At 43.0% G+C, this 71,791-nt stretch overlaps 3 protein-coding genes across 3 annotated transcripts; 2 read left to right on the top strand and 1 right to left on the bottom strand.

Moving 5' to 3' along the window:
- Positions 1-4,090: 4,090 nt before the first annotated feature.
- On the top strand, positions 4,091-6,503 carry LOC147424396 (uncharacterized). The gene is made up of 2 exons (XM_086499956.1): positions 4,091-4,147; positions 5,925-6,503. Exons 1-2 carry the CDS (start codon positions 4,091-4,093, stop codon positions 6,501-6,503), a joined length of 636 nt encoding a protein of 211 aa, XP_086356082.1.
- Positions 6,504-15,940: 9,437 nt separating this feature from the next.
- LOC147424395 (uncharacterized) lies at positions 15,941-60,187 on the top strand. The gene is made up of 4 exons (XM_086500813.1): positions 15,941-16,724; positions 49,191-49,251; positions 49,356-49,488; positions 57,510-60,187. The coding sequence occupies exons 1-4, from the start codon at positions 16,537-16,539 to the stop codon at positions 59,075-59,077; spliced, it is 1,950 nt and encodes a 649-aa protein (XP_086356939.1). The 5' UTR covers positions 15,941-16,536; the 3' UTR covers positions 59,078-60,187.
- Positions 60,188-64,187: 4,000 nt separating this feature from the next.
- On the bottom strand, positions 64,188-65,780 carry LOC147424394 (uncharacterized). Its single transcript, XM_086500814.1, has 2 exons — positions 65,278-65,780; positions 64,188-64,376 (listed from the first exon to the last, which is right to left on the bottom strand). Exons 1-2 carry the CDS (start codon positions 65,642-65,644, stop codon positions 64,357-64,359), a joined length of 387 nt encoding a protein of 128 aa, XP_086356940.1. The 5' UTR covers positions 65,645-65,780; the 3' UTR covers positions 64,188-64,356.
- Between the last annotated feature and the right edge of the window lie 6,011 nt (positions 65,781-71,791).

The following is a 71,791-nucleotide window of genomic DNA, read 5'->3' as shown; positions in this document are numbered from 1 at the left end:
GTCCTTTTTTGTTATTTTTCATCATTTTTCTTGGTATTGACTCTTAAAAATGGAGCAATCCAACAAAAAACAATAAAGTTGTGTTTTTCAATGGATTTTTTTAAATTATTAGATTTTTACTTTGCTTTTTTAGCGCATTTTGTTATTTTCTTTGAATTTTCTAACAAACACGTCAAAAATTAATAATAAATAGCAACGGATCTCAGATGGAAAAATTGAAGACACGGTGGTGATCAGAAAGACAACATGGTGGTGATCAGAAAGACAAGGTGGATCAGCATAAAATATTTCAATCAAATCGGCAGATGGAAGCGGGAAGCCTAAATTAGGTGGCCAGACCTACTTTTGCAGAATTCTTGCAGAATGAGCTACAGGGATCCGATTGGGAAAATTTTGAGTAACATATATTTCACGATCTAGTAGGACTAACAAGGGAATCTGGGAAAAGTTGGTTCGGGAAGTCCGAGTATAGATACCCAAGGTATGCTAAAATCACCTCATTTCCACCTGTTGCATTTGGAGAGAGAGCTTTTGATCCTCTTCGCGCGTATTTTTCGGAGCCCACATTACCTGTCTTCAGCGCCGTCTCACACGAGACATGAGGGTTGAGTTCTTTACTCATCAATGCTCCATTTTGTACGGTCGGGAGCTAGTCTAAACCCCTAGAAAAAACCCTAGAATCCGAGCAGTGCACGAAGACCTACGACCAAAAATCGACCATAGCAGCCTGTCAGCTCAACCAAATCGAATGAGATTTGAATTGTAGCATGCCCTAACATAGTACGACACTTCTATACCAAGAGTTGACCATTCGGCAAGAGTCGAGGGGGTCCCAAATAGAAAAGCTAGATTTTTGGCAAATTCCAGAATTGGATTCTGACTCCACAGACAGCTTACCTATGAGGTCTATATACAATGCATATGATTGGTTTCATGAAATCGATCAAGCCAAGCCCTCGAAAAGCATAAAACGGCTCGAAGATTACAAAGCATCAAATTCGATATACGAGGTTAAATTGACTCCAAATGGACCAAAATTGGATGAGTAGCTTCATGACTATGTTGCGGAAAAGTCCATAGCCTCAAAAGTAACTAACTAACTCTACAGGCCATGTAGTCACAAAAAATCAAAGATTTCAGAGTCGACAAAGCACAAAGTGATGTCGGCAAGACCAAAATTTACCAAATTCAATTTAGGACTTGTGTTAGGTGTATAGAATGTGTGTAGGTCAAAATTTACAAGTTTTGCAAGAAAATCTTGACTATTGTAAATAATCGCGATTATTTACTTTTGCACTATTTTGGCTTGAAAATTGCATCATCACCTCACCTATCACTTGTACACACCTACTACATGCCAAATTTCAAGTATGAGCCAAAATGATCAAATATAACTTGGAAAATTGCCAAAAAATGCAAAGAAGTCCTTGCAAGTCAAATTCTGAATTATGAGCCATATTTTTTGATCCAAATCACCTCATATCACATACACAAGGTCTAGACCATGCCAAGAACCAAGTTGTACCAAAAAATGTTTATTTTGGTAGAAAAGTTAATAATCATAATTATTTACTTTTTGGCCAAAAAGGGAGAAATTTGCAACTTTGCTATCATAGATCCAAAGTACATGATGTCCTAAGCCCACAAGCCAAGTTTGAACAAATTTGGAGCTCAAAATCTCAAAATCTCTTTACATCTACAATTTCAGAGACCTAAAGCCTAAATCTGACACCATTTTCACCCTGTGCATCCAAATGAGCCCACTTTTCACTCAAAGTATCTATTTGGTATATACTTCAAGCCTATAATATCAACATTTTCAAAACGTTGAAAAAATTACTTAGCTGTAAATAATCGCCATTATTTACTTTTGTTGCAATTTTTTGTTTGGACTTCATAATTTTGTTCTTTACATGTTTTTATACATCTATGCATGTTCAAAAGTTGATTTAAAGCAAATTGAACCAAATTTGTCAGTATTTTAGATTGAAGGACATTTCAAAGAAAAACTGTCAAATTTGCTAGCTTTGACACTCTATTCACTCAACAGGAGCCATGCAAGCCGCAGAGAGGGCCAAGAAGAAGCTCTCACAAAAGGAGAAGCTGCAAGAGCTACCACCATACCAACTGGACCCCGATTCAATCAAGAATGCCTAAGCGACCTACCTGTCAAAGGAACAGCTTGAAGAGCATAACACAATAGTGTTCACAGGAAGACTCAAGAGCAAAGAAGGACATCAGGTAGAACTGCAACTTCAACCAAAAGAAGGCTATGATGTCGCCACAAAGCCCGAGACCAAAGAAGCCAACAGAAGGCTTGGGCTCAGAGATTTTTACGAACAAGAGCCATGTGTTGTGGACTTTCAAAAAGCTTATGAGCTCTTGTCCACGATCAAAGAAGATGGAACTGCCCAAATCTTTGACCAGTAGGGGAACAAAGTCGAAGTGGTGATAACAAAAGAGATAGTGGCAGAAGCTCTTAGACTGCCAATAGAAGGAATGACAATGAGGGCAAGAGATAGAAAGACGGCAAGAACCTTTACCAAGGAAACAGTCGGCGTTGCCACATTTGTCGACCTCATCCAAAAACAAGTGGAAGAGCCCGCAAGATTGTACCACTAGCACTTCCACTTCCTCGCCAAGAGACTGCTAAGGTATACGACACCTAATCATGCGGTTGCCACAACATTTACACAAGCTCTCAAGTCAACAACCAGGCAACCAATTAACCATGCACATTATGTTTTGTCCACATTGAAGGGGACAAGAAAGAGGAAAAAATAACATATCTGGGAGCACCAGAGGTTCTAACCAGGATTGCCTACCATGCTATCGGCATGGCCGACAACTTGGCGCCTGGCCAGATCAGAACACTTGGATAGTGTCAGCACAACCTTCCCCTCAAGCTACAAGATCAACCAAGAGAACATACAAGTCTAACGAAGAGTCTGCTGAGAGCTCACCAGAACGGCATACTCAAATAATGAGGAAAAAAGAGTGCGAAGGAGATGAAAAGAAAAGCCGTGGCAGCTCATCAGGAGGAACCGATACAAAAATAATCCAGGTTTGAAAGAGAAAAGCACTCTAACGAATGCAACCGCCAAGCACAAGGCAAGGACCCAACAAAGTGGGTACCCATTGAACTCAAAGGGGGAAGAACAAAGCACCATGCCAGGAAACAAGCCGAAGACCCCACAGAATTACTAGAAAAAATGTATCAGAAAGTAGAAGCTTTGAAGCTGAGAGAAGCCCAAGAAGCGGAATGGAAATCTAAAGAGGTGGTGGAGCAGCAAAAGCAAGCATAGGAAGCAACTGCACAAGGAGAAGCACAGCATGATCAAGGTGACATGTCTCCACGACCTTCTTCACCTGCTTCAAAATAACATGATCACCCCATCCTGAGCCCACCACCTTTACCAGCAAGTAAATCCACAGAACCTGAGCCTACCAAGGAGACAAAGCTTGAACAAAGAGAAGCAGTTGAATCTGCTCAACAGGCAACTGAATCTACACAAGAGCGACAAAAAGAGCAAGACAAAGAGCCAAAAAGGGCAGCGAGTCCTGCACCAAAGGACAACACAAAGTTTGAGCAAACAAGAGAAAAGGAGTCTGAGGAAACACATTCTACCTCAACACAGCAAGAAAAGATTGAGGCATCCACGAAGCCTCAGGATGACACAACAGAAGAAGATCAACCACCACAGCCTCAAGGGCAACAACAACCAGCCACCATGACGTAGCCAAAAGATACACAAGAGACTGCAGAAACATCTAGGTAGCTAGCCAGAAATGAAGATTGGCAATCAAACGATGAAGTGATCTTGAAAGTCAACGAGTATGCCAAGCAAACGCAGGACATGACGAAAGACTCAGAACATCAGCACTTAGCCGTAGCACAAAGGCCAAAGAATTAGAGATGGTGATTGACGCACTCACGGCCAGAAACACAAGAAGAGGCAAGAACTTCAGACCAGTCTCACAGATAGAGATCCCCTCAGTTTCATTCGCTGAGATGGAGACATAGCCAGCAAAAGAGCTAGGTGGCGAGGAGGAATTTCAAGTACAAATAACAGAAACAGATACAATACCAATGGTTCATTTGTCAACGGCAGAGGAGGATGCACTGAAGGAAAAGACTACACAAGAGGTAGATGAGTAGTGGAAGGCAGCGATGGATTGGGAGTTGAGAGTTCTTCACTCCGTCAACGTTACTCAACTCACTCCCAATCAAATCAATGCGCAATGGCACCAGCAATCCCTGCCCTACCCTTTGATAAAGGTGGAGTTGCTCTAAGTCAAAGAGAGACTTTACAAAGACATGCAGGTAGAAGGCACAGATCAAGACAACCCAAAGTGGAGGCTGAGTTGGTTGAACAAGAATTCAAGGTATTTGATTCTGTTCACAAGAGCACCTGCGGCCCTCAAAAGGATCCTACTAATTTCTGTCACGTACCAAGAGTAAGAACCTAGCAAGCACATGAGGCACTAACAAAGAAGCGACCAACTTGGCTGAACTACCCAAGATTGCCTGCTCCAAAAAAGGAACAGCCGATCGAAGAGTACATGGTGAAAACCCTAACGGGCGCCATGTCCTTCTTCAAAAGTCTTTCGGATCTATCATGTGCGATGCTATATAAAATTTACCGAATGCTGCTCACTTGCATCAAAGTATTCCATGAGCCAGAGCAAGCAGGCACCCCGTGGATGTCATTCCTCGAGGGTTATAAAGGTTTGTGCTATGATCTCAGTGGCCACCCTTCCGAAGAAGTCCTCTATGGCTTCTATGCCAGGTGTATGTTCTTACCTTCACACAATATGTTGGCGTTTGAGAAGCGTTCTACAAAGGGTTCTTCACTTGGCAAACGAAGATACTTAGGCCATTAATTAGCAACCTGACATCAAGATTTGTAGGCTACTCCATAGTAGAGCTGGGCACTAAATGTGCTTAAAGACCGCCTCGCCAGCCCCGTCAACCCGAAGACTACTTCAGTCCATAAAGGTGTGTCAAGGGACGACACAGGTGATGAGGGGGGGAATGTTAGCAGCAAGCCAACACGGATACCATTTTTGGAGCTCTTATTTTATTTTTTATAAATCGAGAATATTGTAACTCCTATTTTTCGGTAAAACCTTGTAATTAATATGCCGGGGCTACAAACTTCCAGATTGTATCAACCTATCTTTAGTTAGAGCTCCCAAATTATTAGTTTGACCACCAAAAACCTTGGCTAAGGTATAAAAGCCAATTTTTGTAAGTTATTATTAAGATTTGGATAATGAAATACACAGCGTGAGCTAACAGTGCTCACTTCTCTCCTTCTCGCACTTCCTACTCCCTCTTTGGTTGTCACATTGGAGCCGCGTTTGTTGCATTGCAATCGCAGGTAAGAGCTTTACGCATTGGCGTAAACACATCACAATATTTCGTAGCTTTTGGCGTCGCCGACCCGCGGCCTAATTTTATCATAAGTAGGAATTTACACTTCAAAATCAAAAAGTAAATTCAAAATCAAAAAGTAAGCATAGGCGAGGTATTGGGGCATCATTACTAAGCATTTAGGCGCATTTTGGGTCAAAAACAACTAGGTTAAAAACCCACTACTATTGATAATTGCGATTTGGCACTTGACCTAAAGTGAAATTTGAGACCGTAAGCATGTGTGCTTAGGTCTTATATACATGTCCTAGAAGTTTCGTTACGTTTGGATGTCATTTGGTGTTGTAACAGATGTGATTTGTTTGTCGATGAGCGATTGGTTTTTGGTGATTTCAGTCACTTGAGTGTAGCTTGAGTTAGATGCGAGTTGTTTGTTGTTTTTTGAGAGATTGACAACCTCTTGTAGCCTCTACGCACTAGTCGAGTCAGCTTCGTCCCATGGATTGGCATTTTAATCGTGGTTCTCACTAAATGTGCAATAAGATAGGATAGTGAGGTTAGGAACCCGTCCAGCACAGGCTTATCCACCGACATTTGCTCCCGATGCAGAGCAGATGTAGAATCGATTTTTCATTTATTCATAAATTGTCCCCAATCGGATGTCATCATGTCCCCTATAAGATATGTTCTTAAAAAGACTGTCTCTTGGAAGCAACTTCTGATAGGAGATTCCATAGGTATCTTGACCTGCTATTGGAATCAAACGAGGGCTGAATTCTTTTGGATCATTTGGAAATTGAGAAACAATTATGTGTCTAATGAGGCTTACCAGGCTCCAAGCCTAAGAACTCTTTTTGTGGATTTTAATCTGCAGGTCTTCAAACTGGAAATCAATGAAGTCAATATTTACTATTTGAGGAAGGGGATTATCAAAGATGTGGAGAAAGCTCACATGGAAATGGATGATGAGGACCTCGAGCTTCCCTTCAACAAGAGAAAACTATTGGAAATAAAGAACATGTTGGCTGCTAATCAAGAAGCCTCTCGGGAGGCGTTTAAGGCTGTGTCCAAAGCTGGAAACTCCATGGAAAAGATACATGGCATGATCAATGCTCTAAAAGAGTAATCTATGTTGTATGTTGTAGTTGGGTGGCACTACAATCCATGTTGTATATGGTCCGCACTTTTGTCTATGATGTATATGGTCAACAATTCATTATGTTTTGTATCAAGGCAATGTTTTGTAAAGAGGGAGAGTCTCCCTGGTTATGGTATGGTCTCGGACATGAGAGTCATGGAATACAGGATTGCTCCGATGTAATTTGTCTTCTCTCTTCTCTTAATATAAAGTGCACTACTTTGTTGGAAAATAAAAATTATTATTTTTTGTACATATTGTTGAGTTGAAAGGGTCACATATTCACATGCACAAATTCCAATGCTTTTTGGTAAGGAAGTAACCAGAAGTCACTAGAACCTAGAAATTTACAACCGTTTGAGGTTGGTTGTAGAGAGGTGCAAGAAAATTGGACTTCTGTGCAATTTCTCCATGTAGTCGTAAAGTTGCGGTTTTGCAAAAGCTACAATGAGCTTGTCGAAATATAGCAACAAAAATATTCTATGCAAGAGTATAATGGCCCTTCATCGAGTCCCTTTCAAAAGAAGTTTTGAAGTAACACAAGAGAAATGTTTGAATTTCTTTTTACAATCCACAAATGCGATCAAGGGTGTAGATCCACTGCTCAAAAATAGATGCTTAGCTTTGATTGTGTTGTCATAGGCAAGGGATATGCAGTTGGCTACATTGGTGAGCTAGTGAGAATGCTATCCAATGCATACTTCCAAGCTCAATCCCCTTACCAATTGAAACACTTATCTTCCCCTAACTCCCTAAGTATTTCCCATCAATGCTTAGCTTTCCCATCAAGCTTTATCCACTTGGGAGTGGTGGGAAGTAGCACCACACTCTTTGGGTGAAGTCCTCTTTAAAGCATTGCTTAAATGGTTCCCCCACTAATGAAACCCTAATTCGCTTGTAAGCACAACCTATTGATGACCCCAATGGGCACGAAAAGGCATGCATAAGGTAAACTTCATGAATTCTTTAATTGAAAGCATAAACATGATTAACGAGACCTTAATGAAGAAGAGAAAGATTTATTTCTATTGCAAAGGCTAAACCTCTATGCATAAGAGAGCATGAAAAAGTCAAAGGTAATACATACCAAGGAATAGAGGGTGCAAGCTATGGTGCCTTGTTGGAGCTCGTCTTGGTGACTGGTAAAGCTATGGTGACTTCTTGGTGCTCCGAAAGCTCCAAGTTTCCATGCAATGGGAGTGCAATAAGCTCAAGAGCATTGAAATCCTTAAAACGATTAGCGTTTTTAAAACAATGGGTGTAAAATCTAGGGTTGGCAAAGCTAGTTCATTTTGCCCCAATCGTCCACATTTTGCCTTTGTGACCAAAAGCAAATACTCCAAGGGTTCCCCTTGCCTTCCTCTCATCATTGATGTACAAAATTATGGTTCTGTTACAATGACTTCAAAAACAATTAAGATCCATAGTGGATAGCATCCCAAATTAGGGTAAGAAGTGGCAAAGGTTACCAGAATGTATAAAAAATGTGAATATTCATTGGAGCTTTGTAACCTAATTCATCCCTTGGGCTCCACTTTATGCTTTAGGAGCTTTGCCTGACTTCTAGTAGTTCATCCACAAGTCTTTGTGGATAGTCCTGTGTGTTGGCAAGTGCACAACTCCCCTCTATTGAATCTCAACTATATAAGTTGCTTTACTTGGAAGAAGCAAGGGGTGCATCCCATCGCTTGTGCTGAGTCACACAAAAGAGTTGTAATGCCTTGTTAGACGACTTGGTTTTGAGCATAGCATATGAGAATTGATTCTCTCCAATGAACTTTACTATTGTTTGCTTCCAATGAAGTACTCTTTATTTTGTCAAGTTTGCCAACGTCTTTCAAAAGCAGATTGATAGTATTTGCACCGCATGGTACCCATGTTAAGTCCGGATACTTTGCTTGAATTGCAAGACTTGCACCTTTGTAATTTGCAGCATTGTTGGTGACGATGGCTGTCACATTCTTTGGCCCTCTAGCTTTTGATATAGCACGTTCATAGATCTTTGAAAGGAAGGGAATGGTTTTTTCCTTCAAGGATGTGTCAATGGCTTCTAAAAATACTGACCCTCGGAGACGAATATTAAATATCCAAGGTGTAGAGACAAACCTTTTCGGTTTTAAAAAACTTGAAGAACCTATGAAGGTTATCCTTAGGCAAGTAAGCGAAGGAAGTAGTTTAGCTTCCCCCTTTTTTGGCCTACCCAAAGGGGGAAGGCTATAGAGATGGCTCTATCTGTTGATGAAATGGGGTCTCTGCTGGCGCTCACATCTTCTGAAAGTATTGAAAACACTTTCACGATCCCCAAATATTATCAAGTAATGCTAAGAAATTCTTTAAAAGTAGAACCCATGAGTGACAGAAGTGGCTTCTTCTTCAAATTCGACATGGCAAACAAGCAAGATAATGTGAGCCTGCACCTCACAGTCCCTATGATGAAAGGAGACTTTATTGTGATGATATCATCTTTCAGCTACGCAATTCCATACCTTATGGGTTGGTACAACCTTATCAATCCTTCTTCTGCCCAACATGTCAGAACTAGTCAAACTAATGCGAATGCGGAGTGGGCCAGGTAGGGCAATGATAGCGTCGTTCTGACAGAACAAGTGGTCATATTCTTTTTGGTGGAATCAAATGGGGATATACATGGACATCACAAACGGCTACATCATAGTTTCATTGGCCAAAGTTTTGTACAGAAAGATGAGCCTTGGATCCTGGTCCTATGATACAGCTCGACACCCTGGTGTGGTGGTCTATAAAAAAAATTTGGTTGGCAGTGCAGAACTTTTTAGTGGTTTTCTCAAGGCGTGAGTTGTCAAAAATGAGATGGACGAAGCTCCTAAAGATATATTTCATGTTTTTTAAATGATTTCACATAATCTGATGGCTCTCGCAAGTCCCCTTTTCTCCAAAGTAGTAACGTGAGAGGTGAAGTTTAACTAGAAGCGGGGGGGACAAGCTGCCAAAGAAGGCACATAATCTCTGGGCTCTGTCTTCTCTCTGTACCTTTTTTTATTTTAGCATGAGTAGAGGAGCGAGTCGGCCATGTCATTGTAGTAGAGGCTTATCTACTTGGTGGGGTTGTGGGCCCCAATGGAGAAGATAATGCCAGTGTCGAGGTTAAACTGCTAGATATGGGTGACGGGGTGTTGAGCTTGAATTCATCGATGGTTGCCTTTATAAGTTATTGTAACTGATAAGTTTGACGCCTTAGGATTCAGCACTAGGTGCAATACACGAGCTCCACACGTGCACATATATGTTAGCTTTGTGAGCATAATGTTTGTGTATTGTAGGTCAATCAATGCATCATTTGCATGTATGCATGCAAAAATTGGAGTGCAATGGAAGTAGTACAAATCAAATTTTAGCATCCCTCATCCAAATAGATTGCATAGCACGAGCCTACATCTAGGCAACATTGAAGGGAGAAAAATTAAGGTTCTCCAAGTTTTGAGGTTGGAAAATATACAAGAAGTTGCAAAGATGACAGGTTGGAAGGAGTTATAAATGTAGGGTGGCTACTTGTGCTCACCTTGGAAGATTTGAGACGTGATGAGCTAGTTGGCTGGAAAAGTTGTTAATCTTTGAGTGTTGGGATCCAAAGTGCACAATTTTAGTAGGTGGCTAGGGACAAAAACCTTGTGAAAGCTTGCGGTCAGTTGCCAAGGCTTGAGGAACTCACATTTCATAGCAATGGAGAAGATAAGGTCAGTGTTTTAGGTTAAACCTGACTCGACAAAACTAGTACTATTGTGATTGTTGAAGCTCAATTGCATTCCATACTGCAACTCTCTAAACAGGTTGCCAACATATATTTGTATTAAAAGCAACACATGTGCATGCACACCTGCACACATCCTTGCAGAGCGAGCCCAGACTGATTTGAGCACTCTTGCAGTCCTACTGCGTATTTTGGTTGGAGCTTGCAGGGCACATTGGCCTCTCTCTCTCTCTATGTGTGTGTGTGTGTATGTGTGTGTGTGTGTGGATCAATGACGAGCTATCCTATTGGTTGCATGCTCATGCTCCCTTGCAACTGGAACCTTGGTGCCTCCAACCTGTTTAAATCTCTACAGACTCTATGTGCGCTCATTTACTTTTATGTTTATGTTCCCCTACACTAAACTCTAGAGTCACACACATTAATATAACATTTCATTTCATTTCATTATCTCTCTCTCTCTCTCTCTCTCTCTCTCTCTCTCTCTCTCTCTCTCTCTCTCTCTCTGCAAAAAATCAATGACAGAAAATGAACCGTCTATGCTATTGGCATGCTCATGCTCCCTTGCAATCAGAAACATAATGCCTTGGGGAGGCGTGCCTACTCTATCGTATCCATATCATGACAACATAACTTATCAGCAATGAATGAATACATCTTGAATTTGGCAGTGCTGCTTTCAAATGCTTCAAATTTTGGTCCAATATCGGAAAGGGCTTCAAGTGTGCCCTTAATTTCTTTGTTTTTGGCAAGCCCTGTCTTGCTGGACTACAAGCTTAGAGAGGTTGTACTCAGTACTACCAAGCCTGCTAGGCTCATATACATGAGTTTGGGTTCTTGATCAACACAAGCCGTCATGAGTTAATTGACGATGGAGTCTGAAATGGCCACCTTACAATTTCCTCTTTCTCTTCCTCATGTGTCTCCTAGCTGCTAGAATTGCATTGTGCACCTTCCCATACACAAGCTCCTGATCTTCAGACTCTCAGCTCTCTCTCTCTCTCTCTCTCATGTTTATTGCAGCTTTTATTTTACTTCATTTTATTTTGTATCCAGACATTCTATTAGATCCACCACAATTATATCAGTTTGGTTTCATAGGCCATATTGGTCTTTTGAAGATGTTCTATATAACATTTCATCTTAGTCCCCCCCCCCCCCCCCCCCCCCCCTCTCTCTCTCTCTCTCTCTCTCTCTCTCTCAATGTTCATGTTTGGTTTTATTGACTTTTTAAAAGAAACCCTTAGTGTTGGGTTGGGTTAGGGGGACTTTCATAGTTTTCAGTGCATGATGGAGACTTGCCTTTCATTTCACATCGTGACATGTCTTTACTTTTCTTGCATTCTATAGTTTTAAAATGTTAAATTGAAGCTTCACGTTTCATAATTTTAGTAAATTTTACACATACAAACACATTTTTTTCTTTTTGTATTCTATTGTTTTAGAATGCTAAAGTGAAGCTTCACCTTGCATAATTCTAATAAATTCTATACACACACACATATTAATTAGTTTTTTTTTTCACCTTTCATTTCACAACTCACATGGTTTTACATTTCTTGCATTTTATAGCTTGATTCCAGTTAGTGTTAACGTTCGAGAAAGTCTCTTTAATTAAGCGGCTTGCTGATCGAGTTTTCTCCTTGCAAAGAAGAAAACCGAAAATACCAAATTTTGAGATTTGCAAAATTTTTGGACGACTTTCTCACATATTTCATCGGTTTTTCTTCCATTTACCATGGTTTGCAAAGCTAGCTAGTCTCGATTTTCAATCGGCTCAAGACTAAGCTGAGGCAATCCTTTCCCAAACACTGATACCAATTTAACTCAACCTAACAATTTTATCACTTCTTATTGTTTTTGAAAGCCATCGTGACCCTTTCACTTGTTTAGTAGGATTGATGCATTCTTGTTTGAGCTAATGACTCTTAAATTAAAGATTTTTTTTTTCGACACACCAGAGGGCCCACAGGGGGAGGTGTTTATCCCTTCCAAATATTAGCCATGTTATATGTTCGGGCAAGGGCCGCATACCATGCCACGCATAGGCATCACCATGGCCACCTAATTGATGCACCACATGCTAAGAACGACGGAGAGAACTCGTAGCAACCAGCTAGGAACCTCCTCTTTGGGTGACCCACCCGAGGAGGAGGATGCACTCGAATGTCCAAGGACAACAACCTTAGCAACTTGAACACCATTTAAGCACAAGGTGTCCCTCTAGAGTGTGACTTTCCATGTGAAATTTACAAGGCAAATAATCTTTTTTCCCTTCTTCTTCTGTGCGCACTAAGAGTATGTTTCTTCCACAGTTATTTCACAAGCCTTGTGATTTTACCACTTCTTCCCCTATAATGTTACAATGTATGCCATTAGGCCTCCCCAATCTCGAAAAAATAAAAATCGTTTTAAAACATCTTAAGTGCATAAGAGTTTAGGAAATGAAAAGACCCATGCAAATGAAAAGTCAAAAGACTTCTTGTGCCCATATATAAAGAGATGGTCGAATATACATTGATACATTATGTGTTTGTGTTGCTTATTTTCCCTTTTGTGTTTTCTTCTCTTTAGAGTGTGTCCTTGCACTATATATGTAGCCATTTAAAAAAAAAAAAACCATTAGAAGAGCTATAAGCCGTATATCCTGGACCATATGCAAATAGACGAAAAAATTAATATCTTTCACAAATAAGATAGTTTATAGGTAGATTTTGCAATAAGGATGAAGAGCCTTTGGTTTCTTTAGTAGTGACCAAGCTTCCTTCCCTGGTTGTGTAAGGGCAGGGCCACCAAGTGTATGGCCTTCGAAATTTGCAAAGACTCTTCCTCTTTAGACGGTGTGAGAGCTAGGTGTTTGAAGCACTCAAAGGTGGAGATTTGTGTATGTGCGCGTGCGCACGCGTGCGTGCATACATCTTTAGGTATTATTAATGCACAACCATAAGGCTTTGGCGTGTGTGAAAGGAGAGTGAGAGCATGAAAAAGGACAAATATTTTTTGCAATTTGCAAGGGGAGGCTCTACGCTATCATAAGAAGTTTTGGACAAATTCTCACAACAATTCCCAAATTGTGACTTACCTCAACATCATGAGCTTCTGTGAGGGAGGCATCACATACCTAGCTCTGTACAATTGGGGGTAGGGGACCGCGAGCCTGGTGGGAGGGGCCGGCGGTTGCCTGCCCCCGATCGTACCTAGCTAGGTATGCAGTGCCTTTCTAGCAGAAGCTCATGATGTTATGCATTGTATGAAAAACACTGGAAAGACTCCGTTTTCCTCCATGAGAAAATTTCTAAATCTTCTTGTGTATAGCTTGTAGCAATGCGAGAATGAAAGCCATGCTAATCGTTTGCAAAAAGAAACCACTGAAGCAGGGGCATGAGAGCTTTGGGTTTTGATATGCATTAGCATTGAATCCTCTCATGTATTTATATTCCAAGCATAGCGTCTCAACTATCTTGCATAGGTACGAATAAAAAAATCTTTTTTCTAGCAATATCAACCAAATATGTACCAGATTTTGGCATGCAGAGTATTGTGGGGCTCTCTTTGGAATGGCCTATTAGCTACACTAGTAAAACAGCGCCGCCTTTGGCGGCGGCATGGCCCCTCTTACCCTCAAACCCATCACTCTTGATAAATTTCATAAAAGAAGATCAAGAAAAGCTCTCGCTCTCTCTCTCTCTCTCTCTCTCTCTCTCTCTCTCTCTCTCTCTCTCGTTCTCGTCCCCCTCTTGCCATAGGCTTAGAGTGATCCCACCTCGATAACTTTCAATTCACCTTTCTTATAAAGTTGAAGGTGAAAAAGCATACATACATAGTGATACATACATTTATCTCTCTTTTGACTCTACTAGTATGTGACTCGCGCGAGTGCGGCCAAGAAAAGCATGTCAATTGGATCTCTCTCTCTCTCTCTCACTCACACACACACACACACACACACACACACACACACACACACACACGAAGTCATATAGAGGTATGTGTGTGTGTGTGTGTGTGTGTGTGTGTGTGTATCTACACATCCACATGTGAGGATAATGGAACTCTAGTCTTTGGAATCACTCTAAAAAGATAACAATGCATAGGTTTGCCTTCTCTATCTTTATCTCTCCCATATTAGATCTTGAGATCAGGACTCATCGAGCAGATCTTTGCTATCTCTTTCTCCACCTTCTTTTCTCCCTTCCTCTATTCTTTTGAGTTGAAGACTTGCTAGGTATCTCTCTCTCTCTCTCTCTCTCTCTCTCTTTCTCTCTCTCTCAATGATCACATGGAGTGCTTTTAGCTGACTGGTTGTGACTGACTCATCCTTCACACGAATTCTAATAAATTCAAAGTACCCATGTCTCCCTACTCATCAACCAATGACAACGTACCAGATTTCTACCAGCTTGCTATTGTTGCACCATGCTATCAAAATCTGACTCGCCCAAAGATGGGCTTCTCACAACCCTGAGTTGTTTGAAGCAAGACATGTTTTGGTTAGTGCCACGCTCCACGGTCACTTTTGGAGGGCTACCAAGTTGCCAAGGAAAGTCTCTCTCTCTCTCTCTCTCTCTCTCTCTCTCTCTCTCTCTCTCACACACACACACACACACACACACACACACACACACACACACACACCAAGTCTTGAATTCAAAACTTTCTTGCTAGATTTTCAATGCCCATTTGGATTATTCCTATGCTGTTAAAAATTATATTCTCTCTCTCTCTCTCTCTCTCTCTCACACACACACACACACACACACACACACACACACATGCGCGCGCACACACACACACACACACATGTGTGTGTACACACGCACCACGCACGCACGCACATACCTTGGAATAGATGTAGAACATCTACATGTTCTTCAAATATGTGCATCTCAAGTAGTCAAAGGTTATGTCTCCTAGAATATATAACAACACCGTTAGCCACAAAAAAAGCCCAAATGCATCCAATGCTAGGACGCCCTGCATTGTTGCATCCCCATTAAGGTCTTTTCGTATTCAACATTATAGGAAAAGAACCTATTTTGACTGTTCACTTCAATTGCATCCCTGATGATATGAGGATGGGAGAGTGCATGGAGAAGAATGTGTCCCTAGGTTTGGACAGGCAAATAGGCTCCTGCGTCTCTCTCTCTCTCTCTCTCTCTCTCTCTCTCACACACACACACACACACACACACACAAACTCGTTTCGAGGGTTACCCGATTTGGCTCAAATGGATGATGTAGCTACAGGCGACGATGTCTACCGCGACTGCTGTCGAGACAATGCAAGCTCGTGTGGGAAAACTTGGCCCTCGCACATGTTGGGCGGACAGACATACAACGTTGGTCTCGCAAATTAGTGTCAGACAAGATTTTCTTCCCAGTACTTACCTGTGCCAATATAGCCAAGCATGTGGCCGAGCTCTTTGTAGATGGCCACAAACAATATCACCCGGCTTTGCGGGCAGGGTGCAACAAATGCCGAGACCGTTGGTGGCATTGGGGGTGGCCATACCATTAAGCAAGAGCATGCTAGACACATCTTATCATCGAGGAACGTGCGCTTCAACCAAGTCGCCGTCTGCACTCCAAGGAGTCCTGTAGCAACGCGCCATTGAGTCCATTATCAGGTACTCTTGCACCAACTTGCATGTAATGTATGCTTGCACCAACCTCTGAGGCTCACAATTGCTGCACCTAGATGCACCGCGATTGGCACGTCTATGTAGTGCGTACTAGAATAGCATGAACGGTCTCACTTAGATCATTCACTCAGATCATAGCTTTGATTCACTCTGAGACCGTTCACTCAGATCATAGCTTTGCATTTACAAAAACCCCAATTCCTCTCCGCCTGCTTTCTCTACCTCTCTCTCACCTGCTCTTTAACTCTCGGTCTTTGGGTTCCTTGCCCTCAAATTGCGGATTGGCCCTCGATCTTTGGGGAGTAACCTCTCTCTCTCTCTCTCTCTCTCTCTCTCTCTCTCTCTCTGCGGGTGCTTGCATTCCCTCGAGCTGCGAATGCCTTGCCAGTGCATCCACATGGAGTCTACGTTGCAATCTGGCCTCGTGTGGGCTATGCCAAGCTGGCTGTAAGCAAGTTAAATCTACACATCGCAAAGATTCTGAGAGAAAAAAAGAAGGGAAATGCTGCCACGTGGATGAGTGACATATATATAAATATATAAATATAAGTATAATATATATAATATATATAAGATAAGATGTTGCTTGACTTCCACAACAGCAATATGTCATATTTGAGAGAGGCATACGTTAAGTTTTTTGGCCTCTGGGATGTCCCTTGCACTGAAATGCATGATCACGGCTGGCAGCCGCCCGCATTTTGAGAATCTGTCGGGAGGCAGGGCCTGCTCCTCAGCACCAGCAGCTCCTCAAAGCTCAGTTACGAGAATGTCTTGCAAAGATTCATATGACGCCACTTGGCTTGAACGCTGGCATTTTCTCAAGCAGCTACCTGACAGGTGTGTGCATCTACATTGGAAATACACAAGTGGGCATTCATGATTTGGAGGAGTGGTGGGACATAGAGTCTAGAGAAGGGTTCTGTCCAAGTTGATGGTTTGCGTGAGTGTTTTGAGATTTCATAATATTCAAGTACCGGATGTTGGGGGTAAATAAGGACAATGAATTTCTTGGAAGCAACATAGTGAGACTACATGAAAGCACTTCACTACGTTTTTGAAGTTGGTTTACACCGACCTATTGTACCTACGCAGGATCCATTACTTGGTGGTGGCCTTAATTCATGGTGCTCTTTGATGACTCAAATTGTGTCACCTGGATATGGTTTTTTTACCATAAGGATGAGACTTTTGAGACCTTTATAAATGGCAAACACTTGCGGAGAAGTACTTCCAACGCAATGATGTAGTTCTCCTATCTGAGGAAGCAACATAGAGAGACTACTCTATTAGGTAAGCCTTGACGATTTTGGAGCTGGTTTACATCGACCTTGGTGTAGCTATGCAAGTTCCATCACTTGAGAGTGCCCTTTATTTGATGTTAGTGGTTGATGACTCCAATCATTTCACCCCGGATATGTTTTCTTTACCATAAGGGCTCATTGAGACCTTTGATAAATTGGTATATGTTCATGGAGCAGTACTTTCGATGCCTCAATCCATTTCCAAAGAAGTAGAGGGGGAAGTTTGTCCTTGAAAGTCTAATAAAATGATATATGCTAGCTATATCACTTTTTCCAAAAGCTAGCGCTTTTATGGTCTGGTGAAGGAGGATATCATAGTCAGGAGAGATGATGTCTTTGACAAGCATGTACCTTAGAGGGGGTTCTTGTTTCGGAATCGTTTACTTTATCTCCTAACTTATCTTTTGTTAGTGATCCTCCATATCAGTCTTCTTTTCCAATAAGCCTTCTACTCTAGTTCTAGAACCTTTTGATTCAAGGAAGACTCAAAGATACCTAAAGATCATCCTTTGTAGGGTAGTTCATAGGTTATTGATGCTGATGTTCCAGCTGCTCCATCTCTTGGGGAGGGACTTGTCAAGTTTCCTAAGGGACTACTAGATGCATTTTTTGATTATGGAGTGACTTTATTTTTACATTTGTGCGATATTGGTGCCGCACAATAGTCACCTTGTGTTTAGCATTTTTAAGTTGATGGAGACTTACCATAAGTGACCCTTGAGAGAGGGGTTTTTGTAAGCACAACTGGAAAGAATTTCCATGTGAGAAACTTGGACCTTAATAAGGAGATAGAGTTGAACCAAGTCGACATCAAAACTAGGGACTCAATTGTGACAAAAGCAGCTCGCAAATCCCATCGCAATTCACGACAGAATTTGCATTGCAAAATGTGAGAGATTGTTGATGTGGCAACGTGGGAGCTTTTGCGTCTGTTTTGAAAGCAATATACTTTTGAGTTCTTGGGCTTTCACCCTATTGTAAAAGCATATGCCAACGGTCTTTAAATAAGATTAGTGGGGGAGTTCGAGTCTCAATTTTATGACGAGTGCTCTGTCAAAGTCGACGATGTAGAAGCGCGGAGAGAGAGAGAGAGAGAGAGAGAGAGAGAGAGAGAGAGAGAGAGAGAGAGAGAGAGAGAGAGAGAGAGAGAGAGAGAGATCGTGAACCAACCAACCTTGGTAATACGATAACAGATGAAGACAATGGGGACTGAGGGTTGCCTATATAGCAACCTCAGTGAATTGCCCTACCCAAACTTTGACAAATAAGTAAAATAAATAGCTAAAAGCCAAACTAAATAATGGGATCACTTTAAGCAGTTCACTTGAGATGCCTAAACTCTTAACACCCTCTCTGCAGCTCATAGTGGACATCAATAGTGAGACCAAGTCGATGTAGAAGCTATCATGGATACCCCAGTAGAAGGCCATGGACTACTGAATACACCTCGGTTTTGCTACCCTCAACTTTGTACCTGAAAATAATGCCATCTTGAGCATCGGTTGCCTTTGTAGAAAATTGAATCGTAGACCACAATACGTCCAAGAATTCCCATTCGTGAATCGTGAACACATCACGTTCAAAATTTAAAACTCTAAGATAATGAACTGTGGAACACATCCTGTCTATGATTCAACCAACAACAATGGATTGGTGCACTCATCTATAGTGTTTTAGATGTCTGATTGGTTCCTTGCCAGATGCATGCGCATTAAACTCCGACCTACGGGCCCAAACACTGATAACTTGAACTCTAATGCATGGGTCCAAATTAATTATACGAAGGACTTCTTGCCCCTCTTTTGCCACTCACAAGCCTCTCTCTGGCTGAAGCTAGTGGTGACACTTGCACTTTGACTAGAAATCTGATGTCGAGGCCACTGTGGCCGCCGCCACGTGTGCCATGCCGATCTCCTTTGTCAAATCTTTATTACCGTGATCTCTGTCCAGCTTGCCTTTGACTTTGTCTTCCTATGAGTCATAGTTACCGGGGAACGTGTTCCAAGGCCTATGGAACGCCGGAACGCCGTTCCCTCTCCCCCTGCAAGGCCGGAACGTCCCGGAACGTTTTGCCGTTCCGGGTGACCACTTGATACCGGAATGGCTCGAAACGGCCAACTCTCAAAATGGAGAGAAATGGGCAGTTTTTTGCAAATTTGTAGTGAACATTAGGTGTTTTTTAAAGTGTGCAAGGACTCAAAATGCACCCCCTCACACCCATTCCCTTCTCAAGCAAATCCACATGCCGAGGCTTAAACCTTAAGCTCTCTCGACTCTCGAGTCTCAAGCTCTCCTCCTCTCTGTCACGTGCACATCTAACCCTATGTGTACGTGGACAAGCTACTTCATGACATGGGTTCAGTTTAGTCAGCTTAGGAAGTGTTCTGGCACTTTTGTGAGTCTGTTTGTAGACTATGCATGTCCAGGCACTTAGAGCAGATGCATATCCTCTGGTTGCACACAACATGATCATCAGATTTCCATCAGGAGCATTTTTACAGTGCATAGACCTATTTTCTCTATTTTAGCCAATTTTCACTTATTATTTTTAAGTGACTTTTGTTGGGAAACTGGGTAGGGCAATTTGACAAACAAGTATATAAATAACCCTAGAGCTAGCATTTTTGGCAAAAGAGGCAGCAGGAACACAGCGTTCAACAGGCACCTTTTCAACAAGTCTCCCCCCCGCAACAACCCTAGCGTTTTCAGCCATCTGTAAGCCTAGCGTTTTTGCATCATCTCAGCCTTGGCATTTTTGCATAGCAAATCATCCCGGCAGTAGCAGAACAACAGAACCAAGCCTAGCGTTTTTGCATGGCAGAACCAGTCCTGGCGTTTTGCATTGCAGATCAGCCCCGGCATTAGCAGAAGCATCAGATCCATAGCGTTTTTGGCATCAGATAGCAAGCGTTTTTGGTTTGCAGATCAGCCCTTAGCGTTTTGCAGATTCTCCGCGACAGTTTCACCAAAAGCACCAACATTTTCAGTTTCAGCAATCAGACATCACAATAGAAGTTCCAAACCTCGTAGATTTCACCTTCCCGTAGCAGATCCTCGCCGCCCGGTCAGCTCCAGCGTAGTTTGCAGATTCAGCCCAGAAAACGCAGATTTCAGCATCTGTGTTTTTAGCGCGTCGTCGTTGCATCGTCGTCATCGCCCTCGTCATTGACGTAGAGTCAGAATTCAGATAAAGATTTGCAGATTTTAGCCATTAGCGTTTTCAGATTTCAGCCCGCCTCGTTGTCATTCTCATTGTCGTCGACGTCATCGGCAAGTCCTAGCATTGTAGAGTTTTGGGCAATCAATAGTAGTCTGCTCTCGCCATAAAGAATGGGGCCCTTGGAGGAGGGTTTTACAACTTGTCTGATGTCGTATTCTTCTCTCTCTATCTCTCAGTCTCAGCACCTTTATTCATAGTGTTTATTCACTTTGTTTGTGTCCATTGCACTATGTCACTAAAGGAACGGAAGGCTCTCCCTTCCGTAAGTAAAGGAACCCTTGAGCACAGTTCGGAGCACTCATCTTGAGCAAAGTTCAACATTCACTTCCGTTGCACCCTACACCCTCACTCTCTCAAGCTCTCTCCCTCTCTCTCTCTCTCTCCCTCTCTCTCTCTCTCTCTCTCTCTCTCTCTCTCTCAAAAGCTCTGTAACAGACTTGGACACTCCAAGTCAAAAATCAATCGCGACAGCACCAAATAACCACTTCAAAACAATTCACAGATCACAATAGATTTACACTGGCCCGGCGGAGTTCCGTGCCTAGAGATATTGGCCCCAAAGACTGGTGCCCCTTTCGGTATTTCTTTATGTATTAAAATCAATGTCAGAGTACAAAGAGCGGTTAGGGTTTCACTCTCAGACTCTGCGTCCAGATGCTCTGAGAAGTGAGGCCCTCACCGCATATTTAAATGTTACAAGGGATGCCCAAAAGCAAAGCTCCAAAAGCTTGAAAGCAAAAGCAGATCTCTCTCTCTCTCTCTCTCTCTCTCTCTCTCTCTCTCTCTCTCTCTCTCTCTCTCTCTCTCAATGAGAGTAAAAATAAAGCAATTCAACTCTCTCTCATCCAATTCTTTTCGTAGCAAAAATCCAAAAGCTTGGATTTTGCGTCGCTCAAAAGAATTATTATTATTTTTTTCCACCTCCGCGGACCGCGATTTTCGAAAATTAGGGTTTTTGGCAGAAATTAGGGCTTGCAGGAATTTTAGGGTTTTTGGCAGAAATTAGGGGTTTTGGTGTCCATAGCCACGTCATCACTTTGTGACATACCCTCCTCTTGAAAACATTGTAATCGACCGCGATTACACCTGCAAAACCGACAAAAGCCATAAACCATCTTAGCAGACACTGACTATTAGTACCTAGGTACTAGGAACACACGTTTAGCACATGTACCAAATCGACAGTCACATCACACGACATCGCAGGACATCACCAGACATCATAGGATATCACATGACATTCAATATTCATTCGGATCTTAGAGCATGATTTATCGGCAATGTAGCTAGCAATCACATCTAGGTCCAATCGGGACCTCATTGATATCCGATTGACTAACCCCTATTGCAACCATGTCTATTCGAGATCAATCAGACCAAAATGCTGCAGTCATTTCGTCTATCAGTTCCTGCACTCAAAAGAAGTGAAGAAACAAATCAGTATCATTATCAGGAATTCCATTTCATAAAGTCATCCAGCAAAATACTGTCAGCTCTTCGTATCCCTGAAGCTCAAAGAGACATCAGTGACTTTAGTATCAAAATCAAGGCATCTGTTGACAAAGGAGCGGAGTGACTCCCCTCTTGTGCAACACACTGCACCAGATCTCCGGCCAAGCTGAATTCTGGGTTCCATTTGGAGTAGACTATGCTAAACCAAAAGCATCGAGGTAAAGTTTCACAATCCGAGGAGTATTTGCTAGGTCCTCCTCCTCCATCCACTTCACATCAAATGTAGGATAGTTCTTGAACTTAACCAAGAACTGCCTTTGGACTTTACCTTTCTTCGTATCCCTATGTGCCAAAATCTGTTCAGGAACAAGAGTCTCCTCGTTTTCTTCCACCTTGGGTTGCTCATCAGGCTCCCCATCATCAGGCACATCACCTTTAAAAGGTTTCAAGAGACTCACATGCAATGCATTGTGAATCCTCCAAGTATCTGGCAATTTCAATGGGAAGGAGACATTTTCAGTAATCTAGAAAGGTCCGTAGTATCGCATACTAAGCTTTGGAAAAAGCCTCTCCTTTCCCTTTTTCTTTCTTAGGCGTGCCTTCTCAAAACGTAAGAGCACCCAATCATCCTCCTTCAATTTCATGTCGCGACGATGGCGACCCGTTGCCTTTTTCTGTCGTTCTTGAGACTTCTGCAAAGTCTCGCGAACCTTGGCAAAAGCCGTATCCAAATCTCATGTATATTGATCCGCTTCAAAGATCTTATCTTTCGTGCTCAGGAAGGGTGGAACCTTCGCAGCACCTTCAACAATCTCAAATGGCGCCTTCCCCGTCGAAGAGTATCGTGTTATTATAGGCAAATTCCACCAAAGGTAAGTATCTTTCCCATTGAGTCTTCTGATCTGAGATATAAGACTTCAATAAATCTAGAACCACTGAAATGAAATGAGCCTGTTTGCTAAATCTCTCAATAACAGTCCAGATACCATCGTGACCACTCTGTGTCCGCGGGAGATCAAAAATGAAATCCATCGCAATACTTTTTCAAGGGCGGGTGGATATGGGTAAAGGCTGTAACAATCCTTGTGCCTTATGCCTGTCAAACTTGACCTTCTGGCATACTAAGCAACTGCGCACAAACTCTTCCACATCCTTTTTGAGTCTCGGCCAAAAGAAGTATCTCTCTACCGCTTTCATGGTGGTAGCAATGCCGCGGTGACCCGTAAAAGGTGGACAGTGGCATTTAGTCATAACCTTTTCCCTCAACGGCTGTGTAACGCACAATATAGTCTTTTTTATCAAGTAGCCTTCCCGAAGGGAGTATCCAGCTATGTAAGGTGCAGCGGAATGAATGTTGTATTTTCTCAAGATTAGTGATCTTTATTTCTCAAGGTTCCTTTTAGTTCTTAGGGAAGGAGAGAGCCTTCCGTCTTATGAGAGTGCTATGATCACGAACAAAGTGAGTGGATATTGTGCGTGCAAGTGAATGAGACTGAGAGAAGGAGAGAGAAGAGATACGACACCAAGAGGTTGTAAAACCCTCCTTCGAAGAGATCTAAACTGACTGGATTGACTGAACCGTGCTGTGGTGTAGCTTGTCCACAGACACATAGGGTTGGGATGTGTCACGTGACATCCCCTCCTTTTCAAAGTGAGGTATTGGTACCGAACTGTATGGCGTCGAGGGAGATCGCCAACAGCATCCGGAATCCTGGAAGGGACTCTTCGCCGGCCAACTCTGATGTGTGGGTCATGCGGTACTTGAACTTCATAAAGGTCTGCAACGCTTGCTTCTTTGGGCCGCGCCGAAAGCGACTCAAAGTCGTTTGAATCTCCTTTCTTGCGTCAACTTTGTCGAGTATCCTGCTTCTTTCGTCTTCAAGAATCTCCATGGCTGAAAATTCCTGAACCCATCTCCAACACAAAACCATGAACTTACCCATTCCATGTTAAAGTGAAGGAAAAACATCTTGTCTTCTCTAAAGACTGTGTATGCAATGTAGATGAGCAAATAGATGAAGTGACAACCCGTTCATCAAACACATGCAAACAATGAGGTCGAATCTTTTCTGTTTGATTGAAATCAATCAACTGTGGCAAATCATAATGGAAATGCCCATGCTTGGTGCTCATACTGTCATGTGCTCTTTGAGAAACTGTCATGCCAAGGGAGAGACATGGAATGTGACTTCCTTACATACAAACTTTTCAGCTTGTCATGAACAATCCGCATACATTCGTGTTCATCCATGAGAGAAACGTGCTCAACATACAATATGTCATGCCTAGGAAAAGGGATCACATAACGATGTTGACTAAAATACAGGAAACCTTCACGAATGAAACACTCGAACAATGCGTGCGTATCAATCATGTGAACACATAATACTTCCTGTGAGGGCTCTTTGGACCAAGGCTCGAGAGCCAAGATCGCTCCTTCAAGATCTATCGAATCTTCTTGTGGGGGATCTGTGGACCTCGACTCGAAAGCCAAGATCGATTCTTGGTGATTGATCGAATCTACAACGAGGTTAGCTTCGCTAGAAAAAGCATCAACTAACACACCATCCTTGTGAAGAATCACATCTTTTTCATGCAAATCATCATGCTTGTCATTGTCATCCAAATCATCATGCAGATCATTATCCTTCAAATCATCATGCTTCTCATAATCATGCAAATCCTGTGGGTCATGCTGTGGAGAAAAAGAGATTGAGAGAATCTCCTTATCCCGAATCCTTTCAACCTTGTCTTGTATATTAGCAATGAGAGATGGAGAAGGAGCAATGTCCTCTCCATGAATGACAATAGGAGAATCACTGTTGGCATTGAGAGTTATAGTGTTAGCCGGAAATTTCATGAGAGCGTCATTATCACGAAACCATCGAATGCCCAAAATCATATCACATCTTGAGTGAAGAGAAACAACAAATCTTCTAGTGAAGGCAGTCTGTTGAATTGCAAACAACACATCAAGGCACTCCTCCGTGATGAGAGCGTCCATACCGGGACGAAAGCCAGAGACCTCGATAGGAGATCTCGGACTAACTTCGAGGCGGGCTTTCTCAACAAGAGAGGAACTGATCACATCATGCATACTACCTGGGTCAAACAATATGACAAAACGGTGCCCCGACGTACGACCATAACATTTAATGAGAGAATCATCAATGGGAGGGTCCTGAGAAACTTTGGGCACACCCGTGCTATCATTCATTGCATTGACAGATGTAGTGGGTGCTGTGGGTTCTTTAGATTCATTCGATTCAAGCTTAGGACATGTTCTTTTTATGTGACCCTTAATGTGACAATGAAAACAACGACCTTCCTTAGAATACGTGTTTTGTTCTTCCGACGTGATGTATTCTCCTACAATTCCTTGTGCTACCTTTTCATATGGAGTAAGCTTAGTTTTAGCAATTGTGTTAGCCTTACCCTTAGATTCATTGGAAGAATTCTTTGATGAGATACTGTTGGAAGATTGGTTCGAAGAGTTATCATTCTTACCATTCTTACCGTTCTGAGGGTTCTGAGAAGTGTGCGAGGTACTTGTGGAAGTCTTGTTCTCCTTAGGCTTTCCTTTGTTGTGCTTCATCTCGTGGGCGAGAGCAATTGCTACCGCTTTGTTGAGATCAATTGGATCGAGTACCTCAACATCATACTTGATATACTCGTCCAATCCGTAAAGAAATGCCTCCTTGCGCTTTACATCCGATTTGCGTAATTGAGTGCCGAGCTGCAAAACACGATTAGAGAAAGACATAACCGGCATACCGTTTTGCTTGAGAGCTTGCCAATCGTCCTTCAATCGTGCAAGGTATTGAGGTGGCATAAACTGCGCCTTGAGCTTGTCTTGGAAATCAACCCAACTAAAAGAGAGGGGCGTGAAATCGTCGGCTGCCTCTAGGTGCGCGGCTAGCTATGCCTCTTGCCATGCCTGTTACCAATTAATGGCATCACCGGCAAGGTACATAGCTGCCGTCAAAACTTTGCTATTGCCTGTTTTCTTAGTTGTCGCAAAATAAGCATTAAATTGATGCAACCAAGAATGAATAACAGTAGCATCTATCTTACCATCATACTTACTGAAAGTCAACTTCTCTATGATTGGATGGTTGGAATCCGCATCGTAGCTTGCGCCACTTGACGAACTCCCACGATCTTTGGGTGGTTCGGTCTTCGAGGCTAGGACTTGGGAAAGCAATTCTTGAGTGCGTAGCTCTCGCCGAGCTTCACGCTCGGTCTCCAAAGCCAATCTATGAGCGGCACAATCGGCCTCCAATGCCGCGTTTCTTGTTGCCGCTTCCTCCTTCCTTAGTTCTTTTCTTTCTTTTCTTGCGTCGCGCTCGTGCTCTAAAGCAAGGCGCTTGTCTTCCTGTGTATCCATCATGGCCATCATCTGCTTGACCATTGCCTCCATAGGGTCTGGTGCACTTGGTGGCGTAGATGGCGAAGGAGGAGGGTTGAAGAAATCATCTCCGGGTGGGGACGAGTCTTCGTCGCCTCTCTCATGCTCATCACCTATATGTGAAGTATCCATTCCGCTTCGGGTAACGACCATGCACTATGATCTTTGGTTCTTAAGTTCACGAGGAACTTGGGTTCTTGAGGGTCTTGAGGTTCTTGAGGTTCTTGATTCTTGAGGGTCTTGGGTTCTTGAGGTTCTTGAGGTTTTCTTTCGCTTGCAAATCGCGTTGGAGAAGGATCTTCTCTTCACCCGAGTTCTACCCTTTTCTGCGGGCGCACCCCTTGGCGGCCTTGCGCTCACACCAAGGTTGGTTTTTCCCACTTCGCGTCGATTGGCCGGCCGCTAAGTGCACGGTCCGCTCTCAATGAGTGAAAAGAGACACAAGGGGAGGCTGGACAAGCCCTTCTTTCTTGGGATTCCTGTCACTCTTCAACAAACACGATTAGGAATCGACATGCCCAAGCGAACTTGGGTTCGTGCGACCGCAACAAGCAAAAAAAAATTCTTGTGGTTCTTGTGGTTCTTTCCTTAAGTAATGCAGAACACTTCCAAAGATTTGATACCAATGTAAGGTGCAGCGGAATGAATGTTGTATTTTCTCAAGATTAGTGATCTTTATTTCTCAAGGTTCCTTTTAGTTCTTAGGGAAGGAGAGAGCCTTCCGTCTTATGAGAGTGCTATGATCACGAACAAAGTGAGTGGATATTGTGCGTGCAAGTGAATGAGACTGAGAGAAGGAGAGAGAAGAGATACGAGACCGAGAGGTTGTAAAACCCTCCTCCGAAGGCCCCACTCTCGTTGGCGAGAGTGGTCTACTTTGATTGCACAAGGGTGTACAATGCGTATGCAATGGACTGATGCAACTTGGACTATGCCGATGACGACGACGACTTGATGGCTGAAATCTGGGATCTTCTAATCGCTGAATTCGGGGTTGTCTTGGTGGCTGAAAACGACTGTTTTCTTGCTGTTTTCATGGCTGAAAATGACTCGTTTATTCGGGGTCATGCTGATGATGAAAACGCTGCAGATCTGCACTTGTCAGGCTGCGTTTTAGGTCAATGTCCTAGGCTGAAAAATACTGGAACAGCAGGTGTTTTTCCATGCTAAAAATAGCAGCAATAGGCAGCAGATACTAGCTTTAGTAGTTGCTGAATTTGCTGAAGAAAACGCTGAACTTGCAGATGCTAGCGATCTAAAAAATGCTACAGGCTGAGAGTGGTTGTCGCGGGGAAAACGCTAGGAACTGTTGTGTGAGGGCGATGGCTGATGTAGACTGAAAACGCCAGGGTCTGGAAGAGCTAGGCGATGGTAATCTGCAGGGGGTGCTGAGGGAGGGGGGTACTACTGAGAAGTTGCCTGTTGAGCGGGAAGCTCCTGCTGCCTCTTCTGCCAGAAAGTGCTAACTTGGGTTTGCTTATATATTAACTTAGCAAAATTGCCCTACCTACTTTTGTTGGAAAGTCACTTAAAAATAATAAGTGAAAATAACCAATAAATAGGAAAATAGGCTAAATGCACTGGAAAATTCCCATGACTGAATCTGATGGATCTTGAAGGGAATACTGATGATCATGCTGTGCTCAACCGGAGGATATGCATCTATGCTAAGTGACTGGGCATGCACGGTCTACGAATAGACTCACAAAAGTGCCAGATCATTGCTAATCTAAACTGACTGGACTGACCGAACCTTGCTGTGGTGTAGCTTGTCCACGGACACATAGGGTTGGGATGTGTCACGTGACAAGCTACTGTCTCCCCATCCCATATCCGTGTGAAAAATATCTGCAAAAATCTGTATCTGTGGCATACTGATCGACCATATCCTCGAAGCTCCTATGATGTATCGCGGAAATAGCCAGAACCAACGACTTCCGAGACAAAGCATTTGCCACCACATTCTTCTGTCCCTATACATGGACAATCTGGAAGTGAAACTGTGACAAGATGTTTGCCCACCGCATCTGCTTTTGCGAAAGCTGCTTCTGTGACAAGAAGTAGCGCAAACTCTGATGGTCTGTAAAGACAGTAAAATCCGCTCCGAGTAGGTAATGCCGCCACTGAGTAAGAGCATGGATAACCGCCAAAAGATCTTTCTCGCATATCTGTGCTGTCATCTCTGGCCTAGAGAACAATCGGCTCTCGTAAGCAATGACATAGCCTTCTTGCACCAAGACCGCATCCAGACTACGACCACAAGCATCACAATATACTTCAAATGACTTCTGCAAGTCCGACAAAGTCAAAATTGGTCCCGTAGTCAATTTCTCTTTCAAGGTCCGAAAGGCAGTAACCTCTGTGGATCCCCACGAGAAAGAGACTCCTTTCTGTGTCAAGATATGCAAAGGGGAAGCAACCTTTGCAAACTTTCGTATGAACAGCATGTAGTACGAACACAGTCCCAAGAAGCTTCTAACTTCATGGACATTATTCAAATTGGGCCAATCACGGATAGTCTCTATCTTGGCCGAGTCCATTTGCACTCCAGCTGTTGAGACAATGTGTCCCAAAAAGTGTATCTCTGGTAGGAAAAATTCACTTTTCTTTGCATTAATCACTAACTTGTGATCTCGTATTGCCTGAAAGACCTGAAGCAGATGATCTTTGTGAAAACAATGATGTCGTCAAAGAAAGTGCCAACAAATAGTTTGTACTCTCGAAGAATCCTGTCCATCATCCGGTTAAATGTCGCAGGAGCATTGGTTAAGCCAAAAGGCATCACCAAAAACTCAAATAACCCAAAAGTAGTCCGAAAGGCTCTCTTGTAGACGTCTCCCGGCGCGATTCAGATCTGATGATATCCACTCTTCAAGTCAATCTTGCTAAAGCACGAGGATCCCTGTAACCTGTCTAGTATATCATTGATCCTAGGAATCGGAAATCTGTTCTTGATGGTGATTTTGTTGAGAGCTCTATAATCGATGCACATCCTCCAAGATCCGTCTTTCTTCAAAACCAACAACACTGGAGAGCAATACGGTGAAGTACTAGGCTGGACAAGACCTCTTTTCCAAGAGGTCTTTCACTTGGTTCATAATCTCTTCATTCTGTGCTCGGCTCACACGGTAAGGTGGCCGGTTCGGTGATGTGCTTCCAGGTATCAGATCAATGGTATGATCTTTAGGCCCTCTGAAAAGCAATCGGCATGAGTTGTGGAGAAAAATCTTGGCGTTCTTTATCAAGTCAAAACATATTCAACCTTTATCCATCGTTCAGTTCTCTCCCAAAAGAATGAGTAAAGAAACTGAAGTTCATCAAGTACAATCTCTAAGCCCTTCATTTATCAAAGTCGCTTTCTCGGCCCGGTAGTCAACCACTGCGTAGTTCTTGTGGTACCAAGGGATCCTGAGTAGAACGTCACTCGCGTGCCCTGAACACCCCTGTCATTGCAAACGAAGTTTACCAATGCTCGGTGTAATGGCAACATCCCATCCGGGTGCCAGTCGAACTACCTCAGCTTGTGGCGTCAGTCTGTTGGGCGTAATTCCAAATCGAGCCGCCAATTCCAAGTGAAAAGAAGTTGGCCTTGGCTCCTTCAAACGAGCTTCTTGATCCTTCACTTTGCCCCAAAAGCGGCAAAGTTTGTACTTTCATTCATTATATTCGGTGCAGGTCCCACGCCATGTGGTACCAATTTTGCTTTTCTATCTGCCTTTTCTGCCATGTTCCTCAGCTGCTCTCGAACTCTCAGGCCTGTCGTCGTCTTTATCATTCTGTTCTTTCTGTGCCTTTTTAGGGCACTTCGCGGAGATATGTCCATGTTCCCCGCATCCAAAGCATTTCCCCTCTCTGATGAAGCGAGCTCTCTCCTCAGGAGTAAGCTTAGGTCATGCATCCTTTTTCTCTGGGTTGCTCTTTTTCTTTCTACTTTCATTCCCAGAAGTCTGTTCGGCTCGTTGTGTCATGGCCTCATTTGTGGGGTAGGTTAGATTGCCAGAGTGAATGGCAAAGCCCCGCTTTGCATGACTCATCCACTCCTGAATAGAAGCTGACTTCTGCTTCAAGCAGTGATCTCGGATCTATGTAGGTAGACCCAAGGTGAACCGCTTAATCTGTTCTTTGAACGTGATCTTCTTGAATGAAGAGGCGGGTAGAAAAGAGCTCCAGAATCTTTCACAATAAGCATTGATTGTATCTTTCTTGGTCATCCGAAGATGGTTCCAAGCAGCTCGTACATCTCGTTCATATTCTTGCGTCAACCAAGAAGAAATAAAAAGCTTCTTAAATTTCAGCCATTTAACTAAGAAGAAATAAAAAGCTTCCTAAATTTCAGCCATTTAACTGGCGCAGTCTTGTTTAAAAGAAGCGTGGACCACCAAGTACGAGCATTCCCCTTAAAGTAAGAGGCAGCTCTCCGAATCTTGGAGTGCTCTGAATAGCGTCCTCCCGCGAAAGTGATGTCAAACTGCTGTATAAAAGACAAAGCCTTCGAAGCATCTGAGTATCCAGAAAAAGTATTAAACTTGATCGAGTGGCCACCTTCTTAAACTCTCGGACTTTCTTGCTTTTATCTTCGAGAAAGTCATACTGGTTGGCATAGAAGTTTCCATCATCAGAATCTGAGCTTCTTGTTCGCATAGAAGTTTCCATCATCAGAATCTGAGCTGTCTGTAGACGAGTCCTCAGTAGAACTGTCAGGCTTGGGCGAGATTTAGCCTTCTTTGCCTTTTTCTTGTCCTTTCTGAAGCTTTGTTTCGTGCTTTGCTTTTTACCTTTTCTGCCTTCTTCGCTCGAATCCGAAGAGCCAGAAGAATTGTCAGAAGAAGAAGAAGAAGAAGAACTGGGTACTCCTTCAAATCGAACACGCTTCTTCTGTTTCTTTGCTTTATCAAAAGTTGACTGACGACCCAAATATCCCGGGAAGTCAGTGCTTTTCTTCTGCTTTTTGCCGTGCGTTTTGGCTTTCTTTTGCGCGTCAAAAAGCTGGGGCGGCAGTCCGTGCATCAATCACCTCTTCTAATTCCTTCTCTGAATATTTCTTGTGAGCAGAAGGTTTCTTGAGAGTGGGTTTAGTGGTTTTCTGCCACTGCTCATGCACTTCTTGGAAAGAAGTCTCGCTCATATATTTTGCAAATTTTGGGTTCTTCGCAAAATTGAGCATCATCTTCGTTGCATCGCCGATCAACTAGCGACGCTCCATCTCTCGCCGCTCCGCCTGAGTAAGCCGAGGCGGGCCATACTCTCCGCCGGAATCTTCGTTGTGATCCCTGCCCGCATCTCCAGATGCAGAGGGAGTCGATTGATCCTTGCTTGAAGCCATAGGTGCCGCGGAAAAAAATTGGGGATCGGATTTCCCGTAGAAGAGAAATCGGCGGTGCTCTGATACCACTGTAACAGACTTGGACACTCCAAGTCAAGAATCAATCGCGACAGCACCAAATAACCACTTCAAAACAATTCATAGATCACAATAGATTTACACTGCTCGGCGGAGTTCCGTGCCTAGAGATATTGGCCCCAAAGAATGGCGCCCCTTTTGGTATTTCTTTTATGTATTAAAATCAATGTTACAAAGAGCGGTTAGGGTTTCACTCTCAGACTCTGTGTCCAGATGCTCTGAGAAGTGAGGCTCTCACTGCATATTTAATGTTACAAGGGATGCCCAAAAGCAGAGCCCCAAAAGCTTGAAAGCAAAAGCAAATTCTCTCTCTCTCTCAATGAGAGTAAAAATAAAGCAATTCAACTCTCTCTCTCTCTCTCTCTCTCTCTCTCTCTCTCTCTCTCTCTCTCTCTCTCTCTCTCTCTCATATCCAATTCTTATCGTAGCAAAAAGCCAAAAGCTGGGATTTTGCGTCGCTCAAAAATAATTAATTTTTTTTTTCCACCTCCGCGATTTCCGAAAATTAGGGTTTTTGGTAGGAATTAGGGTTTGCAAGAATTTTAGGGTTTCTGGCAAAAATTAGGGTTTTTGCAGTACGTAGCCACGTCATCACTTTGTGACAAGCTCTCTCCCTCTCCCTCCCTCTCGAGTCTCTCCCTCTCCCTCTCGCATCATCCATGGCCTACGGGTCTTCAAATCGAGTTTTTTTTTAGTATTAGAGTCGAAGGACTCTAAGACAACTTGTATTCAAATTTCAAACATGTAGAGCTAAAAATTGCATTGTTTGGGTGTTTTTTATGCCTCTATTCCGTGCCGTTCTCGTTCCGGATCCTTGGCCGTTCCCCCGTTCCTCGGGGCTCCCCGTCGCTGTTCCCATTCCGGGTAACTATGCTATGAGTTCCTGCTTTTGCCTTTGGCTTCAAATTTCCGAGCCAAACAAAGCGTCGAGTCACATTCATAACAATTGTGGTCGTACATCACGGGCACTGAGGCAGCTAACTGAGCCATCCTTGTCAAGCTGACCTTTGCCTTTGTCCTCTAGCGAACTTGGGATTTGCTTTTGACTTCAGAATCTCAAGCCAAACAATTTGCCGGGTTAGAGTTACCAGGGAATGCCCCTCCTAAGGCCTGGAACGTTGGAACGGCATTCTTCCCGTTCACATGTGCAAAGAACGTCTCGGAATGGCAAGGCGGTCCGATTGATCGGATGATATCAGAACGGCAGGGGGGGAACGGCCGAAACGGCAGCAAACGGTCACAAAATGGGCAGATTTTGGTAGCCTCCAACGATAAAAAACGGTCAGAAATGAGCAGATTTTGGGGGTGTTTGTTTTCTGTTACCCCTTATAAATTGCTCCCCCTTCACCCTTGCCTTCACAAATGCAACAAGCCTCAAGGCTCTCTCTTTCCAATGCCCTCAAGCTCTACCCTCAAGCTCTCAAGCTCTCTCCCTTGGGCTTGCCCTCAAGGCTTCAAGCTCTCTCTCCCTTGGTCTCAAGAAGTGAAGCCTCTGTGGCAAGCTCTCTATCTCCAGCTCTCACGGAGTCAAGCCTCTCTCTCAAGCCCTCTCTATCAAACCCTCAAGGATCAAGCTCTCTCTCTCTCTCTCTCTCTCTCTCTCTCTCTCTCTCTCTCTCTCTCTCTTTCTCGGATAATCAATGGCCTCTTCTTCTCGTACAACCCCCTCCGTTCATGCAGGCAACACTCAAAGGACGAAGGAATGGTCGTGGTGGGATGAAGTGGCCTCGGAGAGCACCTTGTCGGCAGCAGGAGGTTCTCGTGCATGGGCATGCAAGCTATGCTCTTACGCGCGGAGAGGGGGACATGACAAAGTGATGGCACACTTTCTTCGAGTACCAGGACATGAGGTGAGATTTTGCACCACCGTAAGCATCAAGAAGAGGAAGGAGCTTGAGAAAAAGGATCTGCAATTCAACCATAAATCCAAGCCCGCACGCAAAGGTATCGACCCAAAGATCCTCATTTTCCCTCTACCCGGTGCTGGTGGCGGTGGATCTTCATCGGGTCCGATTTGTCGCCAAAGGACCCTTGCCACCTCTTGGGACCCAAAGAAGAAGGAAGAGGTGGATGCCGTTGTAACAGATTTGGACACTCCAAGTCAAGAATCAATCACGACAGCACCAAATAACCACTTCAAACAATTCACAGATCACAATAGATTTGCACTGGCCCGGCGGAGTTCTGTGCCTAGAGATATTGGCCGCAAAGACTGGCGCCCCTTTTGGTATTTCTTTTTGTATTAATCAATCATCAAAGTACAAGAGAGCAGTTAGGGTTTCACTCTCAGACTCTGCGTCCAGATGCTCTGAGAAGTGAGGCCCTCACCACTAATTTAAAGATTACAAGGGATGCCAAAAGCAGAGCCCCAAAAGCTTGAAAACAAAAGCAGATTCTCTCTCTTTCAATGAGAGTCAGTAAAAAGCAAGTTCTCTTTTTCTCTCTCTTTCTCCCAAATCATAGCTTTTTAAGATTACAAGGGATGCCCAAAAGGAGAGCCCCAAAAGCTTGAAAACAAAAGCAGATTCTCTCTCTCTCTCTCTCAATGAGAGTCAGTAAAAAGCAAGTTCCCTTTTTCTCTCTCTTTTTCCCAAATCATAGCAAAAAGCTGAGATTTGCGTTGCTCAAAATTTCCCAAATTTAAAAAAAATAATAAAAAAAAATCACCTCCGCGATTTCCGGAAATTAGGGTTTGTGGCAGAAATTAGGGTTTGCAAGAATTTTAGGGTTTCTGGCAGAAATTAGGGTTTTTGCTGTCCGTAGCCACGTCATCACTTTGTGACATACCCCCCTCTTGAAAGCATTGTAATCGACCGCGATTACGCCTGCAAAACCGACAAAAGCCATAAACCGTCTTAGCAGACACTGACTGTTAGTACCTACGTACTAGGAACACACATCTAGCACATTTACAAAATCGACAGTCACATCACACGACATCACAGGACATCACCAGACATCACACGACGTCACATGACATTCAACATTCATTTGGATCTTAGAGCATGATTTATCGGCAATGTAGCTAGCAATCACATCTAGGTCCAATCGGGACCTCATCGATGTCCGATTGACTAACCCCTATTGCAACCATGTCTATTCGAGATCAAGTAGACCAAAATGCTGCAGTCATTTCGTCTATCAGTTCTTGCACTCAAAAGACGTGAAGAAACAAATCAGTATCATTATCAGGAATTCCAATTCATAAAGTCATCCAGCAGAATACTGTCAGCTGTCAATATCCCTGAAGCTCAAAGAGACATCAATGGCTTTAGTATCAAAATCGAGGCATCTGTTGACAAGGGAGCGGAGTGACTCCCCTCTTGTGCATCCCACTGCACCAGATCTCCGGCCAAGCTGAATTCTGGGTTCCGTTTGGAGTAGACTATGCTAAACCAAAACATCGAGGTAAAGTTTCACAATCCGAGGAGTATCTGCTAGGTCCTCCTCCTCCATCCACTTCGCATTAAATGCAGGAAAGTTCTTGAACTTAACCAAGAACCGCCTTCAGACTTTACCTTTCTTCGTATCGTTATGTGCCAAAACTGTTCAGGAACAAGGATCTCCTCGTTTTTTTCCACTTCGGGTTGCTCATCAGGCTCCCCACCATCAGGCACATCACCCTTAACATGTTTCAAGAGACTCACATGCAATGCATTGTGAATCCTCCAAGTATCTGGCAGTTTGAATCAAAAGGAGACATCATTTGTCAGTGATTTGGAAAGGTCCGTAGTATCGCATACTAAGCTTTGGAAAAAGCCTCTCCTTTCCCTTTTTTTCTTTCGTAGGCGTGCCTTCTCAAAACGTAAGAGCACCCAATCATCCTTCTTCAATTTCAAGTCGCGACGATGGCGATCCGTTTCCTTTTTCTGTCGTTCTTGAGACTCCTGCAAAGTCTCGCGAACCTTGGCAAAAGCCGTATCCAAATCTCGCGAATATTCATCTGCTTCAAATATCTAATCTTTCGTGCTCAGGAAGGATGGAACCTTCGCAGCACTTTCAACAATCTCACATGGCGTCTTCCCCGTCGAAGAGTGTATCGTGTTATTGTAGGCAAATTCTACCAAAGGTAAGTTCTTTTCCCATTGAGTCTTCTGATCCGAGATACAAGACTTCAATAAAACTAAAATCACTGAATTGGCAATCTCAAATTGCCCGTCAGTCTGCAAGTGGAACGATGACGAGAACTGCAATTGCGTGCCAATGTTCTCCCAAATTGCGATCCAAAACAAACTCATAAATCTGGGGTCTGTGTCGGAGACAATCGTCTCAGACGTGTCATGTAATCGGAAAATCATCATGATCATTCTGTGATCTCGGGAGATCAAAAATGAAATCCATTTCAATACTTTTCCAGGGGCGGGTGGGTATGGGTAAAGGCTTGAACAACCCTGTGCCTTATGCCTATCAAAATTGACCTTCTGGCATACTAAGCAACTGCGCACAAACTCTTCCACATCCTTTTTGAGTCTCGGCCCAAAGAAGTATCTCTCTACCCCCTTCATGGTGGTAGCAATGCCGCGGTGACTCGTAAAAGGTGGACAGTGGCATTTTGTCATAACCTTTTCCCTTAACGGTTGTGTAACGCACAACATAGTCTTTTTCATCAAGTAGCCTTCCCGAAGGGAGTATCCAGCTACTATCTCCCCATCCCGTATCCGTGTGAAAATATCTGCAAAATCTGTATCTGTGGCATACTGATCGACCATATCCTCGAAGCTCTTATGATGTATCGCGGAAATAGCCAGATCCAACGGCTTTCGAGACAAAGCTTTTGCCACCACATTCTTCTGTTCCTACTCATGGACAATCTGGAAGTGAAACTGTGACAAGATGTTCGCCCGCCGCATCTGCTTTTCCGAAAGCTGCTTCTGTGACAAGAAGTAGCGCAAACTCTGATGGTCTGTAAAGACAGTAAAATCCGCTCCGAGTAGGTAGTGCCACCACTGAGTAAGAGCATGGATCACTGCCAAAAGCTCTTTCTCATATATCTGTGCTGTCATCTCCGGCCTAGAGAACAATCGGCTCTCGTAAGCAATGACATGGCCTTCTTGCATCAAGACCGCACCCAGACTACGACCACAAGCATCACAATATACTTCAAAGACTTTTGCAAGTCCGGCAAAGTCAAAACTGGTCCCGTAGTCAATTTCTCTTTCAATGTCTGAAAGGCAGTCACTTCTATGGATCCCCACGAGAAAGGGACTCCTTTCTGTGTCAAGATATGCAAAGGGGAAGCAACCTCTGCAAACTTCCGTATGAACCGCCTGTAGTACGAACACAGTCCCAAGAAGCTTCCAACTTCATGGACATTCTTCCAATCGGGCCAATCACGTATAGTCTCTATCTTGGCCGAATGCACTTGCACTCCTAGTGCTGAGACAAATGTCCCAAAAAGTGTATCTCTGAAGCAGATGATCTTTGTGTTCTGCCTCATTCTTGGAGAAAACAATGATATCATCAAAGAAAGTCCCAACAAATAGCTTGTGCTCTTGAAAAATCTTGTCCATCATCCGGTTAAATGTCGTAGGAGCATTTGTTAAACCAAAAGGCATCACCAAAAAACTCAAATAACCCAAACGTCGTCCGAAAAGCTGTCTTGTAGACGTCTTCCGGCGCGATTCGGATCTGATGATATCCACTCTTCAAGTCAATCCTGCTAAAGCACGAGGATCCTTGTAACCTGTCCAGTATATCATCGATCCTAGGAATCGGAAATCTGTTCTTGATGGTGATTTTGTTGAGAGCTCTATAATCAATGCACATTCTCCAAGACCTTTCTTCAAATCCAACAACAGTGGAGAGCAGTACGATGAAGTACCAGGCTGGACAAGACCCTTTTCCAAGAGGTCTTTCACTTGGTTCATAATCTTTTCAATCTGTACTCGGCTCACACGGTAAGGTGGCCGGTTCGGTGATGTGCTTCCAGGTATCAGGTCAATGGTCTGATCTTCAGGCCATCTAAAAAGCAATCGGCATGAGTGTGGAGAAAAATCTTGGCGTTCTTTTGTTCAGGTCAAAACATATTCAACCTTTATCGATCGTTCAGTTCTCTCCCAAAAGAATGAGTAAAGAAACTGAAGTTCATCAAGTACAATCTCTGAGCCCTTCATTTGTCAAAGTCGCTTTCTCGGCCCGGTAGTAAACCACGGCGTAGTTCTGGTGGTACCAAGGGATTCCGAGTAGAACGTCACTAGCGTGCTCTGAACACCCCTATCATTGCAAATGAAGTTTGCCAATGCTCGGTGTAATGGCAACATCCCATCCGGGTGCCAGTCGAACTACCTCCGCCTGTGGCATCAGTCTGTCGGGCGTAATTCCAAATTGAGCCGCCAATTCCAAGTGAAAAGAAGTTGGCCTTGGCTCCTTCAAAAGAGCTTCCTATTCCTTCACTTTGCCCCAAAAAGCGGCAAAGTTTGTACTTTCATTCATTTGATTCGGCGCAAGTCCCACGCCATGTGGTACCAGTTCTGCTTTTCTATCTGCCTTTTCTGCCACGTTCCTCAGCTACTCTCGAACTCTCAGGCCTATCGTCGTTCTTATCATTCTCTTCTCTCTGTGCCCTTTTAGGGCACTTCGCGGAGATATGTCCATGTTCCCCGCATCCAAAGCACTTCCCCTCTCTAATGAAGCGAGCTTTCTCCTGAGGAGTAAGCTTGGGTATTGCATCCTTCTTCTCTGGGTTGCTCTTTTTCCTTCTACTTTCATTCCCAGAAGTCTGTTCGGCTCGTTGTGTCATGGCCTCATCTATGGGGTAGGTCAGACTGCCAGAGTGAATGGCAAAGCCGTGCTTCGCATGACTCATCAACTCTTGAATAGAAGCTGACTTCTGTTCCAAGCAGTGATCTCGGATCTCTGTAGGTAGACCCAAGGTAAACCGCTCAATCTCTTCTCTGAACGAGATCTTCTTGAATGAAGAGGTGGGTAGAAAAGAGCTCTAGAATCTTTCACAATAAGCATTGATTGTATCTTTCTTGGTCATCCGAAGATGGTTCCAAGTAGCTCGTACGTCTCGTTCATATTCTTGCTCAACCAAGAAGAAATAAAAAGCTTCTTAAATTTCAGCCATTTAACTCGCGCAGTCTTGTTTAAGAGAAGAGTGGACCAACAAGTACGAGCATTCTCCTTAAAGTAAGAGGTAGCTCTCCGAATCTTGGAGTGCTCTGAAAAGCGTCCTCCTGCGAAAGCGATGTCAAACTGTTGTATAAAAGACAAAGCCTTGGAAGCATCTGAGTATCCTGAGAAAGTATCAAACTTGATCGAGTGGCCACCTTCCTTAAACTCTCGGACTTTCTTGCTTTTATCTTCAAGAAAGTCATACTGGTTGGCTTTGTAAAAATTCTTCTTGTTCGCATAAAAGTTTCCGTCATCCGAATTAAGCTGTCTGTAGACGAGTCCTCAGTAGAACTGTCAGTCTCTAGGCGAGATTTAGCCTTCTTTTACTCTCTCTTGCCCTTTCCGAAGCGTTGCTTCTTGCTTCGCTTTTTACCTTTTCTGTCTTCTTCGCTCGAATCCGAGGAGCTAGAAGAACTATCAGAAGAAGAAGAAGAAGAAGAAGAAGAAGAAGAACTAGGTACTCCTTCAAATCGAACACGCTTCTTCTGTTTCTTTGCCTTGTCAAAAGTCGACTGACGACCCAAATAACCTGGAAAGTCAGTGCTTTTCTTTTGCTTTTTGCCATGCTTTTTAGCTGTCTTCTGTGCGTCAAAAAGCTAAGCAATCCGTGCATCAACCACCTCTTCTAGTTCCTTCTCTGAATATTGTTTTGGATCAGAAGGTTTCTTGAAAGCATATTTCGGGGGTGGTGTAGTGGTTTTCTACCACTGTGCATGCACTTCCTGAAAAGAAGTCTCGCTCATATATTGCCAATTTCGGATCCTTCGCAAAACTGAGCATCATTTTTGTTGCATCGCCAATCAATTGACGACGCTTCATCTCTCTTTGCTCCGCCTGAGTAGGCCTATACGGGCCATACTCTCTGTCTGAATCTTCGTTGTGATCCCAGCCCGCATCTCCAGATGCAGAGGGAGTCGACTGATCCTTGCGTGAAGCCATAGGTGCCGCGGAAAAAAAATTGGGGATCGGATTTCCCGTAGAAGAGAAATCGGCCATGCTCTGATACCACTGTAACAGACTTGGACACTCCAAGTCAAGAATCAATCACGACAGCACCAAATAACCACTTCAAACAATTCACAGATCACAATAGATTTGCACTGGCCCGGCGGAGTTCCGTGCCTAGAGATATTGGCCCCAAAGACTGGCGCCCTTTTCGGTATTTCTTTTTGTATTAATCAATCATCAAAGTACAAGAGAGCGGTTAGGGTTTCACTCTCAGACTCTGCGTCGAGATGCTCTGAGAAGTGAGGCCCTCACCTCTAATTTAAAGATTACAAGGGATGCCCAAAAGCAGAGCCCCAAAACCTTGAAAGCAAAAGCAGATTCTCTCTCTCTCAATGAGAGTCAATAAAAAGCAAGTTCTCTTTTTCTCTCTCTTTCTCCCAAATCATAGCAAAAAGCCGAGAGTTGCGTCGCTCAAAATTTCTCCAAAAAAAAAAGAATATTTTTTTCCCACCTCCGCGATTTCCGAAAATTAGGGTTTTTGGCAGAAATTAGGGTTTGCAGGAATTTTAGGGTTTCTGGCAGAAATTAGGGTTTCTGCTGTCCGTAGCCACGTCATCACTTTGTGACAGCCGTTGTGGCCCGATTCTTCTATCACGACCATATCCCATTTATCGCGGCTTGGTAAGCTTTATCGATCTTTTCTCTCATTATCCCTAAAGTTTAAACTATGAATAATCATACTAACCTCTTCTATGTGTGATCGAAATAGGTCGGACTATTGGAAAGTTATGGTGCAGCGGATAGGAGAGTATGTCCCAAGGCTATGTGCCGCCATCTTCAGAGGCTCCCAAAACACTCTGCTCGATCGAGAGAAGACGATCGTGGAGCAAGCAACACTCAATATTCAGCAGCTTTGGGTAAAACATGGCATTTCCCTCATTGCCGACGGGTGGAGCGATACAAGGAAGAGATCTATTCATGGCCTCGTTGCATACTCGAGTGGAGAGATGTACTTTGTGCACTCTCATGATGCCACCGAGAGTGGCAAGTCTGTCGATGTCCTCGTTGCATAGTGGACAACGGCCATAGAAACGATCAGTGAGCAACATGTGATGGCCTTTGTCGCAAATGGGGAGGCATCAAACAGGGTAGCAACAGCTCTTGTAGAGTGCCACTATTTGCATGTGACAATGTGCTTTTGCATGGCAGACTGCTTGAACAACCTTCTAAAAGACATCGGTAAGCTAAAATGGATCGCACCACTCATTGTCGATGCAGTGAAGATTGTAAATTTCATCAACACTCACAACTTCATTCGGTGCGAGTACCTCAAGAGGTCGGGCAACAAAGTGCTTCTAAAGTATTTAGACACCGGCTTCGCATTCAACTTTCTCCTTGTGCGCAGGCTGTCTGAATGTCAAAATGCGGTCCGACAGGTCTTCATGAGTGACGAGTTCATCACCTCCCCCTATGCAAAGACTGTTTGCAGGGATTCTGTGCAAGGAGAAGGCAGAGGATCTTAAGTTCTGGAAGGAGCTCAAGAGTCTAGACGCACAGTAAAACTGATGGTTCATTTGCTTCGGGTTGTGGATGACATGGACCCTTCCATTGGTAAGGTTTATGAGGCAATGGACCGCATGATTGAGCAGCTTGCACAGCTTGAGCCGGATGCAGAGCGATATGATGAGATCCATGTGCTTTGCAGCTCGAGGTGGAATTCATATGCCTCTCTATTACACGAGGTAGCATACATGCAGTGTTGCCAAGAAACGCGTTTCTTCACTCATGAAACGGTACGAAACGTTTCTATATGAGTTTGGACGTTTCAAAGGTAAAGTCAAGGCTCATGTTACATGTAAACCTTGAAGCTTCTTGTTCTTTGTTTCGGTCATGAAATCCTCAATGTCATGAATGTAAACCTTGAAGCTTCTTGTTCTTTGTTTCGGTCATGAAATCCTCAATGTCATGAATGTAGCTTTTGTCTTGCTTCTAATGATGAAAGTTAGTCCTATTCTCCCTCTTTTTCATGTCTAATTGTAAGGTAATGCTTTAAACATAGATCTCAGCTTATACCACTTATACTTACGTACATTTCTTTAGTTTGCACGAAACTTTTGTTTTGGCGTTCCTTTCTCGGACGAAACCATTTCGAAACTTCTGAAACTCGTTTCAAACGAAATGTTTCGAAACTCCGTGGCAACTATGCATACATGGTGGATCCAGAGTTCCAAGGTGTAGGGCAAGAGACAAATAAAGAAGTCATGAACCAATTTACAGAGATCGTAAACAAGATGGTTCTAGATAGAGATGGGCGACACATTGATAGAGATCAATTGAGACAGCACAGAGAGATGCGGGGGTCATTTGGTAGTCCAGATGCTCAAATTGATCGCAGAGGAAGATAGGTTCAGTGCTATGGTGGGAGGACTATGGCTATGATGACGCTGAGCTTCAGAGATTGGCGATCCATATTCTCAGCTAGTCAGTTAGTACCTTATGCTTGGAGCAATTGTCGAGTACCTTTAGCCACATTGCGTCCAAGAAGAGGAATCGGCTTGAAGTAGAGAAGGCAAATGATCTTGTCTTTGTCAGCTCAAATTTGAAAATGCTTTGCAAGAGTACAAGTAAACAGACAGATCCTTTTACGCAGTGGGAGATGGAGCAAGAGGCTCCTCAGGCAAGTGGAGATATAGAGGCACTGACACCAAGTACTTTGTCCATGGCCGAGGTCGAGCTGGGTCTAGAGCTCGATGATGAGGAATGGGAGGATGTGCATGACATACAGCCGGCTACTACTAATTGGGAGGCTTCTCAGGCTAGTGGCTCTTGAGTCTTGTGTCTTGAGAGTCGAGACTTTAGGACTTCCATTATCCATACCTTTTTGTATTGCGGCTTGTCTCCTTTGTAGCATCTGTATGGTATTTGTCACCTTTGGTCTTTTGGTATTGTGGTTTGCCCCCCTTGTAGTCTCATTATGGTATATGTCACCTTTGGTTTTTTTGTAGCGCCTTGGCGAGCCTTGTTAGCCAAAATTAAGCGAAAAGTATATTTTGCTCAACGTTATTGCTCAACTTTCAAGTCTTATTCCTTAACTTCTACTCTTGCAGTTATTTGAGAGCTCTAATCTGTAATTGCATGTGTTATGTGTATGGGCATTGTGTTTGTTGTGTACGTACTATGACCGCGGCGCCGCACATTGCAATCAAGTCATAATAAGGCTGAATGGTCTTCAAATTGTGTTTTTTGTGGGTATTAGAGTCAAAGGACTAGTACTTCTTGTATTCAAACACATAACGCTAAAAATTGCATTATTTGGGTGTTTTTTATGCCTTCCGTTCCGCGCCATTCCCATTCGGGACCCCTTGCCGTTCCCCCGTTCCGCAGGGAGGCCCATCGCCGTTTCCGTTCCGCGTTCCGGATAACTCTGTGCTGGGTTCCTTGAGAACTGTGCCGATGCCTAGGTCGTAACTGGATGGTGGATCCACTATCCATAGCCACTTGTTGGTTTTGGTCGTTGTCGTCGCGGACGCTCGAGCAAGGGGAGGCCATCTATACTATGATCCTCAGGTCTCTCAAGAGGTACCTCCCCTAGGAATGAGTCCGAAATACAATCACTGAAACCACTCAGAAAAGTTGTTCTATCTGTATCTAAAGTAGACAAATCAGATACAACTTCATTACTTCTTTGCAAAGATCAAGTACGCAGAAAGATGATTCTTTATTATAGATGAAATAGCAGAAGCAGAAACAATTGGAAGAGACTCGCCTTTAAGCTTTACATCAAGGGCATGAGTCTTTCCTCTATGTACAAGTGTAATTTTTCTTGTTGTAAGTATCCACCACAGTATGCACCATGGGATACCCAATAACACATCATAGCCCTCAAGTGACATAATATGAAACTCTTCGGCATGCACATAACTCTGAATGTGCAGACGAAGGTTCCCCAAAATGGGAGTAATAGGCTCTGAATGTCATGGACACGCCAAACCTGCTTCACCAGCAATATCCATCTCCTCTGCACGAATGCCCAACTTTGATGCCAATTCCGAGGCCACCCGAAAAAGGCAGCAAGGGCAAAATGTCACGTGCATATCTAACCCTAAGTGCATGTGGACAAGCTATCTCATATCTAGGGTTCATGTCAGCCTAGGAAGTGTTCTGGCAGCTTTGTGAGCCTGTGAGCAGGCCGTGCATGTCCAGGCACTTAGATTAGTTGCATATCCTCTGATTGCACACATCATAATCATCAGCATGGCATTCAGTACCCATCATGAGCATTTTACAGAGCATAGAATCCTTTTTCCCAAAATACACATTTTTCACTTATTTATTAATAAGTGACTTTTGTTGGAAAAGTAGGTAGGGAAAATTGCTAAGGAAATATAAAAGAAACCCAATGGTCACTCAATAGAAGTAGAAGAAGTAGCAGAAGGAGCTCAGGCATCTTGCAGTGCATCTTCTCAGCAAGACCAATTAGAAAACCCAGTGTTTTCAGCCTACAGGACCCAATGTTTTTGCGTTAGCAGATCAGCCTGACGTTTTCCCAGTTTGAAGATCAGCTTGGCATTTTTGCAATCAGCAGATCAGCCTAACATTTTGCAAACTCAGCAGATCAGCCCTATCGTTTTCTACACTTGCAGATTGATAAGCATTTTCAGTTTTCAGCCCTCTGCATTTGCAGATTTAGTTTCAGCCCGCTGTTTTCAGATTTCAGCATCTGCGTTTTCAACGCATCGTCGTCAAGTTGTCGTCATTGCCATCCTCGTTGACATAGTGTGAGTGCTCAGCAGAAGGTCAACGTTTTGCAGATTTCAGCTTTTCAGCCCTAGCGTTTTCAGTTTTCAACCATCCTCGTCGTCATTGTCGTCGACATTGTCAGCAAGTCCATTGCATCTAGACCATTGTGCCAGATTTGTGCAATCTATAGCATAGACTCTCGCCATAGAGAGGGGGGCCCTTGGAGGAGGGTTTGAGAAACGTCTGGTGTCGTATTCTTCTCTCTCTCTTTCTCTCAGTCTCAGTACCTTCATTCATAGTAGCATTCACTTTGTTTGTTATCATTGCATTCTCTCTGTAAAGGAACGGAAGGCTCTCCCTTCCATAAGTAAAAGGAACACTTGAGCATAGTTCGGAGCACTCATCTTGAGCAATATCAACATTCACTTCCGATGCACCTTACATTCGTATCAGAGCTTTTGGCAGTGTTCTTTATCACTCAAGGAAAGAACCACTAGAACTTTTTTTCGCTTGTTGCTTTCGCACGTAACCCAAGTCCACTTAGGCGTGTCGATTCCTAGTCGTGTTTTTGAAGAGTGATGCGTAACCCAAGAAAGAAGAGCTTGTCCAACCTCCCCTTGTTCCCCTCTTTTCACTCATTGAGAGCGGATTGTGCACTTAGCGTTTCACGTGCACATCTAACCCTATGCGCATGTGGACAAGCTACTTCATGACAAGGGTTCAGTTCAATCCAGTCAGTAGCTTAGGAAGTGTTCTGGCACTTTTGTGAGTCTGTTCGCAGACTGTGCATGCCCAGGCACTTAGAATAGATGCATATCCTATGGTTGCACACAACATGATCATCAGCATTACCATCAGAATCCATCAGGAGCAATTTCCAGTGCACAAAACCTATTTTCCCTATTTTAGGCATTTTTCACTTATTATTTTTTAAGTGACTTTTGTTGGGAACTGAGTGGGGCAAATGAGCAAGGCAGTATAAAAGAAAATCTAGTGCTAGGCGTATTTGGCAGAAGAGCAGGAATGCACAGGCAAGAAACCTTGCAGCATGCATCTCTCTCTCTCTCTCTCTCTCTCTCTCTCTCTCAACTTTTAGGTCTCATAGGTCACTTTGGCCTTTTGAAGACGTTAATAACATTTCATTTCATTTCTCTCTCTCTCTCTCTCTCTCTCTCTCAAGCAAGACCAACCCCAAAGAGCCCTGGCGTTTTTCCAGCAGCAAAGCCAGCATTCCAGCACTGATTCCTTGGCGTTTTCAGCACTGATTCCCTGGTGTTTTCAGCCAAGCACTACAGCGATTTCAGCTTGTTGCTACAATGTTTTCCAAGAACAACACTTCAGTGTTTTCATAACCAGCAGGCAGCGTTTTTGGACAGCAGAAATCAGTGTTTTCTGAAGGCAAACCAACGTTTTTCAACCTGCTAGCGTTTCTAAAGACAGTGCTTTAGCGTTTTTACAGCACAGCAGGTCAGCGTTTGAAGCCTTCGGATCAGCATATACAACAACAGATAGCATTCCCGGTTGTCGTCACCGTCGTCTCCACACATTGCATCATAGTCTCTCAAAGTTTGCATCAACATCTTGTACCAGATTGTGCAATCAATAGCATAGACTTCTCTCGCCATCGAGAGAAGGGCCTTCGGAGGAGGGTTTGACAACTTGTCTTGTGTCGTATTCTTCTCTCTCTCTCTCTCAATCTCAGCACCTTCATCCACAGTATTTATCCACTTTGTTTGTAATCACTTGCACTCTCTCGTTAAAGGACAGAAGGCTCTCCCTTCCCTAAGTAAAAGGAACCTTGAGCACAGTTCGGAGCACTCATCTTGAGCAAAGTTCAACATTCACTTCTGCTGCACCTTACATTGGTATCAGAGCTTTGGCAGTGTTCTGTTTCACTCAAGGAAAGAACCACAAGAACCACATAATTTGTTTTTGCTTGTTGAGGTCGCACTTAACCCAAGACCTCTTGGACGTGTCGATTTCTAATCGTGTTTTTGAAGAGTAACAGGAAACGCAACAAAGAAGGGCTTGTCCAGCCTCCCCTTGTGCCTCTTTTTACTCATTGAGAGCGGACCTTGCAGTTAGCGGTCAGCTAATCGACGTGAGGCAGGAAAAAGCAACCTTGGTGTGAGCACAAGGCCGCCAAGGGGTGCACCCGCGGAAAAGAGCAGAACTGGGTGAAGAGAAGATCCTTCTCTAACACAGATTGCAAGCTAAAGAAGAACCTCAAGAACTAGAACCCAAGTTTCTACTGAACTTAAGAAACCACGACTTGTATGGTCATCACCCGAAGCGGAATGGATACTATGCATGAAGGTGATGGGCATGAAAGTAGCGAAGAAGAATCTCTCCACCAAGGAGGTTTTTCTGACCCTCCTCCTTCCCCATCTACGCCACGGATTGTACCTAATCCTATGGAGGCTTTGGTCAAGTCGATGATGGACATGATGGCACAACAACAAGAAGCGAATCGCGTGGCGATGGCGCAACAAGAAGCAGAACACGTTACCTTGGAGCGTAAGCGCCAAGAAAGACAAGCATCCTCAGAGGAACGGATGATTCGTAAGCGTGAACAAGCGCACGTGGCGGACAAGGAACGAAAAGAAAGAAAAGCAGAAAGAAAGGCAGCTTTGGAGCGTGAGCGCGATGAAGCGCGCTTGGCGGCTGAAGAAAGACGAATGACCTTGGAGGCAAAGCGTGAGGTGCAGAGAGACCTACGCATGCAAGAGTTGGTCCGACAGGTTCTCACCTCAAAACCCGAGCCGGCCAAAGATGTTGGAGGTTCATCAAGTAGCGCAAGCCGAGATTCGGACTCCAACAACCCCGTTACTGAGAAGTTGACTTTCAGTAAGTATGATGGTAAGATGGATGCTATAGTTATTCATTCTTGGTTGCATCAATTTAATGCTTATTTTGCGGCAACTTAGAAGACAGGAAATAGCAAGGTTTTGACGGCAGCTAAGTACCTTGCCGGTGATGCCATTAATTTGTACCACGCATGGTAAGAGGCACAGTTGACCGCGCACCGAGAGGAAGCCGAGGAGGGTGTGCCCCTTTCTTTCAATTGGGCCGACTTCTAAGACAAGCTCAAGGTGCGGTTTATGCCACCCCAGTATCTCGCACGATTGAAGGATGATTGACGCGGTCTCAAGCAAAATGGTATGCCAGTTATGCCTTTCTCTAATCGTGTTTTGCAGCTCGGCGCTCAATTACGCAAATCTGATGCGGAGTGCAAAGAGGCCTTCCTTTATGGATTGGACGAGTAAATGTTGAGGTACTTGATCCAATCGATCTCAACAAGGCGGTAGCGAATGCTCTCGCACAGGAGATTAAGCACAATAAGGGAAAGCCTAAGGAGAACAAGTCGTCTCAAAGTACCTCTCAGAACGGTAAGAATGGTAACTCTTCTAGCCAATCCTCCTCTAATACTTCGGAAAAGAACTCTCAAAATGAATCTAAGGGTAAAGCTAAAGCACCTGCAAACCCTAAGCTAACCCCAGATGAAAAAGCTGCTCAAGGAATTGTAGGAGGATACATAACGGCTAAAGAACAAGTAATTTATGCTAAGGAAGGTAGATGTTATCAATGTCATGTCAAGGGTCACATTAAGAAGGCTTGTCCTAAGACAGCCCCACCTAAAGAATCTAAGGCACCCACAGCATCCACAAGCACTTTAATGAACCAAACTGAATCTTCTCATGTCTCTGACACACACATTGATGAGTCTCCCATGAAGTGTTATGGTCATGTAAAGGGTCAGCGTTTTGTCATATTGTTTGATCTAGGTAGTATGCATGATTTGATTAGTGCCTCTCTTGTAGAGAGAGCCCGCCTAGAGGTTAGTCCGACATCTCCTCTCGAGGTGTCTGGCTTCACTCCCGGTCCTTTTCAGTGTTATTGCTTTTTAGGCCAAGGGCCTTTAAATATGAGGTTAGGGCTCATTCTCTGGCATGGTTCCTGGCGAAGGTGCAAAGTCTGGAGTACAGGCTTGTACTTTGTTGATGCAATATAAAGAAAAACCGAAAGGGCCAAGGTTTGGGGCCAATACTCTCTGGGGTGGAATTTCGCCACTCCGTGTCACGTGTCGTCTCTCTCTTTCAGTACAGATGTTATTGAAGTGCTAAAAGTCTGTTCAGTCTGTTCTTTTCTATTGGCACGTGGTGCCCGTCTTGTGACACACAGCCAGCCACGTCAACAATTCCGGGGTGTGTGTGGGTCTCGTGGGCAGCAGCCAGCAGCCACGCCACCAGTTTGTGACAGACCCTCTGCCGATTAGTGGGTTGTAAATAGTGGTACCTCTCAGCATGCCTATTCTGCAAGGATCTTTTGGCCTGACATGAAGGAAGTAGTGACCTACGTTAGCTACATTCAATGCTCATGTCTTGTACGTGCTAAACCAGGAGCTTTTTAAGTTCATCCTTCCTTCGAAACTAAGGGCAATGTGAAGAGATGCAAGTGGAGAAACACCATCAATGATCTTCGTCTACAAGATACCTATAGATGCTGAGTTCAGCTTCTTCTTCTTGGCCTTGTCGCGTGATTCTCCTCCTCCTAGCAAGTGGTTGTCAATTTGAATTATTCATCACCAGTCGTTTGCTTTTCACATGTCCTTATGCATATCCTATAGATGCTGAGGTGTTTTTCTTTGTTGTTGTTTACTATTCAAAGCAGATAGTTGAGAAACATTACTATCTAATCCTTGTTATGCATTGTGCAGGATCATAAGAGATATAGGCTTTGTAATTTCAAGCCCTCCTATCTTAGAGGACTCCGAGGAGGTATTTTCAAATTAAGTGCACGTTCTGGGGGTACACGTTTGCACATGCATGCCGTTCTTTAGTTTCCTCTTATTTCAGTTTATCATTGAGTGATTTCTATACAGCTTCCAACAGTTGATCCGGATGTGCTTGGTGGGGGTATCAAGACTTGGTCAGACTCTATAAACTGGCTTGCTAGTCTTGACGTAGATCAAGTGAAGCAGTGGTTTGAAGTAAAAAGCAATAATGGAAGGCTAGGTATGTGTGAGAAAGAATTGAAGGCTAGGTATGTGTGAATTTTTATGGCTGAGTTTATTTTGAAGTCTGAATCAAGTTGGCATTTCAATTCAGGTTTAAGGGACTTTGCTTAGAAACATAAAACTAGATATCTCTGATTTACAATGCCTGTGGCAAGCCTAGGTGTGGTCTGCCGGGCGTGGGCATCAAAGAGAGTCACCTTGAGTGGCCTGGCTGAGGGCTACAGGGAGTGCCCAACATCACAAATGGGTGCAGCTGATGCCACAATGGGCACCCTAATGGCTCTATAGGTGCAGCGATTGTGCTGATGCGAAGAGTCCCCGTAAACAAGGGAATATAACGGTGAAAGCTAGACCCTCGCCTAGACTAGCTAGATCCATCCCTTGTCTCAATCAGTACAAATACCAAAGTCAAGGGGATTTCGTGGTAGAGTTGAACTAGCTTGGTCTGATGTCTTGAATTGAACTCTGTTGCAACCTCTCTCCCATGAGGAGACTTATCAAAATCCTAGGAACGGGCATGTGAAGCTAGGTAGCCCTGATGTGGTCAAAAGCTGGCTAGTCGACAACCTTTCTTCCACCACCTTGCGTACCAATTAAGTTATTAACATCCCTCCAATGTGTGACCACTGGACTGTGAATAGAGCTGAGGGTATTCGCTGAGAGTCTGACTCCGGTGGACACGCCTTCAGAGTCCACAAGGAAGAGAGACTCTCCTCCAAGATAGGAGTATACCAAATGTGACTCAGGAGCTGGTGCTGGCCACCCAGTGGAATTTCCCGCTAGTAAAGCGGCTTACCAGATAATGGAACCAAATTGGCCTTTGAGACATTACCACCAGCGTTAACCCACACCAATAATACCCTCAAGTAAGCGGGACGATTTTTTTACATTACTTTGGAAACGGTACAAGCATTTACAAGAGGGACGGACTCGCCCTTATATCAGCATCAAGTTTGATCTGTTTATTTTATGGGTCAAAGGATCTCATGATCTCGGGATCTAAGCAAAGCAGCATAGTTGTCGAACAGATGGTAACACAGATACAACAATCCCTATAAACTTTCCTGAGCAGCAAGAAATCCAAACTGAGCTGTGACTGTTGTGTAAATTTGCAATGTGTAAGGGTAGATAAGGCTGCAGGGGATAAGCTATGGCACGCTTCAGGATGTATGAATGTAGACTAAGGCAAATGTGAGGGCTGGATAAGGAAAAGATGAAAGCGGCTGGATAACTGTGTGATATGGGCTGAATGAAAGTGGGTGTGCCGGCTGGATGACAGTAGGCTGTGAAGGCGATGCCAATCGAAGTTGCATACGACATAGTGCGTGAGAGAGAGAAGTCGACGTAGATATTGGTCGTGTGATAATGTTCACACGCTTTTCAATGTTATGTTTTATTATATGAGGGTACAAGTATGGTGGTTCACACCCAAAGAATAAGAGGGTTAAAAAAATATACAAGAGAGGTGGCCAGAGGGCCTTTAGACCCAACAACTCCCCACTTAAAGGCCCGATGTGGTACCTTTAAGTAACTCCCACTAAGTGCAAGCAATGCTTATGTTGTGTCTTAGCAAGACACTTAGTGAGAACATCTGCAGGGTATCCTGTGTTTTGACCTTTGTCAGTGTGACAAGGCCATCATCCAATACCTGTCGTATAAAATGGTACTGGACATCTATGTGTCTGGTACGAGCATGGAACATGGCATTCTTAGCCAGGCATATAGCACTTTGACTATCACAACCAAGCACTGGAGCATGTGCTGGAAGACCAAAAGTCCTCACGAGATGGCCAAGCCAAATGGCTTCTTTTAAAGCTTCTGTGAGTGAAATATATTCAGCCTCTGTAGTGCTCAGTGCAACAATCTTTTGCAATCTTGAACACTAAGAAATAGCTCCACCAGCCAATGTGAAGACATAACCACTGGTAGATTTCCGAGTCTCAAGATCTCTTGCCGTGTCTGAATCACAGAATCCCCGCACTGACAATGTACCCTTTCCACAGCATATGCATGTATGTTGGGTACCTTTCAAGTACCTGAAAATGCTCTTCACTGCCTCCCAATGTGGTTTGCCAGGATTAGACATAAACCTGCTAACAACTCCCACTGGATAAGCAATATCCGGTCGTGTAGCAACCATGGCATACATCAAAGAACCTTAGGTTGATGCATAAGGAATACCTTTCATAGCATGGGCAGTTGCATCATCTTTTGGGCAATCATGCTTGCTAAGCATTGTGTGTGGTGGTAAAGGCACGCAAAGAGGCTTAGCATCAGCCATATCAAATCTCTCAAGCACTTTCTTGATGTACTTGTCTTGACTCTTGAGAAAGGAATAAAAGACGCTTCTTTCTATCCCTTGCAATGCGCATACCCAAAATATGTTCAACTGCACCCAAATCTTTCATTGAGAAAGCTGAATTCAGCTCCTTTTTCAAAGCATTCAAATTTCCTTGTGCTTGCCTGCAATCAGCATATCATCCACATATAGAACTAGCACAATAAGACTACCATCAAGAGCCTTTTTGGTGTAAAGGCAGTGATCTGCATGAGTGCGTTTGAACCCATGGTTAAGCATAAAAGTATCAAACTTCTTGTACCATTGTCTAGGGGCTTGTTTCAACTCATACAAGCTGTGTTTCAGTTTGCATACCAAATGCTCTTTCTCTGGAATGACAAAGCCCTCAGGCTGTTGCATGTACAGCTCCTCATCCAAGTCACCATGTAGGAAAGCAGTGACTACATCCATTTGATCCAACTCCAAATCCAAGATAGCACATAAAGCAAACAAAACATGGAGCGTAGTCATCTTCACCACAGGTGAAAAGATCTCTTGGAAGTCTACGCCTTCCTTCTGTGCATAACCCTTAGCAACCAAACGCGCTTTGTACTTGGGTTTGTCATCTACACATTTGACCTTATAAACCCACTTGTTAGGAATAGTTTTCCTATCTTTGGGCAAAGACATAAGCTCCCATGTATTATTTGCATACAGTGATTCCATCTCAGATTTCATAGTAAGCTCCCCCTTACTTTTGTCTTCATAAGACTTGGCCTCTTTGAATGTAAGAGGCTCCCCCTCATCAGTCAACAAAATGCAATCCATAGATGGCTGGAACCTCTCTGGTTGCCTTCTAACACATGTAGACCTTCTCACCCAATGATCTGCATTGACTGGCAATGGGTCTACATCATCCGGAATGTGCACACCATCAATTGGCGGGTGATTTTTAGCATTACCTCGCTGCTGTAATTCATTTTTAGCATGTTGGTCATGTGGTATAATCCCATTTTGTGCATCTATTTGTTGTCCATTCTCTTCTGGCTGCTGCACAATGGGTTGCTGCTCATTTTCAGCATTAAAAGGGATCAAATTTTCAGCCAAAGGTGGCTTTATGGTTGACTAATTATGCTGAAACTTGACCTTCTTCTTGTCAATGTCTACATGTGTAGCATTTTTCAACAACTTAACCTCGTTGAAAACTACATCTCGGCTGCGTATTATCTTCCTGTAGTGAGGTATCCAAACTCGGTAATCCATCTCTCCCTCATCTCCATATCCATGAAGATGCTCTTGATAGATTTTATGTCAAGTTTGGTCCTCTTATCAACAGGTACATGCACAAATGCATCGCAACCAAAGACTCGTAAATGGTCATATGAAGCCGGTTTGCTAGACCAAACCTCTTCAGGGATGCCATTATCTAACACACGATTCGGAGAGCGATTGTGCACATGAACTGTAATTTTAAGAGCCTCTCCCCAAAACTCTTGAGGGAGATTAGGTGTGGATAACATGCATCTCACTCTCTCACAAATTGTGTGATCATATCTTTCATTCACACCATTAGATGATGGATTATAAGGGTTTGTCAATTCCCGCTTAATGCCATGCATCTCACAAAAGCTGTTAAACTCATGTGATACATACTCTCCCTCATTATTCGTCCTGATAGCTTTTAACTCAAGTCCTTTGTGTGGTCACAAATGCATGAAATTTCTTGAATGAGTCAAGCACATCATTTTTACTCTTTAGTACATACACCCATGTCTTTCTACTGTGATCATCAATGAAAGACACAAAGTATTGTGCGCCTTCATGTAAATTTCTTTACTGATTCACAATTTTATTCTCATATGTATCTGTCAATTTCTTCCAGATAGCATAAGCAATGTCTGTGAGCACCTTATCAGACACAACCATCTTGATGTAAGCAATAGATTTCTTATTAAGCCTAGCCCAATCATCATCTGACAAAGCTGTAGGTTTCACTTTCAAAAGTGCATCATCACAGTCTTTCAGAAATAAGATTCCATACATTCTATCCTTCCACAAATCAAAGCCAGAGCCGTCAAACCTCTTGATTTCAAGGAGAGACTTTGACTCACCAGTCGTAGATGCATTAGAGGCCATTTCGGTGCAAAAAGAACCAAAATTTCATTGCTGTAATTTTATGACAGCAGGCTGCAAACTGAGATTTCAGCCTCTTATGGGCTCAATCCTCAGTGTAGAAGAGCAAGAAGTAACAACACTGCTTTACCGGCCCTTTATCGCAAGTGTACAACAATAAAGAAGGGTAAATTTCAGCAATAATGGCTGAAATTTTGGCATACAAATAGGGCATACAATCCTCGCATGAATACTCCCACTTCAGCAGTAGAACCAAAGTGCATATGCAACAACCTCAAATCTGCAAATGGATTAAAAGCTGCTGCAAAATGTATTTTCAGCAATACATTAACTCAATGGTGAGTATTCCGCATGTAAAATACATAAATGTGTGCCACATAAATTTCCTGATGCATATAAAACCTGCTTTTTCCATAACTTCTTGAAAAACTCAAGAATGGAACTCAAATTCTCTACTCAAACTGTCCACATATCGCAATACATTCATCAATGTCTGCAAATTATAGAAATTTCAGCAAAAGCCCCAAATTTTGACGGTTTAATTTTTGAAATTTTTGCAAATTGGGCAAAATCCCAAATTTTCTCAACCTGTAAGTGAAATTTCAGTCTGTAATGCTTTAATATGCTGTAAAAATGCTGAAATTTCAGCCTCCTGTGAATTCCCCCTTTCTCCTGTAATCAACTTGGCCTGCTAATCCCTACTGTATCGCAAGAGCGAGACGCTCACAGCCTCAAACTTCATAGAGAAGCTATGGGCTGTAGTGAGAGGAGAGAGAGAAGGCTCTGGGCTGAAATGAGAGAGAGAGAGAGAGAGAGAGAGAGAGAGAGAGAGAGAGAGAACGCTGTGGGCTGAGGTCGAAGCAATGAAATGAAATGAAATGTTATATTAACGTCTTCAAAAGGCCAAAGTGACCTATGAGACCAGAAAGTTACAATGGTGGTGGATCTGATACAAAGTCAGAGTAACAAACTAACTAACAACATAACAAAACAAAACAAAAAATACTATGGGATCCTAGACTGGTCGATGTGAACTAAGAAAAAGGGGCAGCTTGCCGGGATAGCTAAATCACAGGAGATCTAGCATCGGGCGTTGGCGGATCTCATCAATCTCCTCCATGGTCAGTAGTCTGACCGGGCGTCGTGCATGCCTGGCCAGAGTGCTTCGAATCTTCTGATGAAGCCTCCGTCGATGCTGTGTAGTCCTCCGCAGTCGTGGGCGCCTGGATTTCCCCAGCTCACTCGCTCGGTCGATCAGTGTGCCTCTAGTGTGAGACGAAAGTGAGCTCTGCTGTGGTAGTAGCTCCTGCGGCTGTCCAGTGTCTGCTCTAAAGAAATCTGTGATCCGTCTGTGAGATTGGCTAGCCTCTCCACTCATTAGGCTATCTCTGTGTTTGCGCAGCTCAAGCAAGAACAAACCCAAGCATCTCTGATCCTCATATCCCATGACTCTGGAGAGTGGTCCAAAACCCTCTCTGAACAAGCAATGGAAGCGGCCTCGTATCTCGTAGTAGACAGGGAAGCGGCATGTGTAGTGCAACTCTGTCTCAGGCTCCATGTCACACAAGGGGCAAGTCCTAGCCTCTGCTGGTACTCCGCTGTATCTCCCAGTCTCAATCCGCAGCTGGTGAGAAGATGTGCGTAATTGGCCAATAGCACATCTTATCCCATGAGACAAGTGGGTGTCCATGTATCTGGGTCTCGTCACAAAACCATCCTCCGTAGGCTAGAGAAGATGCTCTCTGTAGAAAGCCATCTTCGTGCCCAGCTCCTGCGCCGGCTGTATCCATGTCCTCCTGGTGTCTAGCTGGGTCAGGTCTTGACGGATGAGCCTGGTGATCTCGGACTGTGTAAGAGTGAGAGATGGTGCATCCAATGAGTACTGGAAGGGTGGCAACCTGTCTATGCTGAACCCATGCGCCTGAAACCATGATGTCATCTCCCCATACCAACATGCTGTATCTCCTTGCATGGCTAATTGTCGAGAGGACTCAAGTGCAATGCGAGCATATCTGTCTCTACGAAGTTCCCACATGCGGTGTATGAAGGAGACTGATCTGATGAGCGCCTCAACCACTAATGGGGGGGCCGCTAGCTCTGCTCGGATAATGGCATGTGGTACTGATGCCTTGGCTCTAATGAGCCGCGAGATCATAGAGATCAGAGGTTTCTCCATGCTCCCCCATCCATCAGTGTGACCCGACCCCCCGTGATGATCCAATGAAGGTCCCCATATCTCAGCTCCATAGAGCAATGCAAAAGCCACCAAGGTGTCAAAGAGCCAGAGCTTCGTCCTAGGCTCCTGAAACTGAACCTGTGAACACATCCTCTCCAATCTACCCAATGCTGCACGGGCTCTAGTCAATCTGGTCTCTGCTGCTCTCCTAAGTGAGAATGCCGGTCCGCTAAAAACCACTCCAAGGTAAGTGTAAGCATCTGTGTACTCCAGTCTCCTGGCCATATGTGAATGTAGGTGCTGACCTCCTGATCCACCGTGGGGTGGTATTAAACACCATAACCTTGGTTTTACCAAGGTTGACAGACAAACCACTTTCACGGGCAAACCTATGCAAAGCATCCAAGTGATGTTGCATCTCCTCCGGAGATTCGGAGATCAACACAATATCATCAGCATATAACAAAAGTGGGATCCATGTCCTTGCCAGCTGTGTACCTCTATCACCATAGCTCTCAATGTAGTCAGAAACCTCATCTACATACATACCGAATAGAGTAGGAGAGAGCGGGCAACCCTGCTTCACCCCAATAGTGGAGTGAACCGGTGTAGATAGTCCCTCAGGGGTGCGTACATGCCCAACTACTGATCTGTACAATGCCATGATCCCCCAAATGAGCTCTGTGGGTACTCCCATCTCCTGAGAGAGAGAGAGAGAGGGGGAAAACACCTGCTATGCGTAGGCGGAGGCTTGAACCTTGCTCTAATACTTGTTTGAAGGGTGGTGCAGGCGATGCCAATCAAAGTTGCAGACGACAGAGAGCGTGAGAGAGAGAAGTTGACGCAGATATTGGTCGTGTGATAATGTTCACACGTTTTTCAATGTTATGTTTTATTATATGAGGGTACAAGTATGAGGGTCACTGAAGTGACCCTAGGGGTGGTTCACACCCAAAGAATAAGAGGGTATAAAAAATATACAAGAGAGGTGGCCAAAGGACCTTTAGACCCAACAGGCTAGTGGGATGAGGTTGATGATGCAGGCTGAGGGTAATGGGCAGTGGGCGAAGGCTGCAGTGAAATGCTACAGCAGGCTGTTGTGCACAAGCAGCCAAGCTGGGCTGGAAGGGGCCCGAGCGGGGCTGAAAGGTGTGAGTTGGGGGTAGAAACGATAGGATTAGCTGCAGCGTGGAGGGTCTGGTGTGACAGGGAACGCTCAACATGGGCCAACTTGATGTCACAGGATTCTGACTCACCCCCCCCCCCCCCCAAACCAAAAAAAAAAAAAAAACCCAACCTCTGTTACTTCTGCCTTGTGTCACTCTCACAGGACTAACCTTGTTTTAAATGCAAGTACAAAAGGGCTTTTTATCAGAATGTCCTCTATCCTCAATTGTATCATCTCATTGAACTTTCTGTGGCCTTCTTGCAGGGGAGCATTTCGCTTTCTGTGTAGAGTATGTCCTGCTGTTTTCTCCCTTTTCACAGGCCCGAAATCTGATGACTTTTATGCAAGTCACAAGCCGAACAGGTGAGCTGGGGTCATTTGGCAAAGAAAAGCATTTAGCTGTTTCCATAAAAGTGGAGAAGGGTCATGTTCTTATTGAATCAAACAGTACGAAGACCGCAGAGATGGGGATTTCTGAAACATCAGTGCAGAGTCTGGTGGATCCAATGGAGGATATCATGGATCCCCAAGAGCTCATGGCACAGCGTGCTTGTGAGCCAGAGAAACTTGAGATTTTCCTGAGTGACACACTGACCATCAATGAGCAAAGACAAGGAAAACATGAAAAGATTGGCAAGAGAAAGAGGAAATTGTTACGAAAGATGCAGCGTCTCAGACAGGGAAAAGGAGTGACTGTTACCATTGGAGAATTTGATTTCTTATTTGAAGATGCAATTGACCATGATGAGATCTCCTTTCAGCCTGGGACAGAGAGAGAGAGGTCGTATCAGGCTCACCAGGAAGTAAAAGTGAATCATTGGGAAGCTTCCGTGAAGTTCCTGTTGTACTCTGGACCTTGGGAGATTTTTGGGTTTGAGACCCCCAACAATGGTGCTTGGCATAGCTTAAACCAAGAGTGCGAAGAGGTGGGGTGTCAACCAGACATGGGATTTCCATACAAGAGCAGATGGCATGCAAATATGTTTTTAGACTGCTTTCTTGGCCCGCACGTGGGAGAAACACTGTACAATCGAAAGACTCGGCTAATCAATCAACTAGCTTTGTCGCAGAATGTACATGCGGCATCTTTGCTGTACAAATGCTTTGGCTTAAGATCAGATGCAGAAGCAATCAGCTCATTTTCAGCTAATCGTTGCAATGCTGATTTGGATGAAAGTCTTGGTACTACAGGTAGATGCACTGATAAAGCCATTGAAAGACAGCATGGTGAGGCGTTAAGAATATTTCCTCGAGCTTTTCTGAAAGGCTATCTGTTTTATGAATATGAACTTTGGCGCCAATTGTATCCAGAAGTGGCGGTGGGGCAACAGGTATTGAACAGCAAAGCTGTAAATAGGGATTGTGACCTTAGATATGCAGCTAGAGTGAGTCCCAAGCATTGGATGGGGTGGTGGACTCGTGCATGTAACTTCACCAATTTTGTGAGGCTGCCTGTTCACGAACACAGTAAATGGTACATAGTGCCAAAGTTGGAATGGCTTTCTCCAGTGGTGATAGACGGAGAGGATGAGATACGTAACCAACGGGTGCTTAGTTCGGACGAGTTCTTCATTGTAGCAGAAAAAGTTGCAGAAGAAGCTGAAAGAACCAACATTTCAAGAAAACGACGGTTTATGGTAGCAGAGGTGGTGTGGGAGCCTCTGAATGCTACCCATTGTGAAATTGATCAAGCCGTGTGCTGGCAATGTGATGGGTCTCCAAAAGAATGTGGCAGATGGACTGAAGTCAGTAGAGGGTTTGTTGTTGAGGATACATGGCCTGATAGTAGATTGTACAGACCACTCGGATATAGGCTTCCTTTGCTACCTTGATTTGTTGAGCGGATGCCAAGCAAGAAAAAGCACACTTGCCCGGAGCTCAAATGCGTGTTTCAGCATGAAGTCATTTTTGCAGCACTTTTTCTTTTAATGCTGTTTTGGCCTGTAATGCTTTGCATATCTCAATATGACAAAGCAAGAATCCAAAGGAGCAACCAATCCCCCCCCCCCAACCTTCCCCTTTCCGCCCCCACGTGTGTGTGTGAGCGGCTCCCTTGGGCCCTCGTCTCTAATCGAGAGTCAGGTGAACCACCCATCCTAAATATAGCCCCTGCATTTAATGAAAAGGAAGAGCAACCTCTTGATTAGTTGCACAAAAGAAATTATGTATAATGATCAATGAACCATTTTCTTATGGTAATTCCTTTTAGTGACTTCAAAAAACACGTATTTTATTTAGAGACTGGCAAGAAATTTGTCCCAAAAATCAAACAAAGAATGAAAGTATCTGAAACAACACTTTCTTTGTTATTTGTCTATTTAGTTCTTTTAGTGGGAACAATACCCCAAACCCTCCTAAATAAGAGGTACTTGGCCACTAGATTATGATTAGAAAAATATAATCATCATTTGAAGAAGTTTTTTTTTATTTTTTTATTTTTTTAAAAAAGAGAAAAATTCCATTAGTCGTTTTTTGTCAAATCCTTCTAAAGCTAGATGTTTAACACATTTGTTTGGTGACAATTGGGAAAGATAAAGTATCCAAAGTTCAGTGGCTAGCATTATTCCTAAAGTGCATGCATCTGTAAATGCTTAAAGACAATGCCTATTTTATTAGAAATGTAGAGATCTAAATTAGATGTCAAAATGATAAAATGATTTTGTTTTGATACATTTCCATAAGCCTGACTGCTAACACTTATGTAGTGGGTTGTTACAATCTTACCCTTCAATTTTTCACTTTAGATGTTTCGGAAGGTTTTCTATGAAGGGGTTTGGACCTACTACAACATTATTTTTACACGAAAGCTGATTGAACATTGCTTGCACTTCTATTATTAGAAAATAAGAACTCACAAAAATTAGCCTCTCTCTCTCTCTCTCTCTCTCTCTCTCTCTCTCTCTCTCACACACACACACACACACACACACACAAAAGAAAAATATGAAGTTCAAGATGGATGCAAGACATCAAGAAGTGGTTTGGAAGATGGGATGCACTACAACTGCTTCATGATGCCTTGATAGACTCCAGGTGAATGAGCATTTATCAACATTTTCTTTGATGTTTCTCTCTCTTTCTATTTCTTGCCAGGCTACCTTTGTTATTTTTAAGTCTTTAAAAGTCTCTGTCTTTCTGTCTATGTCCTTGATTCTCTCCTTTGTATCTTAGCTTCGGTTCTCTCTCTCTCTCTCTCTCTCTCTCTCTCTCTCTCTCTCTCTCTCTCTCTCTGCCCACACAGTGAATCCCTCTCATTCTTTCAATATGTGCCACTTGGCGTAGCTCAAGAATTGGTTTTGAAGTGTAAAATTCTCCCTCACATGCCCTAGGAACACTAAAAGTAAATAAACAAAGGTACATGTGTTTCCTCTTTAAGAAATACTCAGTGAACATAAAAGAGTTGCTAAGTGGCTATCGTAATGCTAAACGGTGCCCCTAGTGCATTTAGTTATGTTTAGACCGTGCCCGCGTGCCATTTAGCATAATTGATTCCAATTCTATTAGAGAACTACCCAAGAAGCATGTGCAGTAGAGGTGTGTGTCCTTGAAGCAGTAATTGTGGTTGTTCTACTAGAATGAAGATGATAAGAAGATCAAGAGCCATACATGAGGGAAGGACTTGTATAAAATATGAGCTTTTGAGAGCTCACTATGGCAACTTCAGTTGGACTTCTGAGTTGGTGCTTCTTCACTCTAGTTGGATGTTGATGAGAGAAAACTGTTGTGATGACTTGACTCTCAATGTTTTGCTACTTTGAGGGGTCACGTGGTGCAAAGCATGAGTTTCTAGGCAAAGATCTAGGTGGCATACAAGGGAGTCCTCAATGTGATGCCTTTTGTTCTATACTTTTGACAATTAAGGAACTTTTCTTTTGAGAGGTGGTTAGCCTTATATATATTATTTTTAGGCTTAGTTGTCTGCTTTCTTTATTTTCATTGTTGGTTAATCTGTTATTATTAATACCAAAGCTATATATATAGCTATAAGAACTATCTCGTTCTTCCAAGTTCGTGACATCTATAATAGAGTATATGGCTTTGCTTTGAGGACAAGACAGAGAGTGAGATGTGTTACCTCTAAAATTAGATGCCAACAAAATGTTTCACTCTTCACAAATACAAGCACCATACAAGGTTACTATGATTCAAGGCCGGGGTACTTTCACTTAACACCTTAATACTAGTGGAATATTTTTTTTAGTATCTAAACACAACTTTGAACACAAACAAATGTGTTTGTATGGTTTAAAAGCAAGGGTAAGGCCTTAAAATCATGATTTTATCTCTATGGGATTGCTTGAAATTTCCATAAAACTTGAGCTATGAAGCTAGTAAAGTTAGAAATTTTGGGCTCTAAGACAAAAATTCCAATATTTTTTATTAATAATTGGTGAATGGTAATGCCAAGCCCTTAGAAAGGGGAAAACTTGTACTATGAAGCGATAAGGCCAAACAATGTATACAAAGCCCGCACAAAAGAATTTTATATGTAGAGCTAATCAAAAGCATGGGAATGTGGCTTCGGGCAAGGAGCTAGATTGGAAGTAGCCTTGAATCATTTCCAAATTACAAGATAAGCCTCCAAAGGAAGGGGTCGACTCAGAATGTGAGGAGCACAAAAGTATTACCTTCATTAATAAAAGTGAGGGTTAGGGGATGCCTACCATGCTTAGGCAAAAAACTGCACCATATCCTCTTTTGGCTTCCCATCCTTCCATAGCTCACCCTTAGCCATAGGAGCATGCTTAAATTTCTCCTCCTTCTATCTGATTCTTCTATTAACTATGCTCTACAATACCAACTAAAACAAAAGAGGAGTCATTGTGTGCATGTATAGTTTCACTTTGATGTGGAGAGAGAGAGAGAGAGAGAGAAGAAGAAGAAGAAGAGAGTTTTAACATCTTAGGAAACTATCCCAAGAGACCTTAAAGATCTAGCCGACGAGGAGTTGAACTCAAGACCTGTTATGCAATTGTGAGAGAGAGAGAGAGAGAGAGAGAGAGAGCTTATTTTGGGGGTATGAAGATGTACAAGCATGACATTGTAAAGTAGACTAGGCTTTACAAGGTCAAAAGTCCCTAGGAAGGAATGCGAGTGAAGCTTTCCCTTCCCATATTTTGATCCAAAGCATGTCTTGCATCAAAACTTCCAAGGACTCTTTTAAATTTCGATTTTGAAACCTGGTATTGACAAACATCAAAAGATGAGACAGTAAGCGTCGAGAATTAAGCACAAACAATGAACTACTTTGTTTGACTCGAGTGGTAACCAATCCTCCAAGAATCTACTGTAGGTAGGCATAAGTAGTTCAAAAAGGGACATAACTTTTGCCAAAATGGGCTTGGTGCAATCTTGATTATATGAGCTTGGTTTTGAATCCTTAAGAGCACCATGCTTGACTTATCTATTAAAAAGGGCAAACTCAAGGTGGAACACCTTACACACATTTTTGGCTTTCTAAAACAACCATTAGTGAAGTGAAGAAGAGACTTAGGCATACATTTGACCTTATTTCTTTAGTATTTTTGTTTGTGAATGGACCTTCTTTTAAGATAAGAGCCTCGTGCTGAGCACGGATCTTGATGTAATTTTTTGGATTTTATAATATATTCACCCACATATTGTGGGTTTTGCAGTAGGTGTGTGTCCTTGAAGCAGTAATTGTGGTTGTTCTACTAGAATGAAGATGATACATGAGGGAAGAAGGACTTGTATAAAATATGAGCTTTTGAGAGCTCACTATGGCAACTTCAGTTGGACTTCTGAGTTGGTGCTCCTTCACTCTAGTGGGATGTTGATGAGAGCAAACTGTTGTGATGACTTAACTCTCAATGTTTTGCTAACTTGAGGGGTCACGTGGTGCAAATAGCATGAGTTTCTAGGCAAAGATCTAGGTGGCATACAGGGGAGTCCTCAATGTGATGCCTTTTGTTCTATACTTTTGACAATTAAAGAACTTTTCTTTTGAGAGGTGGTTAGCCTTATGAATATTATTTTTAGGCTTAGTTGTCTGCTTTCTTTATTTTTATTGTTGGTTAATCTGTTATTATTTAATACCAAAGCTAAATATATAGCTATAAGAACTATCTCGTTCTTCCAAGTTCGTGACATCTATAATAGAGTATATGGCTTTGCTTTGAGGACAAGACAGAGAGTGAGATGTGTTACCTCTAAAATTAGATGCCGACAAAATGTTTCACTCTTCACAAATACAAGCACCATACAAGGTTACTATGATTCAAGGCCGGGGTACTTTCACTTCACACCTTAATACTAGTGGAATATTTTTTTGAAAATCTAAACACAACTTTGATCACACACAAATGTGTTTGTATGGTTTAAAAGCAAGGGTAAGGCCTTAAAATCATGATTTTATCTCTATGGGATTGCTTGAAATTTCCATAAAACTTGAGCTATGAAGCTAGCAAAGTTAGAAATTTTGGGCTCTAAGACAAAAATTCCAATATTCTTTATTAATAATTGGTGAATGACAATGCCAAGCTCCTAGAAAGGGGAAAACTTGTACTATGAAGCGATAAGGCCAAACAACGTATACAGAGCCCGATCAGAAGAATTTTATATGTAGAGCTAATCAAAAGCATGGGAATGTGGCTTCGGGCAAGGAGAAAGATTGGAAGTAGCCTTGAATCATTTCCAAATTACAAGATAAGCCTCCAAAAGGAGGGGTCGACTCAGAATGTGACGAGCACAAAAGTATTACCTTCATTAATAAAAGTGACCTACCATGCTTAGCCAAAAAACTGCACCATATCCTCTTCTGGCTTCCCATCCTTCCGTAGCTCACCCTTAGCCATACGAGCATGCTTAAATTTCTCCTCCTTCCTATCTAATTCTTCTATTAACTATGCTCTACAATACCAACTAAAACAAAAGAGGAGTCATTGTGTGCATGTATAGTTTCACTTTGATGTGGAGAGAGAGAGAGAGAGAGAGCTTATTTTGGGGGTATGAAGATGTACAAGCATGACATTGTAAAGTAGACTAGGCTTTAGAAGGTCAAAAGTCACTAAAGAAGGAATGCCAGTGAAGCTTTCCGTTCCCATATTTTGATCCAAAGCATGTCTTGCATCGAAACTTCCAAGGACTCTTTTTAATTTCCGATTTTGAAACCTGGTATTGACAAACATCAAAAGATGAGACAGTAAGCGTCGAGAATTAAGCACAAACAATGAACTACTTTGTTTGACTCAAGTGGTAACCAATCCTCCAAGAATCTATTGTAGGTAGGCAGAAGTAGTTTCAAAAAGGGACATAACTTTTGCCAAATTGGGCTTGGTGCAATCTTGATTATATGAGCTTGGTTTTGAATCCTTAAGAGTACCATGCTTGACTTAAGAGTATTGATCTTGTTGATCATTTTCCTTTCTTTGTTTTAGAATGCCGATGTGATCCTCCATGGCCTAGCATAATGAAGTTCTTCCTTTGGAAGGTACTCTGGGGGCAATACCAACTAGGATGAAGATAAAGGCTAGAGGGATATGCACGGATCTCAGCTCAACTATTGAAGACCCTCTTCGTCTTTTCAAAGACTACTAGACCATGAGATGTCTTTTGAGTGAAGTATGCAAATGGGTGCAGAAGACTTGAAAGATCTTTTTTTCCAAGAATGACTTAATTCTAAGAGGAAAGATTACAAGAATCAAGCCACTCTGGTTTGCATTCAAATTGTCCGCTTTTGCTATCTCAAGCAAACCTGGAAGTCAAAAAGAACTTCGAGTTTTCGAAAGAAACCATGTGACAGCCAAGTTCAAAGATTTTATGGAAGAAAGCTAGATTAAATGATCTATTTTTGTTGGGAAAAATAAGGACTCGGATGAGTGGAAGTAAACACATTAGCCACTCAGAAAGTTCTAACTATGGGCTTCCAGCTACAATTCGTAATGCATCTTGAATTGTAGTTGTATAAGTGTTTTATATGAAAGCTTAGACATGTGCATTCATTCCTGAGAAATATAACTCCTCCCCCCCCCCCCCCAAAACCCAAACACACACACACACACACAGTTTATACCTCCGCAGGAGGTGCCGGAGGGGAGTTGCAGGCCGCAAGCTTGCAGCACGTTTGTGACGGCTTGTGGGTTGAGGAGCTGGCGCACGGAGGGCGAGGAACGTGAGCAGAGGCAGGGCAGCGGCACTCTGTGCAGGGCGGTGCAGCAGGCCGAGGCGGCGGGGCCCAACATGGGCAGCGGCACCATGCCCACCACGAACGCCTGGCAGGCCGTCATCACCGCCTTTGAGGCGGCATCGCTGGTGTCGCATGTGGCGTCACCTACAATGCCAGTGACAGGGCCCGCGGAGTCGCTGGCGGCGCCGCATATCAGGGAGAGGCCAAGGAAGATCAGCAACATTGCAGCCTGCATGATGGCGGCGGCCTTCATACCTGTGTGTGTGTGTGTGTATGTGTGTGTGTGTGTGTGTGTGTGTGTGTGAGAGAGAGAGAGAGAGAGAGAGAGAGAGAGAAGAAGAGGGAAGGGGGCGGGGCCGGGCACGCGTGCTGATGTGTGTGTGCGAGAGAGGGAGTTGGTGAGCTGCATGTGAGCTCGTAGGCTCTTATAAAGCTTGCCATGCAGTAAGGTTTATACCTTAGAGTTGTCAATTCCAGTACTTTTTGTACACCCGTGACTAGCTTGTGCTGTCATCATCTGATGGGTCGCTCTACAGCCCTCACAATCTCAACTAGTGGCAACAATTCATTGCTGCCTTCCATTGGCTGCTAGCAGCTCCATATGACGCTTACGATCCTCCTCTGGAATTGGTGGGAGTGAGGCTTCAACTTCCTTGAGCCTTTTCAGCCTCAAGTTTTCTAGCGCCCCATATGCTTTGACACATCAAAAGCTAATTTCCTTTAGCTTCAGAAGTGTATCCTCATAACCATTAATTAATGGGGTGCGCACTCGATAGATAGGGTTTTTCCTCTTTGATTCTTATCTCTTGTTTGAACCTATGCTTACACATATAGTTTTCACCTATTGATGAAAAATAGCAAGAATTTTGTGAAATACCAGATGATAGATAACTCCAAACTAAACAAGTGTGCGTTTGATTACTAGTCTTTGGTTTGAAAGATTCTAAGAGGAAATTTATGTAACAATAACGTGATACATTTGCATGCAAATCTTGTGCAATATATTGTGTCCATTAAAAAAAAACCCATACAACGTATGATGTGGCGTTGGCACGATGTGCTCCATGTTAATTATAATCCTGTCAAGAACGTGCCCCTCCCTCGTCGCTTTATGCGTCTCTAGTGTTAGAGCCAGATTAATGTTGATCGTCCAGTGTTGGAATAGCCATTTGATGCAAGTAATAGTTTAGAAAAAAAAGAGTGTAATTACTTGTAATCAACACTCTTGAATCGATCTCGTGAATTGACTCAGAATTCAATGACCGTCAAGAATGTGATGATGAATGAGGTGTGGTCTACTTTTTACAACACGAAACAATATCATCAATACAAATAATGATGATTGATTAACACTAGAATGGTAACCTAGCAGGACATAAAAGTGTCCTTTCGCGGTTTTGGAAAAAATTTCCAAAACCATAGTTGATCCACTTATTTTGAAAAATCCTTTCATGAGCTTATAGTTCAATAACTACTACATATGGAAAAAATAAGAAACTTGTAATTTTTCTCATCCCTTGGTCACTACAAGCCTCCAAAGTTGATGGACAAGTGCACTTTGCCCAAAACAGCAATTTCTTACAGTTGATTGCATATAAATAAGAGTGGAGATTTTTGTTGGACATGAGATAAAATGCCCTGTTAACTTCAATGGGTTGGTGACCAAAACATATGGTTGCTTTTACCTCACTAATTTGTTTTTGGGCAAAAAAAAAAGGTACAAAAAAGTTGCATTTTTGCCATTCTGCGGACCTATCATCAAAGTTTCTATAGTCACGCTCAATACAGATACTATATACATGTTTTCTTAGTTCCCTTTGGGCCTATGGATTCAAAAGGAACCATGGAGCATGTCAAAAGGATAATGGATCTCTTACAATTGGAACCTTGGGGGCAATGATAAAGTGCTAAATACAGCAAACATGAAAAAACTGGGTCTAGCATTATGACCTCTAGAAACCCATAGAAACTACTCAATATCTAGCCAAGTTTGTAGTCTATAATTAGATATGGTTCCTACCTACAAAGTACACACAAGTGGCCTAAGAGACTAGCAATATTGAGAAAGTTATACTTGCTACTCTAAAATGTATCGTATTCTTCAGCAATCAAAAAACTCAACCATCATCATATACTATGCTATATAGCATATTAGGTCCCCCAAAACTCAAGGAAGATTAGCTTTATGTTATACATTACACTGACACAATCAAAATTAAATTTGGATATCAAGAAAGCCACCAAAAAAATCATAAAAGTGCTAATTTTGGCTAAAAAACAGGATTATGCAATTCTTGTAAATTGGTCATAACTTTCAATTTTAACACTTAGCTCTCCCTACAAGCATCAAAACATGTTGAGAACTATGAAGGCCTAACCTCTAGCCATCTAAACCTCACAAACATGAAGTTTAGAGTGGTTTAGTTGCCAAAAATTGAAAAAAAGCCAAAAACAGGACCCGTTTTTTCACACAGTTTAGGTTCAAAAATGTTGTGCAAGAGTAAGGTTAATGGTGAGATCGATACTCAAAAAAAAATGCTAAGTTTTTTTCAGCTCATAAGGCAACTTTGTGGATATATATAGCACCTAAAAATTTATTTTCATACTCTTCAAATAATTCAAGCAAAATGGTCACTTAACAGGACACAAAAGTGTCCAAGGACATAAAAGTGTCCTATTACCATTCTAGTGTTAAACATACACTACAAGAGGTTGTGTGCACTTGTGACATTTTTAGCGACGAAAATACATTGGGTTTTTATACTCCCCGGCATCGCTAAAACCGTCGCTAATAGCGTAGCGACGCTAATAGCGTCGCTATATGGGTAGCTAAAGTCGTCGCTATATAGCAACGCTTATAGCGACGGTTATTACAAGCTATCTATAGCGACGCTCATAGTGACGTTGTAGAGCCTTATATAGCGACGCTTATAGCGATGGTTATTACAGGCTATCTATAGCGACGCTCATAGCCTATAGCAACGCTTATAGCGACGGTTATTACAGGCTATCTATAGCGACGCTCATAGTGACGTTGCAGAGCCTTATATAGCGACGCTTATAGCAATGCGCTGCCACCCATCAACCATATTGAATGTTTCAATAATAGAGTAAACCTAAATGAATCCAAGAGTAAGCCCAGATTCACCTTTGAAAGAAAGTGCAAGGTATAGACCCAAAGTAGTCGCCCACAAGACAATATAACCATTAACTCCATCATCCATAGTATTGTTTGCAGAATAAAGATACAAAACTGATAAAAATAAATTGATGAAAGTAAATCAATGACAATTGTACATATCATAGGCAAAATCACTTGATTGTTAAGCTTCGTAAATGTAATAGTTACAACACCATTGTCATTATTTAGAAAATATACATGGTTTTCAATAATTACAAAAAGACGTATACACGTCATCTTATTATACATGCTATGACAAAAGGAAACTAATGCTATCTAGCTACGGCTAGACTGACGTCGTCTAATCAGACGTCTCATCGCGTCCAAGCGGCGTATCTGTCGGATTCCACATTAAAAAAAAATAAAACTTTCTGTAAGTATAAACAAATAATATACAAAATAATACAACAAATAGAAAAGAGTAAACCTTAATACTAACCATGCCGCCGCGAGAACTCAGAATGTCCATCAAGGCGTTTAAGCTCTTTCTGCCTGCGTACTCGCGCTCATACAGTGTGGGGTCACGTCCTCATGTCTCATTGACCACTATTCAAAACATACAAAGAATCCATTATGTTAGAATTTAAAAGTATAAATAGACGTAACTATCAAACCTAAAGAGCAATGCAAGAACACTTACAAAATCGGCTTCAAATGATACCCACCCGCCGCTCCCCAAGTGGTGCGAGCTCCCCGCCTCTACTCGCGCTTTGGCTGCCTCCTTTTGTTGCTCCCACTTGTCAGGATTCTCGCGCGTTGCTCGCTTCGCATTCTTCCAATATTCTTTGGCCAGCCAATCTGATCTGTTCCACCGATGCTTTATTGCTTTTTACACTTCAGAACGCTTGTGCTTGTAGTATTCGCGCATTCGAACCTTTATCAGGTCTTCATTGAAGCGCTCATCCCGACTTTACACGGGAAACTCGTCATGCAGCATGCTGATGACTGTCTTTTAATTCACTTGGTACTTCACCCCAAGTGTTTAGTATGTAGTATCTAAACACGTGAGAGCAAAGACCGCGCATGCGCAAGATCACCTCTTGCCTTTGTCCTCCAAGATGATGCCGCCACTGATATCGATGGAGTACGGCAAGCCCTCTCGCCTGTGAGGCGTGAGCCTGGGTGTCTCGGTAGGGGTGTCTTCACTGGAGTCTGGGACCCGAAGCGAGGAGTGTCCATTGGAGTGACTCCCTCACTATTTAAATTTCTCAAGTATAGCATATAGACAGGAATGGACAAAAAACCACGTGAATACAATATATATTATAAAACGGAGCAAAATTGTTCAAATACAATGTTTATGGCTTTAAGAGGTCTCTCTCTCATCTTTGCATAGCTCATCATAACTCCCTATATCTATATAGAGCTCTCCGTTTAGGCAGATGTCCTCCGTTTTATTTTGTAGATCCTCTCCATGCACCCCATAGAGAGTAGCAGCTTGATGCTCGTCTGACACCACCTCAGTGGCTTTTGGCTGAGTATCTTCTCTCTCTCTCTCTCTCTCTCTCTCTCTCTCTCTCTCTCTCTCTCTCTCTCTCTCTCTTTGTTCACACTGTAAACTACCTCACATTCTCTAATCATGTCCAATCCCCGCAGGGCCTCGGTCTAGAGGTGCACGGAGATCAGAACCATCGGGTTATAATCTCGTCTTTATTGGTCAATGCCTTATTTGTGGGTACGAGAAATCTACACACCCACGTCTACATGATAGTGCATGTAGTGGACAAAACCCCTTTGCCTCTTCTCTAGCTGTAGCAATTCACAACATCTTAACATCTCTTCACAGCAGATCTTTGTTTGAGAGATTACTTAGCACATCACATGTTGGCCTCCAATCTGAGTATCATGCCATTGAAAGCTTTCCAACTTAAGGTCGTATCCGTAGAGAGGCAGGGAGGGATCACCGTTTGCCTAACCTCTATTTTTTTTACCGTAATCCCGAAGGTAGACTATAATATTAAAAAATCCAAAATCTCATCTTAAATCTAATCTAATTGAACATATGGTGATTCGTGGCTAATTGAATATGGTTAGTGTGTGAGTTAATAGGTGTCAGATTCTGATGGCAATATATATATTGTTGTGTAACTAGTGTTTGCTCTTGAGGCAAAGCCTTCATTGACATGCACTAAAATCTAACCTAAATCTAATCTAATCTTAAATCGAACATAAATCTAGATCTAATCTAATCTTAAACTCAAAATAAACTTAAATCTAATCTAATCTTAAATCTAACCTAAACCTGAATGTAATCTAACTTAAATCTAAATCTAATCTAGTTAATTTTAATTCTTGTTTTAATTTTAAATCTAAATCTAATTTAATCTTAAACTCAACATAAACATAAATCTAATCCAATCTTAAATCTTAAACCTAATTGTAATCTAACTTAAATCTAACCTAGCTAGCTAATCTAAAATCTTACTTATTTTGAAATCTAACATAATCTTAATCTAACGTAAATCTAAATCTAACATAATTTTAAATTCAACATAAACATAAATATAAATGTGATCTAACCTAATCTTAAATCTAATTTAAATCTTAACTTAATCTTAAGTCTAACCTAATTTTAAATTTAGCATAAATTTTAAATATAAGTTAAATATAATCTAACATAATTTTAGATCTTAATATTCTAACCTAATTTTAATTAAATATAACTTTAAATATAACCTAACTTTAAATCTTAATATAATATTTTATTTCATATCTTCTCTACTTTTTTTATCTATCTATCTCTCTCTCTCTCTCTCTCTTTGTTTTCTCCCCTTACCTCTCTCTTTTCATCTTCTCCCCTCTCTCTCTCTCTCTCTCTCTCTCTCTCTCTCTCTCTCTCTCTCTCTCTTTTCCTCTCTCAATGTGTGTGTATGCATTCTTTGTTTATGCATGTTTGTGTGTATGTGTTTTTTGTTTGTTTATGCATGTGCTCTCTCTCTCTCTCTCTCTCTCTCTCTCTCTCTCTCTCTCTCTCTCTCTCAATGTGTGTGTATGCATTCTTTGTTTATGCATGTGTGTGTATGTGTTTTTTGTTTATGCATGTGCTCTCTCTCTCTCTCTCTCTCTCTCTCTCTCTCTCTCTCAAAGACACAATGTGTGTGTGAGAGAGAGAGGGAGAGGGAGAGAGAGAGAGAGAGAGAGAGAAAGAGGGGAAGGGAACATGAGAGAGAGGAGAGGGAAGGAGCATACCTAGCTCTCCTTCCTCTCCTCGTGTGTGTG

This window comes from Adiantum capillus-veneris, chromosome 25 (assembly GCF_014529385.1).
Source record: "Adiantum capillus-veneris isolate H3 chromosome 25, ASM1452938v2, whole genome shotgun sequence".
Classification (NCBI taxonomy): Eukaryota; Viridiplantae; Streptophyta; class Polypodiopsida; order Polypodiales; family Pteridaceae; genus Adiantum; species Adiantum capillus-veneris.
The sequence above is the reverse complement of the archived record's forward strand: the minus strand, read 5'-3'. Positions and strand labels throughout refer to the sequence as shown.

Bases quoted from the DNA above. Each gene is read 5' to 3' on its own strand.
- LOC147424396 (XM_086499956.1), top strand. From the start codon at position 4,091: ATGGTTCATTTGTCAACGGCAGAGGAGGATGCACTGAAGGAAAAGACT. The intron at 4,148-5,924 runs GTAGATGAGTAG...GCAATAAGATAG, and splicing joins AGGAAAAGACTACACAAGAG to GATAGTGAGGTTAGGAACCC.
- LOC147424395 (XM_086500813.1), top strand. From the start codon at position 16,537: ATGTCCCTTGCACTGAAATGCATGATCACGGCTGGCAGCCGCCCGCAT. The intron at 16,725-49,190 runs GTGTGTGCATCT...TGCATTGTGCAG, and splicing joins CTCAAGCAGCTACCTGACAG to GATCATAAGAGATATAGGCT. The intron at 49,252-49,355 runs GTATTTTCAAAT...ATTTCTATACAG, and splicing joins TCTTAGAGGACTCCGAGGAG to CTTCCAACAGTTGATCCGGA.
- LOC147424394 (XM_086500814.1), bottom strand. From the start codon at position 65,644: ATGAAGGCCGCCGCCATCATGCAGGCTGCAATGTTGCTGATCTTCCTT. The intron at 64,377-65,277 runs GTATAAACTGTG...TGTCAATACCAG, and splicing joins CTCCGGCACCTCCTGCGGAG to GTTTCAAAATCGGAAATTAA.